The 71255-nt window shown below is 43.1% G+C and overlaps 2 protein-coding genes and 1 pseudogene across 8 annotated transcripts; all 3 read left to right on the top strand.

Moving 5' to 3' along the window:
- The first annotated feature begins 21706 nt into the window (after window positions 1-21706).
- Window positions 21707-25497, top strand: LOC132663888 (procathepsin L). Of its 4 annotated transcripts, XM_060610445.3 has the most exons (8): window positions 21707-21832; window positions 21871-21873; window positions 22134-22253; window positions 22439-22585; window positions 22993-23217; window positions 23678-23840; window positions 24516-24633; window positions 25122-25497. In XM_060610445.3, exons 1-8 carry the CDS (start codon window positions 21707-21709, stop codon window positions 25219-25221), a joined length of 1002 nt encoding a protein of 333 aa, XP_060466428.2. In that variant the 3' UTR covers window positions 25222-25497. The 4 variants fall into 4 exon arrangements, with proteins under 4 accessions (XP_060466428.2, XP_060466427.2, XP_060466426.2 ...); XM_060610444.3 differs by lacking the exon at window positions 21871-21873 and having other exon boundaries at window positions 22439-22573; XM_060610443.3 differs by lacking the exon at window positions 21871-21873.
- A 633-nt stretch (window positions 25498-26130) lies between these two features.
- LOC132663402 (tyrosine-protein phosphatase non-receptor type 2-like) lies at window positions 26131-59642 on the top strand (annotated as a pseudogene).
- On the top strand, window positions 59393-62267 carry LOC132663539 (procathepsin L-like). 4 transcript variants are annotated; one of them, XM_060609914.2, is made up of 5 exons: window positions 59393-59505; window positions 59907-60043; window positions 60338-60460; window positions 60563-60611; window positions 62174-62267. In XM_060609914.2, the coding sequence occupies exons 2-5, from the start codon at window positions 59918-59920 to the stop codon at window positions 62224-62226; spliced, it is 351 nt and encodes a 116-aa protein (XP_060465897.1). In that variant the 5' UTR covers window positions 59393-59505; window positions 59907-59917; the 3' UTR covers window positions 62227-62267. The 4 variants fall into 4 exon arrangements, with proteins under 4 accessions (XP_060465897.1, XP_060465895.1, XP_060465896.1 ...); XM_060609912.2 differs by having other exon boundaries at window positions 60563-60682; XM_060609913.2 differs by having other exon boundaries at window positions 60560-60611.
- Window positions 62268-71255: the final 8988 nt, after the last annotated feature.

Here is a 71255-nt window from a genome sequence, read left to right as displayed (position 1 = left end):
CATCCTAGTTTCAGGGGGTTAGGAAGTTAGCTCATTTTTGTTTTGTTTGATTATCCTCCTAATCAGATTGTTTGCAAGCTGATATTAAAGTACTTACTTTTTCAAAGCCTAAGACAACACAGTGAAGAAAGGTGCCCAGGAATATTTTGGAAAATAAGACAAGGTGTAGAGTTTGCCCCAAATTTAAAATTCAGCACAAATAAGCTGTATTTGCATCACTGAGAGTTGCTGCTCCTTCCATGCTGGGACCCATTGCATCCTGCCTTGTGGGGAAAGCAATGTAAGCTCTCCATGCCTCCTCTGACTTTCACAGATACTGATGTCGGTCTGCTGAGGTTCAGTCACCTTTGCTAATGAGAAAGTGGAGCTAAGTTGTCAGTGCGAAAAAGCACTGAAAAAAAGGAAAAGTAGAAGAAACAGATTCACCAGGGCTTCAAGGATAACCACAGTGTCTACTATATGCCAACAACTGTCCCAGGCACAGGAAAGACCACAGCCTATAAGCAAATAAGAAAACTGCCAGACGGGGTAAGTCAGGGATTGGCAGAGTGGCCTATGTACCAAAGCTGGCCCACCACCTGTTTTTTTTTTTTTTTTTTTTTTTTTAAATAAAGTGTTACTGGAACAAAAACACCTCTTTCATTTCCTATTGTTTATGAGTGGTTTGGGAGACATGGCATTCACAATTGAGAACACCAGTCACTTTACAGAAAGGATTGCTGGTCTGGTATAAGTGTAGGGATTCAAACAGGGTGAAATGAGAGAAAGAGATTGGGGCCATGGTTACTCTCCACTGACTGCTCAGGGGACACCTCTCTAATGGTGACATTTAAACCAACATGTGAAGGACAAGAAAGAAGAGGCAGCCAGAAGAGGGGCTGGGGATGGCAGGGAGAATAGTGAGTGCAAAAGGCCTGGGGCAGTAGGGAGTTGGGTGTCACCTAGGAAAGAAACCTAAAGGAGGGTTGATGGGGGCTGGCACCAGGGCTTGAGCATGGTGGTCTGGGAGAAAGGTGCCTGAGGGGATCTAATCAGAAAGGTAGGGGGCCTTACATACCTAGGTAAGGAGATTGGGTTTGGTCCAGGAGGGTTTAGCAGGTGGGCACAAGATCTGACTCTGGTTTTAAGAATTTCCCTTCCACTGCCCAGAGAGGCCAGGTAGAAGGTGATCTTGGAGGCCAGTGAGATATGAGGGCACTTGGATGGGGTTATCCAGGCTCAGACACTTTGTGAGCCATGGGCAGGAGTGCAAAAGGAGGCTCCCATCCCTGGGTAAATATGTAAAATATAAGGTTAGAGTGAACAAACAGGGAAATAGCACATATCCTACCTCTCACTTACATAAATACACCAATATGAAAACTTGGAAGGCAGGACTGGTTTAGAATGATCCTCGGGTTCTCTTCTGCTTTCCACTCTTCTTCCCAAGCCTGGCATCCTCCCCTGTTAGAGGCCCACAGCCATGGACACACCAGGTCTCATGTCTGCCTCCAGTCACACCAGCCTCCCTGAGGAGCAGGGACACACAGAGGAATATTTCAAGGCAAGAAGCAGAATTTAGGAAACATCATAGTCCCAGCTCCTCATTCTCTGGGTTTACTGTAGGAAGGTCTAACCAGGAGGGGCTTTTTGGCCACCAGGGTACAGGTGGTCTTGGATCTCCTGGTAGGTAGAGACCACAGAGGGACTTGTGCTCCGTCCAAAGAAATCGGTGCCTCTCACCTTCAGAGCTAGCTGGGAGCACTTCACTGTCTTCCTCAGGCCCTCTCTGTATCAGAACCACAGTCTACCTTGGAGAGCACACCTGTCAGGTGGATGGCAGTTACCTCTCCTGGGTCACTGGTCTGGGCCCCCACCAGTCCCTGTGCCACCACCTGCAGTGGGAAAGAGATTTCAGAACCTTCTGTTGTACTTCTGCATCAAAATCTATTGCGTTCAGATTCTCCAAGTCTCTCTATAAATCTCATGAGCCTCTTATGAACAGAGTGAGCGAGTGAGTGAATCTATGAATTATCCTGCTTCTCCCTGTAGGGCTGAGAGAGAACAGTGGGAAGTTTATGGGGTCCCCGGCCCCACCACAGCATTCGTGTTTGTATTTCCTGATGCCTCTTCTGAGCATCTGGTGCCATCACGGTGTCATGACGGAACAGGACCCCTCCACACAGAGGAACAGGTGTCCCTGGACTACCCTGACAGGCTGACCCTGGGTGCCTTTTAAATTGAGGGCTTCATGGGAGTTCCTCCAGCCCATTCCTGGTGTATCAAAATATTTTGGACGCAGGCACATCCCTGGTGACAGAGAGCACATTGGTGGTTGCCAGGGGCCAGGCAGGGAGAGGGGGTGACTGGTTATAGCTACGGAGCTTCCTTAGAGGATGGAAATGCTCTGGAACCCAGTGAGTGTTGTGTGTACACACTGTGCATGTAGTAAAGCCTCAGAGCTTCCGTCCACTCTGAAATGGCTAAAACAGTCAATTACCTGTTATGTGCACTTTGCATGCATTGTTTTTGATGCAATGGGACAGAATAGAACATATCTGCAACATGGGTAATAATCGCAGACCAGGGTACAAACCTTCAGAAATACAACAAGAAAGTCTAGAGATGTGATGTACAGCGTGGGAACTACAGGTAATACTGTGCCACGCATTTGAAAGTTGCTAAGAGCATAGACCGCCAAAGTTCTCCTCACAAGAGAAGAAATGTTTCTAAGTATGTGTGGTGAAAGATGTAAACTAGACTTATTACGATGATCATTCCACAATATATACAAATTCTGAATCGTTATGTTGCATATTTGAAACAAATAAAATGTTATATGTCAATAATATCTTTAAAAAAAGACAAAAAGAATTGCAGACCAGGAAGGAAGCAGCCAGGGATTCCAAACATGAGAATCAGCAATGACAATCTGCTCAGGGCCTTCTCTTTTTCTGTGAGTAATACACCCTCTGTCACCTGTGTTTAGGATACATACTGAGGACCCTTCGTCCAGCAGCTGAGACCCACATAGAACCTCCAATCTTGAGTCATAGTGAAGCTGCTGGGCCCTTAGGGGTCTGGGAAGACCACTCTGGGAGGATCTCTCAAGTGTGGGCTGCTGAAAATTTCTTCAGAAGATGCTGACCCAGACTCTCCTCTACCAGCTCCACAAGGTTCCCACCCTCACCCCTACAATCCAAGCTGGCGAGTAGGGGCTTCCTCCCTGGCTCCTTTCTCTCCACTCCATGCTTGCTTTTGTGCTGTCTCCTGGCACAGTCTAGGAGGAGTGCTGGCTTTGTGTTGGTTGCTTGGCTCATGTCACCTGAGTCCCACTACCTTGGTGGCCTTAGGTGTGGTCAGCCCCATGTTGGGCCCTTCTTGGCCTGTAATCGAAGATGCCTCTGCAATAGCAAGGACAAGGCCTCACCGAAATCACGGTCATAGTCGCAAGGGTCCAAATTGCAATGTTGCCAATCGCAGATGGTGTTGGGTTCTTCTTGGGGAATTGGCCCCCAGAAGACACAACGAACTTGGACAGCACAGTTTCCAGATTGCACAGATCCCCAATATTGGCCCCAGGATGGGTCCTCCCCTTAGGCTTTCTTCTTGGAATTCTGGGCACATCCAGTGACTTGAGAGCAGAGAGCAGCACAGTTGGGTTCCTGTGGAAGCACGTTCCTGGGTGTCTCAAAATTGGTTGGTGGTCTTGAAAGGCTCCTTAATGATTTCACAGATGGTCCATGCACATGCATGGAGCCTGCCTGGGAGGCTGGCTTTGCTGTCTTCCCTTCCTTCTGCAGACACGATTATGGGTGGGTTCACATCCAGAACTGTAGGGTTGCCCGTGGATGCCTAAGAAACATCCACAGGGACGAAGAGGGAATTGTGCCACCTGGGAAGTTATTTTTCCTGAATCCCCCTAGTGAGGGAATTCCATTTTGTAAAGATAAGAATAGAGGCCTTCAGAGAGTTTCTCACACAATGTCAATTTTGAAGTTCACTCCAGACCCAACCACAGGTGGGGGTGGGGGTGGGGGCAGTTATGAGATGGTGTGTGTGTGTGTCACACACACACACACACACACACACACACACACAGAAGGTGGGGGAGAGGGAGAGAGATCTATTTAGATCTATGATCTGGACTTTTTCTAAGTCCTCATTGGGTATGAAGATTATGCCCCAGAAGCCTAGGAGTTACACTCAATCAGCTACACATCAAGTGACACGTGGGTTCCCAGGAGGGTGAGATTTTATCCCCTATATTCATCTTCCACATCTGTAAGAATCTGGAAGTAGATTCTTGACAAAATGAGGCTCAGGAAGGCCAGGTTATCAGCCAGGGTCACGGTGTATAGCAGCGTCCTTCAGGCAGTGCTGAGGGAGACTTGGTCATGGGGCTCAGTGACAGAAGATTCTGTTGAGGATGAAGTCTACTCTGGACAGTACACGTGACGGGTCCACAAGGCCCAGCCCCAAGTAGCAGGGGATGGGGACAAGAGTGTCCTGGGAAGGGACAGGGCATGGCGAGGTGGGAGGGGCACGCGCGCGTGCGCGCGCGCGCACACACACACACACACACACACACACTCCGCCGTGGGGCGGGGTCTCACTGCCTCCTCTCCGCTTGCAGGCTCCTTGAGCATCAGCAACCTGTACCCGGGCTGGGAGCATGTGAACATCAGGAGCCGCAGCATGATGTTCGAGCCGGGTCTCACCAGGGGGACCCTAGAGGTGGTGGTGGCCCCGCCCCAACACCTGTACTGCGCGGCCGATGACCAGTCCACCAAGGCCATCGACATCCAGAACGCCTATCTGAACGGTACAGTAGCCCGCCCACCGCACCGGGGAGCGCGCCTAGAGTCCCTTTGCCCGGACTGTAAATCACCCCCCCACCCAGGGGGCCTCTCCCGCTGCATGTGTCACAGCCCCATTAAGGACAGAGGAAGAGCCGCACAAAGTGACCTTGCGATGACCCAGTGAAGCGAGGCTGGTCAATACCCCTAGTGAAACCAGACACCATGCTGTCCTGGGCACCTAGCAAAGCCCCAGGCACACAGTAGGTGCTTAATAAATGACTGCTGAGTAAATCAATACATTTTCTAGGCAGAGCCAAAAATCCACTTGGATGAGAAAACTTATAAAATATAATCCCATTAGCAGTTTGACAAATGCAAGTATGAGAAGAGTGATTCTTGAATACATCTCCACTCACGGCTGATGCTGTGATACAAGCCAGGCAGTTTTTTCCCACAGGCAAAATTTCAAGTGCTCTCAATCATTTCCAAGGGGGTGAAGCTTTAAATGTTACCAGGGAAGGTTTACTATCTCCATCAACCATTGAATCTTTGGTGCTGCACCTTCCGAGCTCCCAGGAACCCCAGTTGGGCCCATGTCACTTGAACACCAGCTTCTGCCCTGTTGAGACACAGTTTAGAGCAGGGATCAATAAATTTCTTTGAGACTCATCTATGAAGACTGTATGAGTCCTTGTTTATTCAAGCACTTGGTAGAGTGTCTGGCATAGTGGAGGCATTCAGAAAATGGCAACTGGAAGCATCTTCATGATATTTTGTTATTTCAAAAAATATTTAAAGTGGTTATCATAGGGAGATGAGGTTTGGCTCTTTTCTCTTTTGTTTGCTGTTTAATTTTCTTTTTTTCAGTTTTAATCCATATATGAGATGATGCCATAGTCTTTTCAAGACTTTAGATTCTTGAGGGCTTAATCAGGCCAAATTGTTTATGAGGAGTGAGGTTATCTGATTCATTATCCCCCAGACCTTTGCTGAGCACAGGGGCACAAAGCCAGGAGACCATATGGCTGTTTACCCAGGCCCATCGTTGGGCTCAAGTCAACAGTACCTGAAAAATTGGCTCTGGGGGGTTATTTTCAAGATTGGAGCTATATTTTGGGTGAGTTAGATCAGACTTCATCTTTGCAACCAAAGGTCACGTGCTTCTGAGAGGCTGGGGCCTCAATCCCCTCAAACCCCTTTGGACTCAGCAGCTTCCAGACAGGGGCCAGGACCAGGATGGGAGCACAGGTCCCTGCTGAACATCCTGGAAAGGAGGGCCAGGGAGGAGCCCCTGGTAGGGGATTTTAAGGAATGGTCAGCCCCCTGTCATGGGCACCTCCGGAAATGTGTGTGGCAGGAGTGGGAAATGGCCCAGGGGACAGCTGCTAATCTCCCAGAACCCCAGCCTCAGATGCTTGCTGGTCGTGACTATTGCTCACAGGGCCAAGTCTTTGTTCAGAAAGGATGAAGAAGAGTGTGGGCATACGGAGGAGGGGCAGGAAAGAAGTTGCACAAGTTTCTACAGCAGAGGTTTCCCTGAGATGGGGCTGTGATGTGCCCTCCTTCTCAGGGCTGACATTTGGTGAGGGGGCCTGGCCGGGTGCCCGAGGCTGTGACTCCAGCCTGCGATGCTCCTGTCAGGGGCACAGTGAAAGGCCTGAGGCCAGCTCTGGGTAGATGATGTTCCTTGTCCCCCTGAAATCACAGAATTTACAACTGAAAGAGACTTACAGATGGTTTGCTTCAACTCAGTCTTGGGGTCTGGAGACAAAGGGTTTAAGAGATTTAGAGAAAACTGTACCATCAGTTGCTAACAATTCAGACTAAGTGTCAGGCCATCTGCCCACACCTGGGGGCCTGTTATTCTCCTGTGCTAAGTATTTATATGGTAAAGTAGTGTGTGTGTGCATGTGTGTGTCACGGGTGTACACTTATATGTGTATACTGTGAAAGTTGAGTATGCATACGTGTGCATGTGTGTCTTATGTGCATAAGTGTGTGTATGTGTGTGTAAGTGTGTATGCACATGTGCATATGTGAACTGTGTGTGTGTGTCCCTATGGGTAAGGGTATATGTGCCTATATATATATGTTTGTGTTTTTGTGTATGTATGTGTGTGATGTGTGTACTGTGTATAAATGTGTGTGTGTGTGTGTGTGTGTGTGTGTGTGTGTGTGTTTTCATGAGGTAAAGGATTCTCTGTCCCTAAAGACCTGTTCTCCCGTCCAAGAGCCATGACCCTCACCGATCCATCCACGAGTGCCTGTTCCACACAGTTAGGGAGACTCACAGAGCAGGTGAGGACTGTCTTCTTCCCCCCAGCTCCCCACCATCCCCGCCCCTGTGTGAGCCCCACGGGGTCCTGCAGAACCCTCGGGTTGCATCACAGCCAGTGCTGATGATAATCTTTCTGTCTTCCAAGAAGGGAAGGCCAGTCACCCGAGAACGAGGCCCGTGCTGACTCCGATGAATCATGTGAATCCGTGACTGTACTCTCGTGGAAAGGAGAGGCCAGGCATTTTTGGTGACAGTCCTGCCTCTGCAAGTCAGCAAACCAAAGTCTTTCAGTACTGGCCATCTCTGAAGCTCAGGCAACACTCTTGGCTTTCGGGGCCCTTTGATGCAATGGAAGTTTTATCCAAGATAAAAAAAAGTTTCATCTTTTTTTTTTTCTGACATATTTTCATATAACTGAAATCATGCAAAATGTACAATTATATATACTGCTTTTTTTTTTAAACCTGACACCATGACAGCTACTTTTCAATGTTATTGGAAGCTCTCCAGAAACACCAGTTTTTATGGCACATAGGACAATGGTGTTGCCTTATCTCGATTCACGTAACTGTTCCCGACCAGGAAACACTGAGGCATATTTCCCTGTTATAAATAAAGATGGGATCAACATCTGTCCGCACAATTTCCTTTTTTGTATTTTTGATTGGACATGGAACTCCTTTTGTGTATATGGGTTGTAGCAAAGCAATTAAAATTCAAGGAGAGAAGCATTTATTGCTGTGCACAAAATTACATGTGTGTTTCTCTAGATCTGTTTTTTCCCCCCCTGGAAAAACATTATTTTATTAGCTGTTGACCCACCTTATAATACTCTCACTACAGTTTTTTGCTACATATAACAACTTTGAGAATATCACTATTCCACCATCATCATTGTTAATATATAGTTAGTGATAGTTTTGAAAACGTTCAGCTTCAAAGCTCATTATTGGTAGTGCCATATAAATATTTAAGATTATTTTTCAATCTGGGGAAACTCTATCCAGTTTTTTAAAAATTTATAATTTTAACACACAATGTTATATTAGTTTCAGGTGTGTAACATAGTGATTTGACCATACTGTACATTATACAATGCTCACCACCGGACGTGTACTTCACCTATCACTACACAAAGTTAATACGACATTATTGCTATATTTCCTGTGCTGTACTTTCCGTTGTGGTGAGGTATTTATTTTGTAAGTGGGAGTTTGTGGCTCTTAGTCCTTTTCATCTATTTTTCCCATCCCCCACCTCCTCCTTTGTAGCAACGGCTGACTTGTTTTCTGTATTTATGGGCCTGTTTTGGTTTTTGGTTTGCTTGTTTGTTCATTTGTTTTGTTTTTTAGATTCCACACATAAATGAAATCATATGGTATTTGTCTTTCTCTGCCTGACTTATTTCACTTACCATAATACCTTCTAAGTCCATCCATGTTGTGGCAAATGGCAAGATCTTATTCCTTTCTATAGCTGAGTAATATTCCATTGTGTATATATGTCACCTCTTCTTTCTCCATTCATCCATCAGTGGACACTTGGGCTGCTTCCATACCTTGGCTATTGTAAATAAGGCTGCCATAAACATAAGGGTGTATATATCTTTTTAAATTAATGTTTTCATCTTCTTTGGGTAAATACCGAGTAGTGGAATTATTGGATCATATGATATTTCTATTTTTAATTTTTTGAGGAACATCCATACTGCTTTCCACAGTGGCTGCACCAGTTTTCATTGCCACCAACAGTGCATGAGGGTTTTCTTTTCTTACCAATACTTGTTCTTTCTTGTCTTTTTGATATTAGCTATTTTGACTGGTATGGGGTGATATCTCATTGTGGTTTTGATTTGCATTTCCTTGATGATCAGAGATGTTGAGCACCTTTTCATGTATCTGTTGCCCATCTGTGTATCATCCTTGCAAAAATGTATATTCAGTTCCTGTGTCCTCTTTTAATTCTGATTATTTGTGTGTTTTTTGATGTTCAGTTGTATGAATTCATTACATGTTTTGGGTACCAACTTCTTACCAGATATCTAATTTGCAGATCTTTTTTTTCACATTAAATAGGTTGCCTTTTCCTTTTATTTATGGTTTCATTCACTGTGAAAAAGCTTTTTATTTTGGTGTGGTCACAATAATTTCTTTTTGCTTTTGTTTTCCTTGCCTGAAGAGACATATCCAGAGACGTGTTGCTAAGGCTGATGTCCAAGAGATTACTGCCTATGTTTTCTTTCAGGAGTTTTATGATTTCACGTCTTTAAAGCTATTTAGTTCTTTAACTCATTTTGAGTTTATTTTTGTGTATGGTGTGTGAAAGTGGCCTAGTTTCATTCTTTTGCAGGTAGCTATCCAGTTTTCCCAGCACCATTTATTGAAGAGATTGTCTTTCTTCATTGCATATTCTTGCCTTTTTTGGTCATAGATTAATTGACCATATAAGCATTTCTGGGCTTTCTATCCAGTTCCACTGAATTCTGTGTCTATATTTGTGCCAGTACCATATTGTTCTCATTACTCTACATTTGTAGTGTATCTTGAAATCTGGGATTATGATACCTCTAGCTCTGTTGTTTCACAATATTGCTTTGGCTATTTAAGGTTCTTGTGGTTCCATATAAAGTTTAGGATTATTTGTTCTAGTTCTGTGAAAAATACTATTGAGATTTTGATAAGGATTGTATTAAATCTGTAGATTTGTTTGGGTAGTAGGGACATTTAAATAACATTTGTTCTTCTAACCCATGAGCATGGAATATCTTCCCATTTGTTTGCATTGTCTTCAATTTCTTTATCAATGTCTTATAGTTTTTAGAGTATAGGTCTTTTACCTCCTTGTTAAATTTATTCCTAGGTATTTTATTTTATTTTATTTTATTTTATTTTATTTTATTTTATTTTATTTTTTGGGGAGTGCAGTTATAAATAGAATTTTTTTCTTAAAAATTTTCCTGCTACTTCATTATTAGTGTATAGAAATGCAACAGATTTCTGTATATTAATTTTGTATCTTGAAATTTGACTGAATCTGTTTATTAGTTCTAATGGTTTTTTGGTGGAGTCTTTAGAGTTACCTATATATAGTATCATGTCATCTGAAAATAGTGAGTTTTATTTCTTCTTTTCCAATTTGAATGTCTTTTATTTTTCTTCTCTGATTGCTGTGGCTAGGACTTCTAGAACTATGCTGAATAAAAGTGGCAAGATTGGACATCCTTGTCTTGTTCATGACCTCAAGGCACAAGCTCTCAGTTTTTCACCATTGAGTGTGATGTTAGCCGTGGGTATGTCATATATGGCCTTTATTATATTGAGGTATGTTCTCTCTAAATATAAAGAAAAGAAAAGAAAAGAAAAGAAAAGAAAAGAAAAGAAAAGAAAAAGAAAGAAAGAAAGAAAGAAAGAAAGAAAGAAAGTTTAAAAGAAAAAATAGAAAAGTTATAGTCTTAGGATAATGGATGTTTCTTTCAAAGGAATAATTTAATCTCAGAAAAAAACCTATCCATTTGTCCTTATTTCTATATTTCACTGCAGTAATGACCACTTAGTTGTGGGCAGTACGGCTTTCAAGTTTATTATTGTTTTGTTTGTCCTGGCAAAGCTCTATACTGTGTATAGAAGTGTGGAGAAAGCCCCACAGGCCCCTTCCCATGAAATATTTCATGGTCATGTGGATTCTATCCCCTGACACTATAAAACTCACCCTGTGTTCCACAGGTCCAAAGTGGCTGCACCAGTTTACTTTGCCACCAACAATGCACAAGAGTTCCCTTTTCTCAACATCCTTGCCATGATTCTTAATTATTGTCCTTTTGAAAATAGTTGTTCTAACAGGTGTAGGTGATAGCTCATTGTGGTTTTCATTTGCATTTCCTGATAATTAATGATTATGAGCATCTTTTCATGTGCCTGTTGGCCATCTGTGTGTCTTCTTTGGAAAAATGTTTGTCCATATCTTCTGACCATTTTTTAACCTTTTTTTTTTTTTTTGCTATTAAATTGTATGTGTTCTCTATATATTTTGGATATTAAACCCTTATCAGATGTGTGGTTTGCAAATATTTTCTCCCATTCGGTAGGCTGGCTTTTCATTTTGTTAATGGTTTTCTCTGCTGAGCAGAAGCTTTTTAGTTTTCTATAGTTTTCCCACTTGTTTGTTTTTGCTTTTGCTGCTTTTGGAGTCAGATTCAAAAAATCATCACCGACACCTATGTCAAAGAGCTTGCTGCCTCTGCTTTCTTCTGGAAATTTTATGCTCTTAGGTCTTACATTCGAGTTAGATTTTTTTAATGGTATAAGAAAGTGGCTCAGTTTCATTCTTCTGGTGTGGTGGCCCAGTTTTCCCAACAGCATTTACAAGGAGATTATTCTTTCCCCATTGTATATTCTCACCTTCTTTGTTGTAAATTAATTGGCCATATATTCGTGGGTTTATTTCTAAGCTTTCTATTCTGTTCCATTGATCTGTGTCTATTTTTATGCCAACAAAAGGGACATGGGATTTCTCTATATTATTTTTACAAGTGCATGTGACTCTATAATTATCTCAAAAGAAAAAGTTTAATGAAAGAAAAAGCTTCCCTGTATGTTGGGAAAGCTAAGGAGCAGTTGCTGTGTTGAACAAAGGCTATTTCTTAGGCACCAGCATCCATTTCCTCTTGTCCTGGTAGGAGCAGTGCAATTTCTTCTCTTCTTCTCTTCTCTTCTCTTCTCTTCTCTTCTCTTCTCTCTCTTCTTCTTCTAATTTCTTTTTGAGAAATCATTATATGATTTCTCCATTATAAGCAGTCTTTCTGGGGCTATAATCAAGGTGGCATGCCTTTCTCCAGATGCAGATGGGATATTAACAGATGTCGTCTTCCAGATCTTGAATCTTGAGCAGAATTATGCAGGATGGAAGAAACAGTGTGAATCTATTCATTCCAACAGCTGAGCCCCAACAACGCTGCTGAATATTTCCTGCAACTCAGATGCCATTGTTGCCCTGGATTCTGGTTGTTTTGGTCCTGACATTTGTTTTTCCAGCCTGAGGTCAATTCTGTGAACATCCCAATATCTCTTCCCAAATGCCTTTTAGAAGAAGTTCAATTGGTTCGGCTTACCTTTCATGTGGTCTTCAAGGAGAGCTCACAACCACTTGAGCTGTTACTCAGGTTTCACTCAGCACTAACTCAAACTCAAAGATTTTTTGTTCTTTGCATACACTAAATTAGAATACCCCCCACCACCCTCCAAATTTAGATTATTGGGAAAGGGAGCAAGTGTTCAGAGGCTCTCTCACAGAGAAGTTACTATGGAAACAAATGCAGTGATATATTTTAACTATTTAACAATACTTAGCATATCATAAGTGTTGACAAATGCTACCAAGGTGGTGATGATAATGATGATTGTAGAATATCTGAATTAAAAGTTGCAAGTAACTTGTTCTTGTTGCTGATAAAGTGAAACCAAAGTGAAGTGGTTATTTTAGTAGGTCAATGATACACTTGTAATTTTCTGGTCATTGGAATGCAGATAGTAACAATTAATGAAAAACCAGCTGCTATGACTTTACACCAGTCAAAATACATTTCCTGCCCATATCTTACGGAGGTTGGGGGGAAGTCGCCTGCTAGAGTAAAGTCACAAATGCTCACTGTGAATATCTTTCTCAGTTACTGTTAAATTGTCTGGAAGTGATTTTTCCCCCCTATCAATGGATCATTCTGGTGCTACTAGAAAGATGTGAAATATTTGGAAACTATAATGGATGTGATATAAAATAATAGTGTGAATTCTTAAAGGCCTTGTAATCTCCAATAATTTGGAATAGTGAACTAGACAACTACCCTCAATAAATGGTTGGCTAGACTAATAAATTTTTTCCCAAGATGCATAAACATATTGTAAATCTTTGAAAGCAAGCACTATTGCAGAGCTTTTATTTTCTATAGAATGATTTAGAGCATATAGCTTCGTAGAGATGAGGTCCCTCATAGCAGAGCAGAAAAACAAACTTTTCAAACAGAAAAGTCAAATACAGAAGAAAAAACAGCTTTCCCCCTGAAGGAAAGTCAGTTCCCGTGTCGCCCCCTCTTCTGCTTTTTCCCAGCAGGTGCACACATCTTAGTTTCCCTGGGAGGTGTTCTTTTTTTCTTTTTAAAAAAAAAAATTTTAACATTCATTTATTATTCAGAGACAGAGCATGAGCAGGGGAGGGGCAGAGAGAGAGGGAGACACAGAATCCAAAGCAGGCTCCAGGCTCTGAGCTGGCAGCACAGAGCCCAATGCAGGGCTTGAACCCACAAACTGCAAGATCATGACCTGAGCCAAAGTCAGACACGCAACTGACTGAGCCACCCAGGCATCCCTCCCTGGGAAATGTTCTAATGCTCTACTTTAGAAACACAGACTAAGGATCTGGAGGAAATTTTTATTGTTTTACAAATAAATGTGAAATCAGTAACTAATTGTTCTCTTGCAGCTTTAAAGATGAAAGAATGGTATTTAAACTCTGTGTCAGCTGAGTATTTTAGAATAATTTACAGAAGAAGAGAGTAAGGCCCGGATGAGTGGACAGACTTCCCAGGAGCTCACCCTGAGTTTGGACCACTGGGTCTGCTGACAGCTGCCCTGTGGCTTCTGGTGAACCCAGGCTGCAGGCACTGGTGACCGGAGAGGCTGGAGGTCAGACTTTCCTTTCCCAACTGCTTTTCCAAGGGAGGCTTACTGTCACCTCTTATTTCTACCACATTAACAACCACAGTAATCTTACTTGGGGCATAGCTCTAGGGCCAATAGAAAGATCTTGGCTACTTTTTTATAGTTTTTTTTTTTTTCATAGAAAGGTGGGAATCTGCTCAATATCCTGATACAGATTTCTATTTTTTACAATGTAACTTTCCATTTTTGCCCTGATCTCACGAATATTATGGTAATGCAGTTTCTATTGAGGTAGGATTTAACACAGATTAAAATTAACATATCTTAAGTGAATAGCCTGGTCAATCTTGACCAGTATCTACACCCACGTAACTATCCCCAGGATCACAATATAGAAATCTCCATCCTTCTAGAAAGTTCTCTTGTGCCCCTTTCCAGTCAATATTTCCCTTGCAGGTAACCGTTGTTATGGTATCTATCACCATAGATTGGTTTTGCCTGCTCAAACTTCGTATACTATGTTCTTTTCATATGTGCCTTCTTTTACTTGACATAGTATTTTTGAGATTCATGTTTGTTGCTGCACATAGAGATACTTTGTTCTTTTTAAATTGTTGAGTATTAATATACTACCATGTGTTTACCCACTCTCCTTGGATGGACACCTCTCCATGTGTTTCCAGTTGGAAGTTATTATGAGTAAAGCTTCTGTGAAAATTCTCACTTGGGCAGATCCTAACACTGGAATTGTTGAGCCGGTGGGCAGGTGTATAATTACCCTTATAAGAAGCTGATGAGCCCCTGTCCAGAGTGGTTTACCTTTTACACTCACTAGTAATGTCTGAGAGTTCCTGTGGTTCTGAAACTGTGCCCCATAGTGTTTATAAAGTTAAAACTGTCACATGGAGACACCCACTCACCCTCATTCTTCACAGGCATGTTAATCTTTTATAGGCAAACAACAGAAAGAGCTTTAGCTGGCCTAGACCACTTTGGGCTTGATCAATGGCAGACTCATATCTGTGTGGATGGACCTTGGGGTGTCCAGCAGTTACCTCTACCTCATTATAATGTTAAAATATCCACCCAAGCTTCATTAACATAACATGTATAGGTATTTTAAGTACACCTGTGCAACCATCTGCCTGCCTTTACATGGAAAACAAAACTCCCTTTTCTGAATGCTCATCCTAACCCTACATAAAAGAAACCCTTTTATCCCCACCTAGGGACTCATGGCTTCACAAAAAGACTTCCTGTGATCTCCTTATTTGATGCAAACACAGTTTTCTTTGTGGTAACAACTCCACTTGTTGTAGTCTCTACCTGTAATTCACTAGGGAGCAAACTCATGTTATTTCAGTTACAGTCCCACATCTCCACCCACACTTAGTATTGCACCCTTGTCAATTTCATCAATTCTGCTGGGTATGAAATGTCATCTCCTTGCAATCTCATCATTTTTAAGGAAACTTGAGCCACCTAAGCACCCTCAAATGACCTCCTAAATTCAAATAGGCAAGAAAAGCTATCTGTAATTTACAATAGAACATTATCTCTAGCATGATGGGTAAAACAGGAGACAATGAATTTTATTTTAGGTTCTGTAAGTGTAGTCCTAAGACATGTATGAGTAATATATCATTTCGGAAGCCAAATTTAAGAATATTACTAGCTGTATCTTGGCTTGTAACATATAAGCTTGCTTACCACTATACTTTATGGTACATTTCACCAATCTTGTGACCTGGCTCGTGGAAAGTAAAAAGTAAGTAGGAATTGCCTGTGTATGAAATTCTTGAATAACTATTTTCTGAAATAAGCAAGGCCTCTGGAAAGATTTTGTCTTTGATCTCTTAAATAACAATTCAACCAAGTAAATTGGAAGATCTATATTGGCTTTATTAAATGATTCATGAATTGGGCAGCATTCCACCTAGCAAATAGAGGGAAATTCCACTGAACTAAGCAAAAGAAACATTTTAAAAGGCAGAGAGAAGGTATAAAAAAAAGAAATAAAAAGAAAGAAACAATCAACAAAATTAAAAGACAACCTACTGAATAGGAGAAGATATTTGTAAATGACATATCCAATAAAACGTTAATATCCAAAATGTAAAAAGAACTGATAAACTTAGCACTTAGAAACCCAAATAATCCAATTAAAAAAGGGAGGGGGGGGGGGGAGAAGGGAAGAAGACACAAAGAGGCATTTTTCCAAAAAGGACATTCAGATGGCCAACAGACACATGAAAAGATGCTTAACATCAGTCATCATGGAGGAAATGCAAATCAAAACTACAATGAGATATCACTTCACACTTGTCATAATGGCTAAAATAAAAAATACAAAAAATGATAAGCATTGATGAAGATGTGAAGAAAAAGGAAGTCTAGTGCATGTACTGTTGGTGGGAATACAAACTGGTATAGCCACTGTGAAAAATAGTATGGAGGTTCTTCAAAAAATTAAAAATAAAACTGCCATATGAACAAGTGATTGCACTACTCGGTATTTACCCAAAGCGTACAAAAACAGTAATTCAAAAGGATATATTCACCTCTGTTTAGTGCAGCATTATTTACAGTAGCCAAATTATGGAAGCAGCCCAAGTGTCAGTTGGTAAATGAATACATCAAGAAGAGGTGACGTGTAGGTATGCATTGCCATTCTGGGAGGCTGAGAGTGAGTCTCTGAGCACAGAGAGTTCATCTTGTCTGAGTTTCACTCAGCTTTTTGAATATATAGACACAGACCTTACACCTTCTGTTTTAAAATTACTGCCATAAAATAGGTACAAAATTTACTAGTTATAAAAGCTGGATCTGGGTTTGGGTTTTTTAGTGGATGGAATAAGTTAAGGTTATTGGTCTAGATGGCTAAAGCTATTTTTTGAAAAAAATTTGTGGAGAAGAAACTTAAAATTGTATTTCTATTTGGAGGGTCAAATTTTCATTGGCCTTTCCTCCTTGTTTTTACTTGAGAAGAAATAGCTTCTTGGAATTTTTATCTTAAAGAGATGGGCCATAAGGAGTTCCTGGAGAAGACCAGGCCGAAAGCTAAGTATTTACATTGTAAAGGCACTGGGAAAAAAATACAAACACTTTCTAGAAGGACGTTTCTTCTTTACAGTACTTATAAGCCTTTTAAAATAAATAAGGGAGGTGTTGGGATTGGTAAAAAGGATTGGTGGTCTTTGAATTGTTTTTGAAAGCACACCTCTGGTCCTGTAAAGCCTGGGTTCATAAAAGAAGTATAATGGAACTAAAGAGTGTTTGTCCGCCTAATGCACTGCAAGCCAGTAAAGAACACCCAGCTGTTGCAGTGAAGAAAGATAGGCTATTTATTGGTGTGTTGTCACCCAGGAGAGCAGGGAGCTAATGCTCAAGGTCTCAAATTGTCCCCTGACTTACAAATGAGGAATTTTAAGGGCAAGAATTACAGCCAGGGTCTCCGGGTGGAGTGGCATTCAAGGACTGTTGGAGAATGAAGTCACATTCTTAAGATGCTGTCTTCTATTCTTTGCTTCCATGTCTGATTGGGAGGGGGTCTGTTCTACTTCAAAGACTGTAACTCTGCAAAAAGTCTCTATTGTACGTCAGTGAGTTAATAAAATGTAGTGTACTGGGGCAATATGTCCTGTGATCTTATCAATAGTATTTTGTTACCTTACGTGATTGTGGAAGTGTTCTCTGTTTATAACTACAATTATTTTGAACAACACATAGCTAAAATTCTGCCACAGTGATCAATAGTGACTTACGTGTAGCTTAACAAATCTGCCTTCTGTTCCATTCTCTGCTAGTATTTTTCCCAGTTTCACAGGGACAGCAGTGTTTAGTTTCTCAAACAATTGGTTGTTGCCTAAATAATATCAAAGGACTGACACACCCATCTGCCTGTAGAAAGCCTTCTTTTTCCTCTGAGTGCATTTTGCTTTAAGGGAGAAGCTAAAAAACAAAAATCTATCAGGCTCTGAATATCAGCTTTTAATTGGGCCAGATTTCTGATTATAAAGCTATTAAATTAAAAATAAATATTTTGTTGGGTTTTAGCCAAAACACGGTAAAGATTTCTGATTGTATTAAATGATTTCATGGAGCCAAGAGGTATCCTCAAAGAGGGTGTAAAAGATACTATTTTTACAAAATCTAGACCCACTCCCAAAGACGGCCAAAGAGAGAGCTGAGGCAAGTGGAAAGCCAAACCATGTTCTTAGGATGTAAAACAAAAGGAACAAGAAGGAAATAGTTTTTCCTAGGAAAGAAGGATTCATAGCCAATAGGTCTGGAGTTGGAAAGGAAGGGATGATGTGAATTTTTATTTCCTTCTCTCACCTGGGCTCAGGGGGAATCTAAGAATAAAACAAATAAACAAACAAATGAAAACTCTTGAGGACCCTGGCTGTGTTTATGAAATGTTTTACTGTGAGCCTTAGTTCAGTCTTTGACCAAGGATGAAAGGCTTCTCAGGAGGACCACCTGTAACCTCAGGTGGTGTCCTGTAAAAAAGGTGGGTGTCTCTTCAGGTGGAAAGGCACCTGGGATGGGAAAATGGCAGACATAGAGTTCAGGGAAAGGAGGGCTGAGGAGGTGGAGGACATAAGTCAGTTTTACAGTCTTTGGTCTTAAGCACCTCTCGTGTTTCTAATTGTTCAGTAGCCTTTTGTAGTGAATCTTTCACTGGGACTATTTTATAATCTTGAAGCCTTTTGGAGGCTTCTGCATATGAATTAAAGTAGGCACCTCACTCTGTTTATTTAGATTGGGATGCCTGACTTTCATGTACACTTCTTAAATGAACAATCTGGCCTAACTGGAAGGTTCCTCATGGTGGCCACTGTAATTCTAGGTTATTTTTAAGAATTTTTTTCCATTTTGTTAGATATCTGTTGCTATCTACTGGTATCTAGAAAGCTATATATCTTGCTGATATAACTTCTGGGACCATAGTTTTTAGGCACAAAATAAGCAAGTGTGCTGGAAGCTAGCACACCTGACTCTTTAGAATTGAAGGATCCCTTCAATTTGGCTTTCTCAGAGGGGGACTAATACCTAAGAGGGAAGTGCCACAGGACTGGGGATAGTGTGTGTTTTACAGTGTATGTTTATTGCATGGAAGTTTTCTTGAGCTGGAGGGTGGCCTAGTGTCCATCTAACCTATTCTATGACCAACTTATTCTATCATGGCAGACTTCTTGAGGTGGCCAGAGCTCTAGCAGCCTTTAAATGCTAGAGCCTTGCCTACCAATGTTTGTGGCTTTTTGGCCTCCAAGATCCTGCTAGCAATAGCCTTTATTTACACAAACAGGACAAACATGTTCCTTCATATATCAGCAGCACTGTGTCTCATCACTAAGAAGGCCCTATGAGCACCACCATCCATTCCCTTGGGAACCTCTTGCTGAGGAATGTGGCATGAAAGGCAGGGGTTGCCTCAGGGTGACCCTTCTGTCAGCTCAGTGGAAGTCCTGGCAAACACACCAGCACCATTGGGCTCCTGGCATAACCACCTGCAGCTCAAGCTGACCTGACCTGTAATGGATGGTTAATGGGATCAGGAGCTTCAAGGCAAAGTTAGAGACAAATAGAATGGACCTTTGACCCAGAGGAGCTTACCCACAGTGTTAGGAAAGAAGGAAGACCTTGAAACCATGCCTTGTATTTCTCCTTGTCCTGAATGCTGCTGGAAGTTTACTCCAGAGCTTGTTCCTGTTCTGTTCCAAATCTGTTAAATTGCACAATTCAGCCAAGTAAACTTGATGTAATTGGCTTTATTAGACAACCCATGAATCAGGCAGTATCCCATCTGGCAAGTAGAAGGGAACTCAGCTGAGCTAAACCAAAGAAAGATTTTAAAAGACAGGGCAGGGGAGTCTGGCTGGCTCAGTCAGTAGAGTATGCCACTCTTGATCTCGAGGTTGTGAGTTCGAGCCCACATTGGGTGCAGAGATTACTTAAGAATAAAATCTTAAAAATAAATAAGAAGCAGGGGAATAACCAAAAGAGAAGAATGGAATTTATTAGCAAAGAATGCATTGTTTGGACAAGGTAGCCCTGCTAATGAGAGCAGAAAGGCTCTCAGTAAATTCCCCAGTGTGGACCAGGAAATTGACTCTTTCAGGGTTACCTTGCTAGGGGTTGAACCTGCAGTTGGGTTAGGTATTAAGTCTTGGTTTCCTGACTTGGGCCCTTAACCTAAGTGACACCATTTTGGGCCTGTGGATTTCTGTTCAACAGCCCTCACAAGGAAGCCGTATTAAATTAGCCCTACTCTATGCTCATGCCTGACATGTATTATCTCATTTAATCCTCTGAGTAAAATTTAGTTATTGCCTCATGTCCTCACTGAAGAAACAGGCTGAGGGTGTTGCAGGGCCTGAGGGGCCCACATGGAGAGAGCTGCAGAATGGCCATGCTGGCCCAACCCTGACTCCAGGCGGTGTTCAGAATCCCTTTGACCATGGCTGTCTGGGAGCAGAGAAGTCCTGAAGATGTGTGAGGAAGGTCACTAGGGTGTATCATTGACATAGGTCCAGAGAAGTAGGCGGTGTAGACATATAGAATCGTGTTTCTAAGGAGAGCAAAACCGGTCGTCAGACAGCAAATTCATGGTTTCCTGATAAATGCTGTTTTGCTAATTTTTCTTAAAGTTCTTAAATCTCAAGAAAACCAGGTTGGATACTGAAGAGGTAAATGTAGTTTCTAGATTCTACTTTTCCTCCATTTCTTTAAACCATTCTCCCCCCCCCCCCCCCCCCCCATAAATAATATGTTACTGTCGGTTTGGAGAAAGGTTTGAGAGGGAAGAAGAATTCTTGACAGTCAGAGGTAGGACAGGCATTAAAAAATGCCACGCCTTCCCTGGACACCCCTCCCGTCTGCCCCTTTTTTGTCCAAAGATTTGAGCCTTGTCCAATTGCGTCCCGAGTTTTCATTTCCAGTCCACTCCAGAGTCTTCCCAAACTCAGAGCATCCCTTCCTGTAACAGTGATAACACATCCGAAGGTGGGCATTAGCCACTTCGTCTACCTGCCCCACATTTGCCTGGAGTAAACAGGAACACTAGACTAGATTATCCTGTTCTCAATCCTCTGGGAGATTTTTACCAAAAATTCGGTGACTAAAGGACATGCAGGGTGACGCTGAAAACCCATTTAGGCTTCCTTATGAACTACTTTTCGTGAGCCACTAGCCAGCTCATGGATTCAGGGTAATTAGTTCATTCGGGTCCCCAGGCAGGCGCCATACACCACCACTCCGCCCTCCCTCCTCAGTCCTGTTCCTGGTCCCCCAGCTCTCCTGGCCAGGATACCACTGAGATGGTTAAGACCTCCCTAGGTAGGTCAAGCATGAACCCAGCCACGTAGCAAGACTGAAGTCCCAGAGCACGGAGGTCCCGCCCACATATCGGCTCAACCAATCGCGGTGGGAGCAGGTGATGGGGGCAGAGCCCTCCAGGCAGAGTCCCAGGCCTTAAATGCACCTAGGATGCACTCTTCTCCCTGGCAAGAGTGGGAAGCCCCCGGACCCACACCTGTGACTGCACCTGCACAGTTGCACCTGTCACAGGTGATTTTCCAGCGCAAGACCTGAGCAGGGGGTAGGGAGGGACACTCTCGGAACCAGCGCGGCCTCCAGCCTTGGGAGTCGGGAGTTTGGGGCTCCTAGGAAGCTCTATCTGCAGGTCTGGCCCCTCCAGCCGCGGCCCCCTGATCCCCGCAGGTTTCGCTGCGGGGCCCTCCCCCCACCCCCTTCCCTGAGATCCAAGTCCCCTGGAAGAAGGGAAGAAGGGGAGGTCGCAGGGCAGCGTCCCGCACATCGCACATCCTCAGCCTTCCTCCTTCCACAGCTCTGTGGAAATACTCGGGAGGATAAATTCAATGTTTTTACTTCACCGGGGTGGCTTTTACATCTCAGAAAAAAGGAGGTTGGCTTTTCAGACAGCTTGGCCTGATCAGATACTCATTTCTTTTCCCTTCCCAGGTTTTTGAAACATGCATCCTTTACTCTTCCTGGCTGCCCTTTGCTTCGGGGTAGCCTCAGCTGCTCCACAGCTCTATCAGAACTTAGATGCACGATGGTCCCAGTGGAAGGCAACACATGGGAAACTCTATGGCATGGTTGGTAACATCTAAACTGCCCAGTGAAACTTGCAGAGAATGTTCCACGCTGGTGGGAGTTCATAACACAGAGTAGCTTGAGTCTGCTCTTACCAGCTCTTACCAAGGCAGTAAGCAGGGCACCCTGACTGTACACAACGTGGGCATATGTCCTGCTGTGTGGTTGCTGGAGAACAGCTCGCAGAAGCATCAGGCCATCCCTGGCTGTGGTTTCTCCTTCTTGCTGGGAGCACATCCACTTGGTGCAGGTGATTTGCTTTCAAATAGAAGTCAAAATGATAAGATACTTGTTTCTCTGCAGGATGAAGTATGGAGGAGAGCAGTGTGGGAGAGGAATATGAAAATGATTGAACAGCACAATCGGGAATACAGTCAAGGGAAACACACCTTCACAATGGCAATGAATGGTTTTGGTGACATGGTGAGTGTGGCATGGATTGCTGAATGTTATGTGTGTCCTCCTCACAATATCATTTATTTATTTATTTGTTTGTTTATTTATTTGTTTATTTATTTGTTTATTTTTTGTTTTTTTTATTTTCCTCACAGCACTTTAAAAAAAAAAAAACTCACGCTTGTCAACATTCTATTTCCTTTTCCTTGAAGACCAATGAAGAATTCAGGCAGGTGATGAATGGCCTTAAAATCCAGAAGCGCAAGAAGTGGAAAGTGTTCCAAGCACCTTTCTTTGTTGAGATCCCCTCATCTGTGGACTGGAGACAGAAAGGCTATGTAACTCCTGTGAAGGATCAGGTGTGACAATATTCAGCAGGTCCCTCTCAAGAATAGAAGACAGGGGCACCTCGGTGGCTCGGTTGGTCAAGTGTCCAACTTCGACTGAGATCATGATCTCGTGGTTTGTGAGTTTGAGGCCCACAATGGGGCTGACAGATCAGAGCCTGGAGCTTGCTTCAGATTCTATGTCTCCCTCTCTCTCTGCCCCTCCCCTGCTTGTACTCTGTCTCTGTCTCTGTCTCTCTCAAAAATTAAATACAACATTAAAAAAAAAAGAATAGAAGACAAAAGGAATTAGTGTCCTTGCTATGGATGTTGAGGAAGAATATGCAGTTTGTTGTTTTAAGAAGTTTTAGATCTATGGGCTGTTGTCAAACTCTTACTATTTATTTTGTAGACTAAGAGCTTTTCAATTTTGTTTTCAGGGTTATTGTCTTTGTTGTTGGGCTTTTAGTGCAACTGGTGCCCTTGAAGGACAGATGTTCCGGAAAACTGGCAGACTTGTTTCACTGAGTGAGCAGAACCTGGTGGACTGCTCTCAGACTGAAGGCAATGAGGGCTACAGTGGTGGCCTAATTGATGATGCTTTCCAGTATGTTAAGGACAACGGCGGCCTGGACTCAGAGGAATCCTATCCATATCACGCACAGGTAAAGAGAGCTTCTTGTCTTGTTATCCAAGTTGAACAGGTTCGAAGACAACAGCTACCATATTTATAGTCACATTTTAGATTGTAGACTTTGTATCTGCAGACTGTCAGAACTGTCATTAAAATTTATTAATCCGGCATAGTTCTCTGCCTTGATGGTTACCATATAGTTGTTCCTACTTCTATGTTATGTGGAGGTAAGTACAGTATACCATTCTGTATACTGGTATGGATTTCTCCAGATTGAAAAATTTCTTATGGACAAGGAGACCGAGAGTGTGTCATTGAATATACACCTGCTGATTTTTCAATTTCAAAACAACCAATAAATAGCATTTCAGCTCCTGGGGTGAATTATAACAAATTTGTCTTGAATTCAGTAAGTTTGAAACTGTTTTGAACTCATGTTCCCCAGGAGGTGGATGGTAGTAATCAAGTCTCTTCCCCCTTACCTTTGAAAGGGAGACTCCTGCAAATACAGGCCTGAGAACTCTGTTGCCAATGTCACTGACTACTGGGACGTCCCTAGTAAGGAGAATGAACTTATGATCACATTGGCAGCTGTGGGGCCCATCTCTGCTGCTATAGATGCAAGCCTGGATACCTTCCGCTTCTATAAAGAAGGTAAGCATTTGTTCATATGGAAATTTAGGTAGAAAAATGGTACCATGACGTACCATATAATTGACTAGTAGGTATTTAGAATACAATGTAGAATTCTGAGTGTGTTGATTAACATGGTTGTTCATTCTGTACATGTAGTATTTGTGCCTGTTGTTTCTGTGTGACATTACTTGAATCATATCTTCATGATTTTAAGCTTGTCATAAATATATTTAAATGGCTACAGAATTTGATTTGGTATAGCTCAATTTACATTTTTTTAGTTACCAGACCTTTCGAAATTTCTAAGGAATTGTATTAATATAATTGAAACTAGAAAAAAAAAAACCTCTTGGCTCAAATAATTTTGTATTTTGTGCTGTATCCCCAGGCTGACATCCTAAAAGTAGAATGACAAGGTGTCAATAAGCGGTCATTTATGCTTCTTGGCAAGTTATTTGGAAAAGAGTTTGTGCCAACTTGTATTTCTGGTGGCATTAGATGAGGGCCTAAATCTCTAGCATATTAAAAAATCTTGTTTTTAAAATCTCTCTGGATTTATGTTATTTCAATATTAAGTGTAATTTATGTAATATGTAATTTAAATATTCATTAAATATTTAATGAAGTTTGATATGCCTACCAGCATGGTTGATAAGCCACATGTCACCCCAGCATTGAATTTTACTTTTCCAGGCATTTATTATGATCCAAGCTGTAGCAGTGAAGATGTGGGTCACGGTGTTCTGGTGGTTGGCTATGGTGCTGACGGAACAGAGACAGAGAACCAAAAATACTGGATTATCAAAAACAGGTATAAAAAGCCAAAAATACTTATCTTTGAAATTGAAAAGGGAATCCTTTCTGGAATTAGTGTCTGGATGCAGGTCCTCAAAACCTTGAGCACACTGCTGAAGTCGCAGAAGTCTTTACCCCACACGGGGGGAACACAGACATATTCATTGGCTGATACTAATAAGGTACTGTCTCAAGTTTGCTAAGGTCCTTGCTATAGTTTTGGTACCACTGCATTTCTAAACTTGAAAATTTTCTTATTTCTGAAATACATCTTGCCCTGAGAGTTCCTTTTTCCTGTCTCTCATTTTGCAGTTTCGTGAAAGGTTGGGGGAATAGCTTTCTGGGCAGGTTTGGAACGTAAACCATGAACAAGAACAGCCTCTCCTGATACTTTCTGAATCTGTCTTGGCCTCTGGTGCACTGCTCAGTATCAAGTCCCATTGTTAATAAAGACAAATGTATTTGATTTATTTGAATAAAATGGCAAATGCTGTCTTCTTTCAGCTGGGGTACTGACTGGGGCATGGATGGCTACATAAAGATGGCCAAAGACCGGGACAACCATTGTGGAATCGCCTCTTTGGCCAGCTTTCCTACCGTGTGAGATGATGGTGGGAAGAAGACCTTGATTGGCAACAAAACATCCAGAAAATGAATTTTAAAGCTGACCACACTTTATTATGTGGGATAAAACACTTGAACCTTTGAGGATACAAGTTGTGATTTGATTCTGTGGTATTTTATACTGGTAAAATGTTACTACTTTGCTTATTACTGCTGTAAACAGCTTTGTATGATTGACTCGTCTAATATGTTGAAATTTTATTGTTTTAAAAGGATGTATGAAGTTTTACCTTTTAAAATAAAAAAATTAAAAATTTTATTTATTTTTGAGAGATAGAGAAAGAGAGAGTGAGCAAGGGTGGGGGAGGGGCAGAGAGAGAGGGAGACACAAAACTGGAAGCAGGTGTTAGCACAGAGCCCGACATGGGGCTCGAACTCACGAACTTTGAGATCATGACCGGAGCTGAAGTCAGACACTTGAGTAGTAGTGAGGAGGGGGCGAGGGAAGGGAGCCAAGTGATGGACATTTTATCATTTCTTCTTTTTTCTTTTCCTTTGAATAAATGTCACCTTTTGAGGCAAAATTAAAAATAAAGTGGTAGTGGGGAAGTTTCTAATAACTTTTTGTAAAGTCAAAAATGTGATTGGGCTCTAGGGATATAACTGAATGTGCCAGGGGTCCACTAGGGGAAAGGCTGGGTGGCCTCTGGCTCTTACAGTTGTAAATATGCACATCTCATGTCAGCTGCTCTTTCACTGTTTGATTCAACCCTTAAATGGAACAAAATGTGACCAATGATCTATAAACACAAAGGTACACTATTTTAATAAGGAAAAAACTTCACATTTTAGAAAAGTAAATACACACATAGGATTTCCAAAATAAAAAAGTGCACTAGATATCATGGTCATTTGACCTTAGATGGTTACAACCCAGCTAAGTTACAGGATGGATGTCATAGAGTCAGTTTTGGGTACATCGTCCCCACTTGCTAGTGAAGACTATGTCAGTACTTTGCAGGTGAGGAAGGACCGAACACAGCGGATTGCCAGGAATTTGTGTTGTGGGTCCACAAGGATTGAGGGTAAGCCCCTAGACATGAGGGGTGGATTCAGAAATAGTGCTGGGGTTTCAGAGGTGGCAGAAAGGTGACGGTATCCAAAGTGATCATCTGAGGTTGAATTTACCTAACCTCAGAATTTATTAAAAGAAGACAAATTGCTTACGGTCTGCAGGCTAAAGAAGCACATAGTTTAATTTGCTCTCTGAGTGTTCAAAAGTGTCAAGTTCCCACTCAGGAAGTATAAGGAGAAGGTGGAAGTTAAGAGACCGCATAAGCCCTCAGGAGTGCATGAGGTGGAGGACAGTCTCAAGCCTACAAGGCCCCCTGTTTCTTGATTCCTCTCTCTCTCTCTCTCTTTCGTCTCTCTCCCTCCCTGTATCTCTTTTTTTCCTTTGTTTGTTTAGTTTCTTAAATTCCACATAAGAGTGAAATCATATGGTCTTTCTCTGACTATTTTGCTTAGCATAATACTCTCTAGCTCCATCTATGTGGTTGCAAATGGCAAGATTTCATTCTTTTTTGTGCCTGAATAATATTCCATTGTATATATATATCACATCTTTACTCATTCGTCTATTGATAGACACTTGGGGTGCTTCTCTAATTTGACCATTATAAATAATGCTGCTATAAACACAGGGGTGCATGTATCCCTTTGAATTGGTGTTTTTGTATTCTTGGGGTAAATACTCAGTTGTGTGATTGCTGGATTTAACTTTTTGAGTAACATTCACAGTGGCTGCACCACTTTATATTCCCACCAACAATGCACGAGGGTTCCTTTTTTCCCACATCCTCGCCAACACTTGTTGTTTCTTGTGTTTTTGATTTTAGCCATTCTGACAGGTGTGAGGTGATACCTCATTGTAGTTTTGACTTGCATTTCATTAATAATCACTGATGTTGAGCATCTTTTCATGTGTCTGTTGGCCATCTGGATGTCTTCTTTGGAGAAAGGTCTGTTCATGTCTTCTGCCTGTTTTTTAAGTGGATAATTTGTTTTTTGGGTGTTGAGTTGTATCAGTTCCGTATATATTTTAGATATTAACCCTTTATTGGATATGTCATTTATAAATGTTTTCTCCCAGAGAGACAATGGATCTTTGAGGAACTGAAAAAAATCAGGAAAATTTAACTCCAGGAGATTCAATCAGTAAGTAATTCTGAACAGGATTTGGACTGGGTGAGAAATTAGAAATAAGTAACAGGGTTGTTTATACAGCCTTCTGGGCTCTGAATCCCCTTCTCTGGTGACGAGAACGTCTCTGCCTCCTGGCGCAGGGAGGGCGCCTGCCACAGGGAGAGTTCTTTCCTGCTTTCAGGGGAATGGGGGAGGGTATGAGTGTCTTAAGTAATTTTTATTTATAATAATCAAAATGCCAAAGTGACACATTTCTGGCAGCTGCCCTTGGCCCCTACACATTCATGGCGTGACCCTGGAAAAGCCCCTCCAACATGAAGGGCCGGCCTGGCTGTTCCTGCATAAGCAGCCGCTAGATGGCAGCCAGGCTGTAAAACCCAGAGGGATGTCAGGGGAAGTGAGCCTCAAAGTGGAATGCCTTCCTTGAAGGATAAAACGACGTTTCCAGTTGCGCAAGATGAGAAACGTTCTGGAGACGGCTGGTGGTGGCGGTGCACAGCAATGCCCACGTACCGGCTGCCTCTGGGCCGTGCAGGTACATATGGCTAAAATGAACAATCTTATTTTATGCTTCTTTTACCACAGTTTTTAAAAAATGAAGTCAAAAAAGATAAAGCTGAAACCTAAAAGTATCCGGGAATATTTTAGCTTGCGGAGGAATATGCAAGGTTGCCTGTTGTGTTTAGAGAATCCAACAAAGCAGGACCCCCAAAGAAGGGGGATGGGGATAGAAAAAATGATAGATTGCTGTTTTGGAAGAACTTGGTATTTCAGAAACAACTTTTAAAGTGGTTGCTGTAGGAAAAGAAGGTAAGAATTTTGTATGGCCTCTTTATCTTTTGTTTGCTGTGAATCTTTTTTTTTTCCCCCCTGTTTGAATGCATACATGGGATAAAGGCCATAAAGACTTTGGATTCTTGAGGACTTAATCAGGCCAAATTGCTTATGAGGTTGTCTGATTCATGGTCCCTAGACATTTGCTGAGCACCTACCATGGGCACCAGCCCCGGGCTCATGACAGGGACACAAAGTGGATGACAATGTACCTGCTCACAGAGCCAGTCATGGGGCTCAACTCCACAGCTGCCTGAAAAATTGGCCCTGGGGGGTTATTTTCAGGGATTGGAGCTGTATTTTGGGTGGCCACCTGAGAGCAAGATCAGACTTGATGTTTGCAGCCAAAGGTCACATGCTGCTAAGAGGCTGGGGCCTCAACCCCCTCAGGCCTGGGACTTAGCAGCTTCCAGACACAGGCCAGGACAGGGACGGGAGCACAGTCCCTGATGAACACCCTGGAGGAGGGAGAGGGAGGAGCCCCTAAAAGGGGATTTTAAGGAATGGTCAGGCCCCTCTCATGGGCACCTCTGGAAATGTGTGTGGCAGGAACAGGAAATGAACCAGGGGACAGCTGCTAATCTCCCCAAACCCCAGCCTCAGTTGCTTGCTGGTTGTGACTGTTGCTCACAGGGCCAAGTCTTTGCTCCTAAGGAATGAAGAAGACTGTGGGCGTAGGGAGGAGGGGCAGGAAAGAAGTTCCACAAGTTTCTAGAGCAGAGTTTCCCCACAGACGGGGCTGTGATGTGCCCTGCCTCTAGGGACTGCTGTTTGGTGAGGGGGCCTGGCTGGTGCCCAAGGCTGTGACTCCAGCCTGCAGGGCTCCTGTCAGGGCAGAGAAGGGCCTAAGGCCAGCTCTGGGTAGATGATGTTCCTTGTCCTCTTGAAATCACAGAATTTACAACTGAAAGAGACTTACAGATGGTTTGCTTCAACTCAGTCTTGGGATCTGGAGACAAAGGGTTTAAGAGATTTAGACAAAATTGTGCCATCAATTACTAACAATTCAGACTAAGTGTCAGGCCATCTTCCCACACCCGGGGGCCTGTTATTCTCCTGTGCTAAGTATTTATATGGTAATGTAGTGTGTGTGTGTGTGTGTGTGTGTGTGTGTGTGTGTGTGTGTTGAGTGTACACTTATATGTGAATACTGTGAAAGTGTGTATGCATAAGTGTGCATTTGTCTATAAATGTTTGTGTATGCATGTGTGTGTTGTGTGTGTGTGTTTTGTGTCTGTGTTTCATGAGTCAAGGGTTTTTCTGGCTCTAAAGACCTGTTCTTATGGCCAAGAGCTGTGACCCTCACTGATTTATCCATGAGTGCCCATTTCCCACAGTCAGGGTGACTAATAGAACACCCCGAGAACTTTTTCTAAAAATATATGAATTTGTTAATTAACTGTTGACACACTTTATAATGCTTTTTTGCTACATTATCTTACCATATAACAGCTTTTATAATGTGAAGTTTTAGTAGGAATGGAAAGAAAATTCAATCTTCCTACCATGATGAAAGACAAAAATGATTAGTCAATATTATAGTTGTTGATCTTTTTGAAAACCTCCAGCTTCAAAACTCACTATTGGTAATACTGTAAGAATTTTGAAGATTTTTTTCAAATCTGGAAAACTTCTATCAAGTTAGATATTTTTTTCATACATAAGCTTTAGAATCTTCAGACATGTGAAGATTTCTCATCTAGTGACCTATTTTGAGTGTTCATTGATTGTTGACTCTCATTAACCACTCTATGGGGGTTTGTGTCCTTCATCTGGTTTGAGGGGCTGAGATCCTTTGCCCTCTCCCCTCGCTGGGGATGCATTTTCACTAGTGCTCCGGGCTCTTCTCCATATGAGACTCCCCTGCCACCTGGCTCAGGTCCCCGTTTCTCCAGCCTCCTCATGTCTCTGCATCTGGGAGCCTGCCGTCCAGCTGGGCCCTGCCCGCACTCCCATTGAGAATTGACTGGAAGACTTTATTGGTCAACAGGGGCAGTGAATAGTGAGGACCCCATGAAAGACCCTTCCATATAGAGAACACACAGTCCTAGGACAAACATGCAAAACTGGTTATCTTCTAGAATGTTCCGATTGTTTCTCTTCGTGACATCTAACTTACACCCCATAAACTGGACAAAGTGCACTTACGACTTGATTAGGTGTCATTCATCATTTTGGCAAGATGTTGTCCTGAAGATAAATACAAATAAATTTTACTACCTCAGTTCCCAAAGTGTGTAGTTTGAGCCTGTTTTCCAATAAAGATGAGCTTCTCATTTACTGACTCTGGAACCCTGAGCAGCCCTCCTGTGTGTCAGAGGTTCCCATACTTTGGGATTTTCATGGAATAGTAAAATTTCATGAAGAACATGGAGACTGAGACTTCGTTTTGCAAAGTAAGACTGCTTATAAAGAGCAACGGGTACCAGGGTGTGTGGGGGACTCATTCGGTTAAGTGTCTGACTCGATTTCAGCTCAGGTCTTGATCTCAAGGTTTCTGCAGTTAAATCCTGTGTCCAGCTCTGTGTCGGGCTCTGTGCTGACAGTGCAGAGCCTGCTTGGGATTCTCTGTTTCCTTTTCTCTCTGCCCCTCCCCTGCTCCCTCTTTCTCTCTCTCTCTCAATATAAATAAATAAACATTAAAAAAAAAAAGAGCAACAATTCCTATTTCTTTTGTCATCACAAAGCATGTTTAATTTTAATTACTTAAAGTAATTAATTTTATGTTAATTATTTAATTATTTATAATGTCACTTTAAAAAAGAAGAATAGATTGAAAAAATGAGGAAAGTTAGAGTCTGGGAATACTTGGCTATTTCTTTAAGTTGAATAATTTAATCGTGGGCGAAAAAATAATCCAGTGGCTCTTATTTCTGTTTTCTAGATTTGTGACCAGTTTGTTCTGGGCAGTGTGGTTTTAAACTTTATTGTTATGCTTTTTCCAGAAAAAGTGGTGTATAGAAGTACAAAGAAAGCCCCACAGGCCCATTCCCATGAAATATTTAGAGGCCATGTGGGTTCCATCACCTGATGCTATAAAACTCACCTCCTGTCCCACAGGCTGGACCTCACTTTGGGAAGCACAGTGATTCTGGCTGCTCTTGAAACGTGCTCACAGATCTCAGCGTTAGTAGGAAACCTGGAGTCATGCACATGTCAGACCACGGCCCTGTCATGAAACACAGGGGTCAGTGCGTCTCTGTTCCATAGACACGGGGATGGAGAATGGGAAGAACAGGTTTTAATCCCTGAGTATCCTGACACTTGCCGTCTAAACTTCCCATCCCCGTCCTTCCTTCCACATTACATAGAAGCCTGGAATCCTCATCCACGATAGCCAGGTAAACATTTGTTAACACAGTTATCATGCTGCTTGCTGACATCTTTCATTTCCTGAAGATGAGCACAGTGGGAGACAAAACGATTGTGAGTCGGGATGGCCTAGGTCCCACCCAGCTTCTCCTGAGCTTCTGGCATTTGGAAGGATGGTTTGTCCTTCCATAAAGCCTGGCTTTTTATTGAAAGGCAAGAGTTCAAAGCCTGAATATTTGACTCTTATTTTCATCTCTCATTTACTACACTTCCCAAGGCAATGGATGCTTCTGGTGAATCAAGGGTGGGTTGCATAAAATAAAGTCGATAAAAATGAACATAAGCCTTCCAAAAATGTTACCCTCATCACAGTTGAAATTGGAGGGCTGGGAGGAGAGGGGAGTGGGGAGTTACTGTTTCATGGGGACAGAGTTCAGTTTGAGATGAGGAATGTTCTGGAAATGGATGGTGGTGAGGGTTGCAACAATGTGACTGCACTAAATGAAAATGGTTAAAAGAGGTCAATTTTGTTATGCATATTTCACCACAGTAAAAAGCAATTCAACTTGCTTCCCAGTGAGCAGGTGAGTGTGGGAAGTTGTTTCCCTCTCTCCTTGAAAAAGAACAAGCAACAAGTCGGGCACGATGGTGGCGTGTGGTCTCAGGAGGGCAGTGCTGACCTCCTGGGGTCCATCTCCCTGGTGCAGTCCTGTGAGTGTGACCAGCCAGCTGGGATCTTCTGCTGCCCCACCTGTCTGGATCACAAGCTTTGAGCAAGCAGGGGTGCAGCAGGCTGTGTATCTTCCCTGCAACAGCATATTTCCTGTCCGGCCCCTGGAAATGCATGTGCGGTGTGTAAATTGCCCTATGGTGCCTGGAAAAGGCTGCTGTGGGCCCACATTTCACCTGTGTTCAACCCAAGCCCTGTGTGCCTGGGGCGGGATCTCCTCCTGTACGGGTGATCATAGGCACCAAGCCTGATGTTTCTAGTAACACCATTTGGCACAGCTTGGATTGGATATTGCCCAGGCTGCTGGGATTCCTCTGAGCTCACTGAGCCTCCACTATGCGAATCAGGGGGCATCAACTGAGAACAGTTCCCTTTGCAACAGGAAAGCATACAAGTCAGGTGGAGGAGACTAGAGGGTGGGGAAGTAGTCCAGACACAGGAACCCAAAGCTAAGCGCACGTGGCTGGTATGGCAAAACTGTCTTAACCCATTAGAGAGTCTGACATTTTCTTTTATTGTTTGTAAACCTTTATCCTTGTTAATGGCTGAGTAGAACTAGAAGAGAACTATCATATTTCACTATTCTTAAAATAAAATGTGACTTGTAAGTACTCAAGTAAAATCTAGTCTCTTTGTTTCTTTAAGGAGCTTCTCCTCCCCATGCCTGTACAAGTGTCCTGGGGTCTTAGGGACAACTGTATTTGCTGCCCTTTGTCGTCCCAGGATGTGTGACCTGATCATTTTGTGGCCAAAGGCAGTGCCTGGGAATCTTCCAGAGCCACCCGTTCTAGGCCCAAGCCATGCACAGCCTGAATGCAAGCAGACTCCTGCCCTTGGCCTTTGAGAACCCCCTGTCCTTTCCCAGTATTGGGGAGACCCTTCTCCCTTCTCGTCCATAGACAACGGACACTTCATACCTTGATGATAGTGACCTTAAAGGACATTTTCCTTTTGGGCCCTGGGATTAGGACACCCTTTTTCTCTCTTCAAAGTTTGGTGTTCAAGACTCTTGTGGACTCAGGAATTGTATTCAGGATGTCAAATGCTGAACAGTGACTCTTTCCTCTTTTTGTTCCTGCTATTCAAATCCTGATCTTCTGTGGGACAAAGATGTCCCTGACTGTAGAGGGGTCATGTCCCCAGAAAAGAAACATAAACCTGAAAAGAACACTGACATTTCTGAAAGTATCACTGTCATGTATGACATAGGTCTGCAGGCCGCTACAGGGCCTCTCTCAACATCTGATACAGTCTCCCCTCAGCCCTGACAACCACACCTCAGGACCTACTCTAGAAGAAATAACTCAGGGGGAGTTTTCTGCTAGGAGAAGAGAGTTGTGGTTCCTGGGGGGAGAAGGGAGGATCTCCCCATGAATCAGTGCAAGTCACAGACAAAGGAGCCACTTTCCAGAAATGTTGAATGGACATAATGGCAGAGGGTTAGAGACTGTGCCTGGGGTAATGACATGGGGCCCCAGGGAAGACTGTGGTCCCTTGGTTGCTGTCCCCAGGACTGCAGCATAGAGCATTAGCTGTTGTCCTCTGCATTCTCTTTGATTATCTTTAATGACTGCCAGCCTTCAATCCCGGGGCTGGTACTACCATGTGGTGCTATGTGCTATGTGCTGGCTAGTGCAGAATTAATTCTATGAGAGAAGGTAGGTTGCTAATATTCTATCAACATGATGGTAATTTTTATCTTTATTTTCAAAGCTTCAGGACTCCTTCACATAGTTCCAGAGTTCTTGACCATGATTGTGCTGTACTGGTTATCAAATATTATGCTCTCAATTTTGAATTTAGAGGCCTTGATCATTAAACTTCTTTGTCTTCAGTGGACTTCATGGCTAACTGTCAGCTCACCTTTCCACACATCACTTCTGAGACAATCCTGGGTGATCCTGATAGTTGTTAACCAGCAGAGTGTGACCCCAAATCCAACAACCATAATGGGGGCCTCTCAGCCCTGGAACCTCTGGCAATCAGATGATACCCATGGGTCCTGTCTCACAATAATGCTCTCAAATGTTTGAAATAAAATACATGTACTAACAAGGTAACTGGATATTGAAATATATTTATCAAAATATATCAAATTGGGTAACATGATAATATGTGTACCTCCAGTGGGGGATCTTCTAAGTGTTCTAACTTCAAAATAGTGACAAGAGTAAATACTTTTATAAGATATCTAGACCAACCATAATTGATATGAAATATCTGATTTCCTATGATGACAAAGTCATGGGTACTGTAAATATTACTCTGATTTGTTGGTGACATATATAGATGAAGGGAATGCTAATTTTTAGTCAAGAACAGTAAAAAGAATCATTTCTTCCCTACAAATTCATGGCCTTTGTCATGAATTGTATTCTGCCCCAAATTCATATGCTAAAGTCTAATGCCCAATGTGACCTTGTTTGGATATAAAGCATTTTAAGATGTAATTGATGTCAAATGAGGTGAGAGGGTCAGGTCCTAATATGATAGGTTGGTAACTTTGTAAGAACATGAACAGAAACAGATCTCTGTCTCTCTCAGTCTGTGTCTTCCCAGCTCACATAGCAAGGAAAGGCCATTTGAAGACACCACAAGAAGCTGGCCATGTACAAGACAGTAAGAGAGCTCTCACCATAAAGCCAATCCTCTATCACATTCAGCTTGAACTTTCAAGCCTCCAGAACTGTGAGAAATAAATTTCTATTATTTCAGCCAACCAGTCTGTGATATTTTGTTATGGTAGCCTGGCTAGCCAAAGACAGTTTAAGACAGGCTAAGACTAAGAAAGGACCCACCCCTATCTCCCTTCTTTGCTTCTAGACCTGTAAATAGAGTCTAGTCCCAACAGGCCCCTAAAGGTGAGGTATGAAGTGTGACCCATGAGGAGGTGCATTATACTCCAAAGGAACTACTCGAGTTTTCTAACTTATGTAACCAACTCTGGGGAACATGTATAAGAATGGATCTTAAGGGAGTGAGGCAGTGGGAAGAAGAACATAAACTTGGATAAGAATGAATTCATTGATGTGAATTCATATCTCTTCTCCCTAAGAAGAGGTTCTGCATTTAATGTTGCAGCTTGGGTCTAGCAGTTTGTTTGGTTGGTTGTGATACATGGACCAAAAGGTCCATAGTGAGTGAGTTGGAAATGCCGGACCTGTCCTGGTTTAATGTAGAGGCAGGGATTCACAGGTATAGGAAGGTTGGAATGTTAGATTGGATTTATCACTTAAGACATTCACACCCACACTGGGAGGATGCAGAAGACATATTTTTACCACCTTGTGAGAAATGAATTTGTGATAGGCCCAGTGGCAACACTCAGCAGCCCAAGGCAGGGCCGGTGCCATCACTGTGATGGACAGCAGAGTCAGAGCAGCAATCAGAATTGTCTGCCTCATGCACACCTGTGGTGTTGGCTGGTTGATCACAGTGTTCCTAGAACTAAGATAGATAAAAAGACTGCTAAATTTTAATGAAGCAGAAAAATTCCAAGTCAAGTGAACAAGAAACTACCCTGAATCACAAAACAGAAGATAATACCTCTCAATCAATTCCCAGACTTGAGTCAGTTTATAGACCCAGAACCCTTGAATGAAGGGGAGTCTAGGTCCCCCTAAGGAAGGACACTGGTACACTACCAAAAATTACCCTGTTTATCTTTCTACCAGCTATCCCCAATGTACCTATGGCATTTTACCAGGATAACTCTACATTGGAAATAATTAGACCTTCCAGGGACTGCTAGACACTCTGAATCGGCACTAATTCCAGACCTCAAATATCACCATGGTCCAATAGAGTATAGGCTCATGGAAGTCAGGCAATCAATGAGGTTTTGCACAGTTCCATTTCCCATTGGGCCTGATAGGTCTTGAAACCATCCTGTGGTTATTTCCCTGGTGCTAGAATGCATAACTGAAATAGATATATATAGCCATATATCTGGCAGAATCCCCACATTGGTTCCCTGACAGGAAGTGAGGATGATTATGGTGGGAGAGTCAAATGGAAGCCACCAGAACTGCCTCTACCTGAGAAAACAACCAAAAGCAACATCACATTCCTGGAGAGGTTGCAGCGATTAGTGCCACCACCAAGTAATTTAAGGGTGCAGGTGTGGTAATTCCCACCACATCCCTATCTGCCTCTCCTATTTGGCCTGTGGAGAAGACAGATGTATTTTGGAGAACATGGGTTATCATAAGCTTAACTACGTGGTGGCTTTAGTTGCAATGAAAACCAAATGTGCTTGCATTAGTTGAGCAAATTAACACTACTCCTGGTATTGGTGAGCATCTTTGATCTGGCCAAATGCCCTTTTTCTAATCCCTGTCATAAGACCAACCAGAAGCAGCTTGCTTTTAGCTAGAAAGGTCAGCAATACACTAAGTGTGTCCTACCTAAGGGATGTGTACACTTTCCAGTCCTATGTCATAATTTAGTTTCCTTGGATCATGATTACCCCTCTTTTCCAGAAGATACCGCTGTGGTCCATTACACCTGTGACATTATGTTGATTGGACCTCTGAGCAAGAAGTAGCAACTTCTCCAGACATATTCATAAGACTTTTATGTGTTAGAGGATGGGAAATAAATCAGACAAAAAATAAAGAACCTCTACTTCAGTGAAATTTCTGGCTGTCCAGTGGTATGGGGCAGGGTGAGATATCACACCTAAAGGGAAGGATAAGTTGTTGCTTTTTTTTACAACCAAAACAGAGGTACAAGGTTACCTTTGGATTTTAGAGGCAACATATTCCTCATTTGGATATGTTACTCCAGCCTATTTGCTGAGTGACCCAAAATACTGCTTCTGTGAGTGAGGTAAGAATAAGGTTCAGTTGCTATTCAGGCCACTTGGCCACTTGGGTCGCATCCAATGGTGCTTGAAGCATCAGTGGCAGATAGGGGTGCTCTTTGGAACTTTTGCCAGTCCCCTATAGGTGAATCACAGCACAGACCCTGAGGATTTTAGAGGAGAGCCCTACTCTCCTTTTGATAAGTAGGTCTTGGTCTACCTTATCATGCCTTAGTAGAGACTGAAAGTTTAACCACAGGTCATTAGATTACAGTGGGACCTGGGATGCCTATCATTCATGGATGTTATCTGATGCACCAAGCCATAAAGTTGGACATGCACATCAACACTCCATCAGATGGAAGTGGTATGTGCACAATCAGGCCTAAGTAGGCCCTGAAGGCACAAGTAGGTTATTTACCTTAGGAAGGGACCCAAATGCCCATGTACCCAACATCTGCCTTCTCTTTCCAACCTGCACTTATGGCCTCACTGAGATCTCTCTATAGTCTGTTGGTAGAGAAAGAGAAGACTGAGGTTTAGTTTACAATTGGTTCTCTATGATGGACAAGCACCACCCAAAAATAGACAACTGTAGCACCGAAGCTCCTTTGGGACATATTTGAACAGTGGGGAAGGGAGATCCTATCTGTGGACAGAACTTCTAGTGGCGCATGTAGTTTTTCCCTTTGCTTGGAAGGAGAAATGGCCAGAGGTGGGATTATATTCTGACTCATGAGCTTGGCTGATGGTTTAGTAGGATGACCAGAGACTTGGAAGGACCATGATTGGATAAATGGCCCCAAGGAAATTTAGGGAAAAGGTATGTGGGTAAACCTCTCTTAATGGGTAGAAAATATGAAGATATCTGTGTCTCATGTGAATGCTTACCAAAGGGTGAACTCAGCAGAGGAGGATTTTAATAGGAGGAGTGGGTAAGATGACCTGTTCTATGAATAGCATTCAGCTTCTTTCCCCAGCTACCCCATTCATTGCCCAACAGGCCCATGAACAAAGTGGCCATGGTGGCAGGGATGGAGGTTGTGCATGGGCTCAGCAACATGGACTTCTACTCACAAAGGTAACCTGGCCATGGACACTGCTGAGTGCCCAATCTGCTGGCAGCAGAGACCAACACTGAGTCCCTGATATGACACCATTCTCCAGGGTGATCAGCCAGCTACATGGTGGCAGGTTGATTACATTGGACCACATCTGTCATGGAATGGGCAGTCTTCTGTTCTTCCTGGAACAGTCTGAATACAGCAGATTTGCCTTCCTTGCACAAAATGCTTCTGCCAAAACTACCATCCATGGATTTGTAGAATGCCTTATCCATGGTCATGGTATTACACACAGCATTTCTGTGTTCAAGGACCACACTTTGCAGCCAATGAAGTGCAGTAATGGTCCCATGCTCACGGAACTCATTGGTATTATGTTCCCTGCCATCCAGAACAGCTGGCTTGATAGAATGGTGGAATGACCTTTTGAAGGCTCAATTACACTGCCAACATGGTGGCAATACATTTAAAGCTAAGGTAAGGTTCTCTAGGAGTTTGTATGTGGTGTGAATAAGCATCCAATATGGTGCTTTTTCCCCAACAAACAAGATAAAAAGGTCTGAGAATTAAGGGGTGGAAATGGAAATGGCACCACTCACTATTACCTCTAGTGACCTACTAGTAAATTTTTGTTTATTGTTCTCATAACCTTACGCTCTTCTGGCCTAGATATCTTAGTTTAAGAAGAAAATAGTGAAGCCACACAACAGTGAAGCTATTGGAGTGGAAGTTAATACTACCTCCCAGCCACTTTGGGTTCCTCATGCCTCTGAGTCAACAGGTAAAGAAGGAGCTCATTCGTGTGAATGTTCCTTACTTGCTACTCCACAGTGGAGGTAAGGAAGGGTATGTCTGGAATACAAGAGATCTCTCTGGGTGGCCTATGATTAAGGTCAGTGGAAAATTACAACAGTCCAATCTAGGCAGGACTAATAATGGCCTGGACCCATAAGAGATGAAGGTTAGGGTCACCATATCGTGTAAAGAACCACAACTAGCTCAGGTGCAAACTGAAGGTTAAGGAAATACAGAATGCCTAATGGAAGAAAGTAGTTATAAATACCAGCTATGTAGGACCACGTGACCAGTGCCAGTGATAGAGACTGTAATTGTCATGAGAATTTCCTTTCTATTTTGTTATGAATACATTTCTGTTTGTGTATATGTGTGTGAGCATGGAATATTAAAATTTAATTTAATTTAATTTTTGAGAGAGAGAGCGAGGGAGCAAGTGTGGGAGTGGGGCAGAAGAAGAGAGAGAGAGAGAATCCCACAACCATGGGATCATGATCTGAACTGAAATCGAGAGTCGGTCACTGGACTCACCCAGCCACCCCTTTAATTTTTATTTTAATTCCAGTATAATTAGCATACAGTGTTATATTAGTTTCAGGAGTACAATATAGAGATTCAACAATTCTGTACATTACTCAGTGCTCATCAAGATGAGTGTACTCTTAATCCCATTTACCTATTTGACCCATCCCCCGCACCCTCCTCTCCTCTGGTAACCATCTCTTTGTTCTTTATAGTTAAGAATCTTTTTGGGGGGATTGCCTCTTTTTTCCCCCTTTGTTCATTTGTTTGGTTTCTTAAATTCCACATATGAGTGAAATCATGTAGTATTTGTCTTTCTCTGACTGTCTTATTTTGCTTAGCATTATACTCTATAGCTCTATCCATGTTGTTGTAAATGACAAGATTTCATTCTTTTTTAATGGCTCAATATATTATGACTTAATATATACATATCTTGAGTCATATGTGTATATATATATACACACATCCATATATATAAGTTTGTATTTATACATATTATGTATGTATGTATTTATATACATATTATAAATATATATATAAAATAGAAGCAGCCCAAGTGTCCACTGATAGGTGAACGGATAAAGAAGATGCAGTACACAACAGTGCATGAGTGTTTTTTTTTCTCCACATCCTCATTAACGCTGGTGGTTTCTTGTGTTTTTGATTTCAGTCATTCTGGTAAGTTGTGAGGTGATATCTCCTTGTAGCTTTGATTTGCATTTCCCTGATGATGAGAGATGTTGAGCATTTTTCCATGTCTGTTGACCAGTTGAATGTCTTCTTTGGAGAAATGTCTGTTCATGTCTTCTGCCCATTTTTTAAATCAGATTATTTGTTATTTGGGTGTTGAGTTCTGTAGGCTTTTTATATATTTTGGATACTAAGCCTTTACTGGATATGTCATTTGCAAATATCTTCTCCAATTCCATAGATTGCCTATTAGTTTTGTTGATTGTTTGCTTTGCTGTGCAGAAGATTTTATTTTGATGTAGTCCCAATAGTTTATTCTTGCTTTTGTTTCCCTTGCCTCAGGTGTCATATGTAAAAATGTCAGTGAAATTACTTCCTGTGCTCTCTTCTAAGATTTTTATGGTTCCAGGTCTGGTATCCATTCAGGACCTTAATCCATTTTGAGTTTATTTTTGTATATGGTGTAAGTAAGTGTTCCAGTTTCATTCTTTTGCATATTGCTGTCCTGTTTTCCCAACACCATTTGTAAGAGATTCTTTTTCTCATTGCAAGTTCTTGCCTTTGTCAAAGATTAACTGACCATATAATCGTGGGTTTGTTTCTGGACTTTCTATCTTGTTCTATTGATCTATGTGTCTATTTTTGTGCCAGTACCATACTGTTTTGATTACCATACTGTTTTGATAACTACAGCTTTGTAGTATAACTTGAAATCTGGAGTTGTGATACTTCCAGCTTTAATTTTCCTTTTCAAGATTGGTTTGGTTATTCAAGGTCTTTTGTGGTTCCATACAAATGTTAGGATTGTTCGTTCTAGCTCTGTGAAAAATGCTGTTGGTATTTTGATGGGATTGCATTAAATATGTAGATTGCTTTGTGCAATATGGACATTCAAACAATATTTGTTCTTCTGATCCATGGAATATCTTCCATTTGTTTATGTCATCTTCAATTTCTTTCATCAATGTTTTATAGTTTTCAAAGTAGAGGTCTTTCGTCTCCTGCTTAAGTTTATTCCTAGGTATTTTATTGTTTTTGGTGCAATTGTAAATGAATTTGTTTCCATAATTTCTTTTTCTGATGCTTCATTGTCAGTGTATAGAAATGTGACAGATTTCTGTACATTGATTTTGTATCCTGTGAATTTACTGAATTTATCTATCATTTCTCTAGTAATTTTTGGTGGAGTCTTTAGGATTTTATTATGTCATCTGCAAATAGTTAAAGTTTTACTTTTTCCTTACTGATTTATTACTTTTTCTTGTCCGGTTGGTGTGACTAGGACTTCCAGTACTATGTTGAATAAAAGTAGTGAGAGTGAACATCCTTGTCTTGTTCCTGACCTTAAGGGAAAAGCTCTCAGTTTTTCACCATTAAGAATGCTATTAGCTGTGGGTTTTCATACATGACCTTTATTATGTTGAGATATATTCCCTCTAAACCTACTTTGTTGAGGTTTCTTTTTTTTAAATCATGAATAGATTTACTTTGTCAAAGATTTTCCTGCATCTACTGAAATGATCATATGGCTTTTACCCTTTCTCTTCTTGATGTGATGTATCACATTCATTGATTTGTGAATATTGAACCATCTTTGCATCCCAGGATTAAATCCCACTTGACCATGGTGAATGAGTTTTTATGTATTGTTGGATTTGGTTTGCTAGTATTTTGTTGAGGATTTTTGCATATGTTTATAATAGATATTGATCTGTAGTTCTTTTTTTTTATGTGTGTGGTGTCTTTTGTTTTGGTATCAGGGTAATACTGGCCTCATAGAATGAATTTGGAAGTTTTCTTTTCTTTTCTATTTTTGGGATAATTTGAGAAAAATAGGTTTTAACTCTTATTTCAATGTGCAGTAGAATTCACTGTCTGGTCCTGGACTTTTCTTTGTTGGGAGTTTTTGATTATTGATCCAATTTCATTATTGGTAATTGGTCTGTTCAAATTTTCTATTTCTTTCTGATTCATCTTTGGGAGGTTATGTGTTCCTAGGAATTTATCCATTTCTTCTAGGTTGTTTAGTTTGTTGGCATATAATTTTTTGTAATATTCTCTTACAATCTTTTCTGTTTCTGTGGGATCAGTGGTTATTTCTCCTCTTTCATTTCTGATTTTGTTTATTTGAGCTCTCTCTCTTTCTCTCTGTGATGAGTTTGGCTAAAGGTTTATCAATTTTGTTGATGTTCTTAAATGAACCAGCTCCTGGTTTCATTTATCTATTCTATTGTTTCCTTGTTTTTAGTTTCTATTTTGTTTGTTTCTGCTCTAATCTTTATTTTTTTACTTCTTTCTACTGGTTTGGGGTTTTGTTTGTTCTTCTTTTTGTAGATCCTTTAGGTGTAAGGTTAGATTATTTACTTGGAATTTTTCTTCCTTCTTGATGTAGGCCTGTACTGCTGTAAACTTCCATCTTAGAGCAGCTTTTGCTGCATCCCAGAGATTTTGGAATGTTGTATTTTCATTTTCATTTTCTCTATGTATTTTTAAATTTCCTCCTTTATTTCTTGGTTAACCTGTTCATTGTTTAGTAGCATGTTATGTAAACTCCATGTATTTGTGGTCTTTCCAAGTTTTTTTTTTTTTTTTTTTTGTGATCGATTTCTAGTTTCATAGCATTGTTTTCAGAGAAGATGCATGGTATGACTTTGACCTTTTTGAATTTGTTGAGACATATTTTGTGATCTATTCTGGAGAATATTCTATGTGTACTTGAGAAGAATGTGTATTCTGCTGTTTTAGGATGGAATGTTCTGAATATATCTGTTAAATTCATCTGGTCCAAGGTGTTACTTAATGCCACTATTTCCTTGTTGATTTTTCTCTTTGGACGATCTGTCCATTGATGTAAGTGGGGTGTTAAAGTCCCCTACTATTATTAGATTACTATCAATTAGTTCCTTTATGTTTGTTATTAATTGCTTTAGGTATTTGGGTGCTTCCATGTGGGGTTCATACACATTTATAATTGTTAATATATTCTTGTTGGATTATTCTGTTTATGATTATATAGTATCCTTCTTTGTCTCTTGTTACAGTCTTTGTTTTAAAGTCTATTTTGTCTGGCTTTCTTTTTATATCCATCTGCATGATAATTGTTTCTCCATCCTTTCACTTTCAATCCGCAGGTGACTTTATGTCTGAAATGAGTCTCTTGCAGGCAGTATATAGAAGGATCTTGTTCTTTTATCCATTCTGTCCCACTATGTCTTTGATTGGAGTGTTTAGTCCATTTAAATTCAAAGTAATTATTGATAGATATGTACTTATTAGTATTTTGTTACTTATTTTATGTTTTGTTGTTGCTGTTTTTCTCTGTTCTTTTCTTCCCTTGCTCTCTTCTGTCATGAGTATTTGGCTTTCTTTAGTGATATACTCAAATTCCTTTCTCTTTATTTTTGCTTATCTATTACTGGTTATTAATTTGTAGTTACCTTTATTCTGCATATAGCAGTTCATATTAAATTGATGGTTGCTCAAATTTGAACCCACTCTTGACTCCTCTCCCTCCACACACATTTTAGGTATATGGTGTCATACTTTACACCCTTTTATTTTGTGAATTTCTTAACTGATTTTTTACAGATATACTAATTTTTTACTGCTTTTGTGCTTTCCACTTCTCTTACTTTTAGTAAGTCTTTTACTTTTACTTTTACTTTTACTCTTACTTTTATGGTCTTTCCTTTTCACTCAAAGAGTCACCTTTAACATTTCATGTAAGTCTGGTTTAGTGGTTATGGATTCCTTTAACTTTTGTTTGTCTGGGAAACTTTTTATCTTTCTTCTATTCTGAATGATAGGCTTGCTGGATAGAATATTCTTGACTATAGATTTTTTCCTTTCAGCACTTTGAACATATCATATATCATGGTATTTTTTGTTGATTTTCATTTTACTATTTACTTATCAAGGAGATAAATACATATCATTCCAGAACCTTATCTCCTCTTTGGGGAAAGGAATTAGTGCATTTTCATTGCATCAGCTTAGTTGAGCCATGTTAGGCAGAATTATGCCTCATATTCCAGGAAGCTTTCCTGCCCCAGGGCACAGATTTGAGGTCAGGGCCACATGACCTTACAAACCTTATGCTCATTTGTGGTAGACAGACGCTTATGATATTACAAACCTGCAGGAGAAACTGGCTTTGGGGACCATCTCACTCTGTGCTGCTGCCATTCTAGCCCCCTGCCATCTTGATGACCCAGCTGACTGCCTACAGGCCCCCTCCTTCACTGCAGGCTCCTCTCAGTATTGGTTAAGGGGACAGAGCCTTGTGACAGGCCCATGGCAATGACAGTCTTCATGTGACTGTCATTGCTGTCTGCAGATGTGGAGATATTGCTAACAGTCTGATTTCTGGATACCTCACTGGGGGGTTAATAATAAATAAGCAATAATACATTTGTGCTCACAGTTAATAATAAATAAGCAATAATACATTTGTGCTCAGAAAAAAATCATGTGATTGGGATGTGAAGGAAGAATGACACCAGTTCATATTTTCCTGAGACTGCTAGAGAGTTGTTCTTCATTGAACCTGTATACATCTAAAATAGAGACAAGGAGGAAAAGAGGAAGACTATATGCTTTCTATTCACTTAGACTGGTTTGTACATGGCCACTTGTGGCAAAAAGTGACATGCCACATGATTCTATTTTAAGAATTGATTACCCACTACAGATCATTATAGACAGTACTAATCTGTTGTTGTTGTTGTTGTTGTTTTTTAAATATTAAAGACAAAGCAAAAACTCTCGTAATGACTTGAGTTCTACCATAGAGAAGTCCTCAGAACAATTTGAATCTGTAGATTCCCAACTAACACATCCAGTGTGGGCTAGGATGGATGTGTGGGGGAGAACTCTCACACACTGTGTGAAGGTATAAATTGGCTTAGGATTTTTAGAGGGCAATTAGAAGATATCTGCAAAATTTTAATGGGAATACTAATTGATTTAGTATGTTCCCCAAGAATCTAAAGAAGTATCCACACACATGTACAAGGATATTTGTACAACACTTATATTAATCTGAGGACAGGTCAACATCCCCCACCAGATATGTCCCTGTGGTAGAATTCCACATAACCATATAAAAGAACCACATAGATCTACATGTACTGACATAAAGGATGAACGTGCTATATGATTGAGTGAAAGTAAGTGGCATATAAGTTTTAATCTGATATACATGAAAAAAGGAATCACACAGTTTAATTTACTCCTTCCTTAGGCAATGGATTACATAGAAAAAAAGCCTGATAAACATTGTACAGACTTTTTTTTTTTTTTATTTTTTTTATTTCCACTAATCCCTCTGCTGCTCCAAGTTAAGCTTTGATGTCCAGAATCCCTTCAAGTTTTTTCAGCTTCTATCCTGTCTGGTGGAGAAGAGCAGCCATCTTCACCTCTCACACCAAACAATCCTGTTCTTGGGCCTCAAAAGGGAAGCCCAGAAGAGTAGTGTTGTCTGTCCATCCAGCCCTATGGAGGCTTGCACCCATATGTGGAAATCAGGACTCATCTCTTAGCCATGCATAAAGTCTGTCTTAGTTTGTGCAAGTGGGCTGTTGGCAGAGTACCATTGGCTAGGGAGCTTATAAAGAACAGACTTTCTTTCTCAAAGTTCTAGAAGCTGAAAGTCTGAGACGAAGGCAGTCATTGAGAGGCAGACAAAACCTGAAGTTCCGTCACCTGGGGAAACACATTTGTGCCGAGTGGCCTGAAGGAAGTGTCTGTCATGGAAATTACATTCCTTTCAGATTTGGACTAAGTGTCCACCCAAATTTACTTAAAGTCTGCAGGTTTTGTTAGTGTTTGAGTTTTCTGGAATTAAATATTGAAAGGCATTTATATAATTGACCACAACTCAAAATTGACAACTGAGCACTTGGAGCAGAATTATCCAGCAGCCCTGCTGATTGTGTTGTAAGACACCTACACAAGTATGTCAGCCATCACGAAGCAGGCACATAAACACCAGTGAACAGTGCACCACAGAAATGGTCTCTGCTTGATGGAAGCATTGGGACAAAACTGAGAATAGATTAATTTGAGGTGAAGTCTCTGAGTCACAGCTACCTTCAACTTTCTTAGGTGGTCAAATTGAGATTTAAATTGCTAAGGTGTTCTCTTCAGGGTACTTGATCTCTTCTCTGCTGCTCAGCAGGAATTGATTGTCCTGATCATGTACCCTTCATTCCAAATGATGGAATCCAGCAATTTTGCTGTACTTTCTCAGTGAATGAGCCATAAAGAGAAAAGCCGTGTGGCTGGCATTTCCATCTCACTAGACATTGTTTTAGAATAGGGAATAAATTACAAAGAAAGTGATCAAGGATTATAAGACCCCCATCGAGTGGCCAGATGACAGCATTTGCTAAGCCTCATTTGTCTGGCAAATCTATAAAGGTGGTATGGGAGATACAGGGAATGGAGGGTAGAAGGATTACAGACACCATAGCATAGAATTGTAATCACAATGCTGCCTTCAGAATGCACTGGGATAGGGGTACCTGGGTGGCTCATTCTGTTAAGCATCTGACTCTTGATTTCAGCTCAGGTCATGATCTCGTGAATTTGAATCTCACATCAGGCTCTGCACTTTGTTAGCTTGGAAACTACTTGGAATTCTCTCTCCCTTTCTCTCTGCCTCTACCCCACTCATGGTCTCTCTCTCTCTCAAAGTAAATGAATAAATAAACTTAAAAAATTTAAAAAAATCTCTAACCTACTTACAACTCACACCAACAAATGTGAATTTAACTATGCACTAGTTGTATAATGAAGGAAACAGCTTCAAATACCAGATTTCTGAACACTTAACATTTTTTAAAAATTCTAAAATATTCTGAGAAACAAGATTTTACTTAAAGGATTCACTGTCTCCAATAATTTGGTGTCCTGGACCATATAAGTAATCTAAATAAATGGTAAACATTTTAAAGAAAGATTTCCTCAAGATGCATAAACATATTATAAATCCTTGAAAGCCAGCACTATTGTGCAGTTTTTATTTTGTATGGAAAGACTTCGGTCATATAGTTCAGTAGAGATGAGGTCCCTCACAGGAGAGGAGAGAAACAGGCTTTCCAAACAGAAAAGTCAAATACAGAAGAAAAAACAGCTTTTCCCCTGAAGGAATGTCTGTTCCTGGGTCTCCCCTGGTTTTGCTCCTTCCCAGCAGGTGTACACATCTTAGCTTCCCTGGGAGATGGTCTAACACTCCACTTCAGAAACACAGACTAAGGATCTAGGGGAAATTTTTATTGGCTTATGAATAAAATATGAAATCAGTAACAAATGGTTCTTCTACAGCTTTAAATACGAAAAAATGCTATTTAAATCCTGTGTCAGCTGAGTATTTTATAATAATTTGCAGAAGAAAGTAAGGAAGATCCTGAGCTTCACAGGAGCTCATCCTGAGTTTGGACCGCTCTGTCTGCTAATGGCTGCCCTGTGGTTTCAGGCGAACCCAGGCTGCAGGCACTGGTGACCAGAGAAGCTGGAGGTCAGGTTTTCCTTTCCCAGCTGCTTTTCAGAGGGAGGCTTACTGTTGCCTCTTATTTCTACCACATCACCAAACACAGATAGTAGTCTATTTGGAGCACAGCTCTAGGGACAATAGATTCTTGGCTACTTTCTAAAGATTTTTTTTTTCATAGAAAAGGCAGGTGTCTGCTCAATATCCGGATACAGATTTCCAATTTTTACAATGTAACTTTCATTTTTTGACTTGATCTTCACAATTTTGTGCTAACAAAGTTTTTATTGATGTAACTATCATTTGCATAGAGTAAAATCAACAGAGCTTGAATGTATAGGTTGTTAAATTTTGCTAAATGTATAACACCCATGGACCTATATCTTCCACATCAATGTATAAAAATCCCCATCATTCTAGAAAGTTCTGTTGTGCTCATTTCCAGCCAATACTTCCCCTGTAAGTAACTGCTGTTCTGATATCTATCACCATAGATTAATTTTGCCTGTTTAAATTCCATTTAAGAGACTTCTATAGTATGTTTTTTTCTCGTATGTGCTTTCTTTTTCTTGATATAGTATTTTTAAGATTCTTCTGTGTTTTTGCATGTAGAGATAGTTTGTTCTTTTTATTTTTATTTTATATTTTAATGTTTATTTATTTATTTATTTATTTATTTATTTATTGTTTTGAAAGAGAGCCAGAGTGAGTGTGTGAGCGGGGGAGGGGCACAGAGAGAGAGGGAGAGATTGGATCTCAAGCAGGCTCTGTGCTGTCATCATGAAGCCTAATGCCAGGCTTGAACCCACAAATCAAGAATGGGATGCTTAGCCAACTCAGCCACCAAGGCTCCCTGATAGTTTGTTCTTTTTAATGTTTGAATATGAATGTACTATAGTGTGTTCCTCCATTCTTCTGTGGATGGACACCTCTCCATGTGTTTCTAATTGGGAGCTATTAAGAATAAAGCTGCTGTGAGGCTGGTACAGGACAGCCCACTTACCGGGTGGTGTACCTGAAGTGATGCCACACTATGTCACCCAATAGAACCTGACCCCTGTGGGCTACAAGATCAGCCTTGGAAGCCAGGCACACATCTATCCCAGTGCAGTTGATCAAAGCTTTCCCTTCTTATAGTTGCCTGGAGTGGGGCAGTGGGAGATGTGGGCTCTGCCTAACACCCCAAAAATATGGGGTAGTCTGGGAAAGAGGAGAAATGAGGGTGGCATCCAGGTGGCCTCTGGGCCTGCAGTGACCTTGTCTAGATTTCCCATCACCCTTTGTTCCCCAAGTCCCACAGACCTGCACAGGGTTCCCCTTTCATAAAGGATTTGGAAGTGGCCACTGCGGAGAACATCCTGTCGTATGGAGGTTTCCTGAATGTTTGTGGCAGGTAATGAGGCAGAAGGGGATAAGGGTGACAGTACCTCCCCCACCACTAAGTACATCCTAGTGCACAGGACTAAAAGGAGGTTTGGCTGCACGTCTGATCAAATACAGGCTTTGATCGTACAGTCTCTTGTCCCAGGGCTGAGGGCACAGGCTCAGGGACCATGAACATGGCTGGGGCTGTCCTTCTGTAGCTGGGAACCACCCACCCCCAGATGGATGCCAAGGAGCAAGGGTAGAAGAGGTGCTCTGTCCTCTGCTTTCCCTCCCAAGGCCCCACCTTCCCACTGGGCACCCTGAGAAAAGGGACAGCCTGTGCATGTCCTCGGCAAGCTGGCAGGTAGAAAAGATGAGCACCTGTGGGGAGGCAGAGAGAGAGAATGGCAGCATCAGTGGCCATCGGTGGCTCCAAATGGGCCCTTTGGTGGAAAAAGACACTCAAGCTCTTTAGAAAAAATAAAGTCAACCTCTAAATTATTCACTAACTTTAAAGAAATGCCAATGACCAATATGAAATTATAACAGAATGCACTAATAATCAAAGATGGGAACCTCAAAAGTGTTGCGTTAAGTGGAAGAAGCCAGGTACAAAAGAAAACAGACCATATGAGTCCATTTATATAGAATTCTAATAATGGCAAAACCATAGTGACAGAAGGCAAATCTGTGATTGCCAGGGGCCAGGCTTGCGGTTTGTGGCTGGGTGACAAGGGACAGGAGGGAACTCTGTGGAGGGATGGATGTGGTGCATATATCACTGGACACATTTGTTAAAACTCATCAAATGCTACATTAAAATTTGGTGAATTTTACACTTTGTACATAATGTTTCAGTAAAGCTGACATTGAAAAAGAAAAGATTTTTAATTTAAGCAAACTCATTATTTTAGACATTTTAACCCTTTGAAAAGATTTGACTCCTAGTCCAAGTCCTTCCTGTTATATTCTGTAGTTTATGAATGTGGATATGGAGGTCCAGAGAGAGAAGACGTGACTTAAAATCACATGTCCTGCGGGTGGTCAAGCCACATCTGGATTCCCCAGACCTTGTGTCTTATTAGCCTTTCTCTTCTGCCATCCTTCCCTTCACATGTAAACTGTGATCATGTCATGTCTCACATTGTCACCCGAACAAGTTACAGGCACCATAAAATATCTGGCAGATACATAGTCCTTAATGTTTGACGTATAGTAGAGGAGGAAGATAGTATTATTAGATAGTATTATTTTCATTTTTCTATTGGAAGAGTAGAAGCACAGAGAGCTCAACTTACATGCCTGAGGGCACACAAGTTAGTCACACTCGGTTTTCAATTGTACAATGGATGAGTAATTCTTACCTCACATGGTTGTTGCAAGGAGTGAATTAAATTAAATCAACCCTGTATGTGGAGTGCCCGGTGCATGAGTTCTCAATATACCATAAATGATGTTAACAGTAACATTTATGGTAATAAACATAATTATGAACACTATGGTGGACGTAATAATACTTGGATTTTATGATAGTAAAGTTGAAATTAGAACACTTTCCAAAGATATGCAAATGAACTGGTTTACAAGTTGTGAGGAAATGGACATTCTCAATTACTACAGTTGGGAGTGCACATTGGAATAAATACTTTCAGCAAGTAGTTCCATTTTAAAATTGTTTTTAAATGATATTTGTGCACATCTACAAAGATACATGTGCAAGATATTCATTATAGTGTTGCAAAGGAAGAACAAAGATGATCTAAATGCTCATCAGGAGGTGAAAAGGAGAATGTTAAAGGAATGCTCTCTGTATTGAGCTGATGGAGAGAGAGCATGGACCAGGAAGGATGTCCATGCTATAGTACTGGATCTGAAATGGAAGAGTTTGTAGAATTGATACCATTTATGATCCTAGACATTTTGCTAATTCTTTCAGTTGTGGGTGGGAGATGGATTCTGTACCCATTATGTTCAAAAGAACATTTTTCCCCCTGAGAAAGAACTCTAAGGTGGTGATGGCGTTTGACTAAACCTTCAAGGACTGAGGGGCACATGGCCGGTTCAGTTGGTGGAGCATGCGACTCTTGATCTTGGGGTTGAGTGGGAGCCCCATGTTGGGTGTAGAGATTCCTTAAAAATAAAATCTTAAAAAGGACCTCAAAGCCTGCACCAAATGCTACTGCCTGTCCTCTAGGATCAGAATGTCAGCCCCTGTTTTCTCTGTGAACACAGAGGGACCTGCAAAAGGTGAATAGTGAGGTCGCCACAGGGACTCACTGGGTGGGTGAGGGGGTCAAGGAGTCCCTTCACTTGAAAATTAAGACCACACAGCAGGTAACAAATGAATGGGCTAGAGCTGAACCAGGTGGCAGACACTGGGTCCTGTGGCACATTTGATCCACGAGGGAGGGCACTGCATAGCCTTGGTTGGAATGTCTTCTATTTCACGTGGTTCAGGACTTCTCTTTTTTTGATAAAATCTGGAGCCTTTCTCAGGCTCCCCCTATCACCCTATCAGGGGGATGGGATGGCTACATTGAAACCTGGGGACCCACAAAGTGAGAAACTGCCAAAATTTTAGGTCAATGCTGCGGAAAGAAAGTGTAGAGCTATATATTATCTAAAGGGAATGTTTGCCTGCTGCTCCACTGGATGCAAGCTCCCCCAGTGCAGGGAATGTGTCAGTGTTTGTTCTTCTTTGATTCCTTAGTGCAGGGCTAGACATAAAAGGGACTCAATAAGGATTCATAGAATGAATGAATGGCAAAACATCATTTCCTGCACCCAGTCATTGTACTGTCATTATCCTGAGCTCCTGTCCTTCCTTCTCCAACACTTTACGCAATATCCCCAGGAGGAACAGAGTGCAGGTCATTTGCAAAGGAAGAGATGGAGAGGACCCCCAGTCCTGCAGATCTGGCTAGAGAGCTATTGGTAAGAGCAAGGGCCAGTTGTTTATGTCACTCTGAGGTCAGGCCTGGCACTCTTGACCCCTGCTGTGTAAATTAAGTCTCAACTCCTCAAGATCCTTGTCTCACACCTACCACTTTCCCTGGGATGGAATGGAAACATGTTTTACAATTCTGTCACCTTTTTGGGGGGATTTCAAATCCATTTACAGGTTCAGGTGAGCACTGAGGTCATAATGAGATAAAACACCGAACTCCCCAGAGCCAGGCTCTCCACTTGGACTTTGATGCTTGCTCACCTGGCATCAGGCTGAAAGGAGAAGACAGGTGAGCCATGCTGGTGCCCTCAGCTGGACCTCCACATTTTCCTGTCCCACCAGCTTCCAGAGGGGTGATTGGATATTTCTTGGCCTAATTTTAGATGTGGGGCACATTTGGTATAAAAAAGAGGCCATACTGTCTCCAGTGCATTTGTATCACATTCCAAGAAACAAGGAAGGCCATTCTTTGGAGCAGCCCCTGCCACCCAGCCTCTTGTCTGGCTGTTGCCTAGGCGTGCGGGTGTTCATACAGTGGCAGCTTAGTCCCCCTGTACAATCTTATGGAGCTGGGTTATAAGGACAACTGTAAAACCCATGTATCAGCACGTGTACTTAGAGATCTTGAATGACTGAATGTGTTGAAGTCCATGGTACATTAAAAATTTTTATGCTTCTGGGATTATGTGGGGCCTGAACTTCTCCACTGGCACGGGTCTGTTCATGCCAGCTTGCTCCTGCCTCTGTGTCTGCCTCCTTTGAGTGGGAGTTTGAGGAGTTGGATGCTCCAAATTGCTGGCAGCATCTGTATCTGGAAATTGGTGATGAGTCCCATGACTATCCTCATAGAGTGGCCATGTTTCCAGAACACAGAAATTGAAACATATGCAGAGATGTAAGTGCATATGATCACAGTCGTGTTAAGCTGCAAAATTCTGAAAATGATTATATTTATGGCAGATTAGTTGACATAGAAGAGGTGCGAAGGACTTACATCTCCACATAGAGTTCACTTCCTAATACAGGATCCACTTCTGGCTCATGGTTTGGTAGCACTAAAGCAGTTGTCATGCTAAACTGAGTTGTGCAGAAGGAATTGGTGAAAGGTGCATGGTACTGGCCAAAAAAAGACAACCGAGAGACAGAGTTTACATGGTGCAGTAGTAGGGAGACCCTGGGCTTTCCTCATCCCCAAACATAGCTATATTGAGGTCAGATCCCATGGAACACCCAGGGAATATATCTGTGGAGCAGCAGAAGGATCTCCACAGTTGGAGGGAGACAGTGTGGCAGATGCAAGGTGTGTGGATGTGCATTGGGGGAGAGAAAAACAGCGGTGCCGTGGAGGGAGGGAAGCCTTTCTGTGGAGAGACAAAAGGGAGAGAAAGAGAAGAGTTGAGAAAGTGTGGCACCAAGTTTGCACAAGAGGAAAATCTCTCTGGGCCATAGAATGGGGAGCAAGAAGTACCGAGTGTCTGCAGGGTTTTTTTTTGTGTTGTTTTGTTTTTGTTTGTTGTTTTTTGTGTTTTTCACACAGCATTTGGAGCTCAAACTCTGAGGTTTTGGAGCATGACTTTCTCTGGAGGGGATTGTGGCATGCGCTCCTGGGGAGGAGGGAGCCAGCCCTGGAGTGTAGAAATCTAGAAATCTAGAAATCTCCAGGGTGCACTGGGAGAGAACAGTCCCCTTCCTCTAGTGCTTTTAGAAGAGGGGTTATTGCCTCCCAGGGACAAAAGACCCCGCAGGCGCCAGCCAAAGGACTTTCATCAGCACCCAGAGGGAATACAACCTTTGCTGCTTTCAGCAGTGCTACACCATAGTTTCTGCACACTGTGCAGGCATGGGGACAGCGTGGAGAGGCTCTACTCTGGAAGAGGGGAGTGGATCCACACCATGCCAAGTTCTTTAAGACTTCAGGTTTTGAATTCCAGCTGTGGGCCCAAGAAAAAATGCAGGAGAGTTGTGGTCTGTGAGGGCTGCCTGAATAGCTGGGGGGTGGGTGTCAAGATCCCTGGTCCTGGGAGGAGAGATTGGGGTGGTGCCATTTCCCCCCCAATATCAGCATGGTGGAACTTCAGAGAGCGACACGGAGGCCCCCAAGGCAGGCAGGAACCCCCAGTGCAGGGAGGATCTGCTTACACCAAACCCTGCCCCCCACCCCGTGCCTGGCAACTGCTTAGTTACTGGGGCAAGACTGCTCTGAGCGGAGGCAGCAACACAGAGGATCTCTCCTCCAGACCAGCACAGCCAGCACCGCGCATGCCCCAAGTATGCAGAAAATCAAGTGTCTCAAAATGATACCTGCACTTCTGGTGGAAATAGGACCAGGCTTACTTTTTATTCTTTTTTTTTTTTTTTTTTTTTTTTCCCCTTTGGAATCAGGCAAATAGTTTCTTTCTTTCTTTATTTTTTTTAAATTTTTTTAATGTTTATTTATTTTTGACACAGAGAGAGAGACAGAGCATGAGCAGGGGAGGGGCAGAAAGAGAGGGAGACACAGAATCTGAAGCAGGCTCCAGGCTCTTAGCTGTCAGCACAGGGCGGATGCGGGGCTCGAACTCACAATCCGCAAGATCATGAGCTGAGCCGAAGTCCGACGTTCAACTGACTGAGCCACCCAGGCTACCCCAGGCAAATAGTTTCTTGTTTGGTTTTTTCATTTCCTTTTCTCTCTCTCTCTCTCTTTTTTTTTTTTTTTTTTTTGATCGGCTTTTTTATTCTTTTCTTTTTCTTTCTTTTTTCTCTTCTTTTTCTTCCGCTTCCCCTCCCTCCCTCCTCCTCCTCCTTCTCCTCCTTCTTCTTTTCCCTTTCTTTTTCTTTGCAATCAGCTTTATAGTTTTTTGATTCTTTGCTTGGTATTTTTTGTTCTCTTTCCTTTTCTTGTTTTTGGGCATCAGGCTCCCTCCCCCCGCTTTTTTCCAGGCTTACTTCGACAAACAAATCAAAACACACCTATTAAAGGTCCAAACACTCTCCACTGCAAGCAAGGAAGAGCTCTGCAGAGGACTGACCAGTGGGATAGAGCAGCAAAAACACAACAGCAGAGTGCACACAGCATATGCCAGAAATACTTCCTGAAGTGCCAGGCCCTGGACAGTGTATGACCCCTTTTTTAAAAAATTTTTTTAACGTTTATTTATTTTTGAGACAGAGAGAGACAGAGCATGAACAGGGGAGGGGCAGAGAGAGAGGGAGACACAGAATCTGAAACAGGCTCCAGGCTCTGAGCTGTCAGCACAGAGCCCGACGCGGGGCTGGAACCCACAGACCGTGAGATCATGACCTGAGCTGAAGTCGGAAGCTTAACCGACCAAGCCACCCAGGCGCCCCTATGACCCCTTTTTAATACAGCATTACTTCCAGGTGCAGGAAGCATCAAGAGTTTTTAAAACACGCAAGAGACAGAAACTTAGCCAAAATGGCAAGATGGAGGTATTGTCCCTGAAAGACAACCGAGAGATGTTGTTTAAAGAAACAGGCTTCAGTGTGAAGTTGTAGTCAGAAGATGTGAAGTCCTGTTATGCAGTACAGTTACTGCAACTGGAAATTATCAATAGCGGTGAAACCAGAGCAATACCTCATTGTCATTATACTACCTGGCCAGATTTTGGAGTCCCTTAATCAACAGCCTCATCTCTCAATTTCATATTTAAAGTGAGAGAATGTGGTTCCTTGAATCCTGAACACGAGCCTGCAGTAATCCACTGCGGTGCAGGCGCTGGGCGGTCAGGCACCTTTTCTCTGGTAGATGCTTGTCTTGTTCTGATGGAAAAAGGAGATGATGTTACAGAAATAATTGTCACTAAATGTGAGAAAATATTCAGTGGGACTTATTCAGCCACCAGATCAACTCAGATTTCCATATGTGACTATCATAGAAGGAGAAAAATTTATAAAGGGAGATTCAAATGTACAGAAACGGTAGAAAGAGCTTTCTAAGGAAGACATGTCCTGCTTTTGATCATTCACCGATCAAAATAATGACTGAAAAAAGAGGGAATAGGATAGGCCTAGAAGAAAAACTGACAGGTAACAGGTATACAGGACTAAACTCTAAAATGCAGGATACTACAGAGGAGAACAGCGTGAGTGTTCCACAGAAACACAGTCAAGAGGAACAAAAAACTAACATGGTTCCAAAGATGCAGCAGATGAAACAGAGGCTAATGAGACCGAATGTAAAGGAAAAATTTTTCCCAATTTTAAAAAGAAAAACAAAGAAACAGAAGTTTTCCCTAAAAATATATTTGAAGGAAAATTCTCCCTACTTGGAGAAAATTCTCCTTACTCTACTTACTTGGACATGGTCAGGCCAAGATGGATAGACACTTAAATGGTCATTACTTGAGTATATTCTGCAGCTATAAATTTTGAACGACTGATGTGCAAAGACCAGAAACAGACTCCGGAACCTACCTGTAGATTGCCTCCCATTTGCCTGTTTTCAAAGTAAACTTTACATCCAGGGAATGAAGAACACCACCAGCAGAAGACTTTGCAGAGCCCTCTAAGTGGATGTACTTGTAAGTTTTTTAATGTGTGTATGAAATGTAGAAAGATGTAAAAGAAATAAATCAGGAGAGACTACTTTGTACTGTATTGCCATTCCTACTGTATTTTTATACTTTTGGGCAGCATTAAGTACTTTTATTAAACAGAAAAAACATTTTTGAGCCTCTAGTCATTTCAATGCAATGTACTTTTGTAATCACATAAGAACTTCAGCCTTGGGGCACCTGGTGGTTCAGCTGGTTAAACGTCTAACTCTTGATTTCAGCTCAGGTCATGATCTCATAGTTTGTGGGTTTGAGCCCCATGTCGGGCTCTGCACTGGCAGCATGGAGCCTACTTGGGAGTTTCTCTCTTTCCCTCTCTTTCTGCCCCTCCCCCACTCACGTTCCCTCTCTCTCTCAAAATAAATGAATGAACTTAAAAAAATAAAAAGAACTTCAGCCTCAAGTATGTTTGAGGAAGAAGAGCTTCTGTTTCCTCAGAGATCTTAAAATGAAATTTTTAATGAATTGATTTTTAAAAAATCATATGGGGTTGCCAGCACATTTCAGTAGGGAAAGAATGCTCTTTTCAACAAATAATGCTGGGGAAATCGAATATCCACATACCAAAGAATGAAGTTGGACCCCCTACTTTACACCACTGCAGAAATTGATACAAAATCAACCAAACACCCAAATGTAAGAGGGAAAATGATAAAAAACTATGACAAAGACATAGAGGATGAGCTTCATGATTTTGGATTTAGTATTAATTTTTTGGACATCACTCAAAAGCACAGACAACCAAAGAAAAAATAGAGAAGTTGTACTTCATCAAAATTAAAAACTTTTGTGCATCCAGGGACACTACCAACTTGATGAAAAAGGGAATTCACAGACTTTGAGACTATCCTTGCAAATGATAGCAGACTGGAGCCCTGTCCAATGCTGATAGAAGTACCAAAGGGTGCATCCACTGTGGAACACAGGAAAAAAAATGAAACACAGAGTTATCCGATCCAGGAAAGCTACTTCTGGATTTATACCCCAAAGAATTCAACACATGAACTCAAACGTTTGTACCACAACATTGACAGCACGTTATTCAAAATAGCCAGATGTGGAAATAACCCCTGTGTCCATGCAGCAATGACTAGAGAAACTAAACAGGGCACATTCACATAATGGAATATTACTCACCTCGAAAATAAAAGAAATTTAGACACGTGACAACATGGATGAACGCTGAAGATATTGTGTTAAGTGAAGAACTCAGGCAAGGACAAATAGTACAAGATTCCACTTAAGTGTGAGGTACATGTGTCGAGTTCATCGAGATGGAAAATGCCATGGGGGTGCCAGGGACTGGTGAATGGAGAGTTATTGTTTAACTGGTACACTTTCGGTTTGGTGAGATAAAAAAGATCTAAAGATGGATGGTGGGGATGGTTGCACAGCAATGTGAGTGTACATGATGCCATTGAAATGTACACTTGAAAATAATTAAAATGGATATTTTAATGTTATGTACATATTACCCCAGTAAAAAAATATGCATGATTATACTTCTAAAAGGTTTGTTAATTTAATCTTAAACAGAAATTAGATTACTAATCCACATAAACTATGACTCCATTTTTATCAGAAGAATTCAAAATTTGCACAGAGAAAAAAGTGATGTGGGAAGGGAAGGGAGATCATGATGATTCTTTTTCTTATGGGTATTTTATATAATAAATCTATCTTTTAAGTAATAAAAAAGGACAAACATGTATGTTTCTGGCTGTGTTCCTTAAATTCTTAATTATATAAATTAATATTTAATGTATATGTTTTCCCTCCATCTAAAACGTTTTCACAGATTGTCATTTAAATCTTGACATTAATCAAAATGTGTCCACATAGTACTATATCAACGATGGGTAGAACTGTTTTTGTGTGATTGTAAAAATTCATATCTAATAAATAAAGCCTTGCTATCTAAAAAAAAAAAAAAAAGAATTTTGAATGTAATTAATGCCACTGAGTATATGCTTGCAAATATTACAAGGATAAATGTTATGTATATTTCTTCACAATAAAATTGTAAAAAATAAATAAATCCTGACATTAATTGTAAATTAGAGTAAAAATCATTGAAGTCGAAGTCATTAAAGCAAAGTTCTTAAATTAAATCTTTGAAAAAATACATTGGATACTGAGGAATATAACACAGAGAGTTGGGAGGAAAAAGCAGTTTCTACATTCTGCCTTTCCTCCTTTTATTAAGCAGATTTTTCTGTAAATAACTTGTTTCTGTCGATTTTGAGAAAGGCTTGAGAGGGAAGAATCCGTGACTGGGCGAGGCAGGACAGAAGCATAACAAAATGCCACGCCTTTCTTGGACACCCCTTCTGCCCAACCACTTTCCTTCCGAAGATTAGGTCTTGCCCCTGGCGTCCTGTATTTGGGGACTTCCACTTCACTCCAGATTCTTCCATAACCCAGAGGCATTCATCCTGAGACATTGATAACATCTCCCCCTGGTGGGCGATGCATTCCTCTCCCTGCCCCACCTTTGAGTGGAATAAACAGAAAGCACTAGACTAGATTATCCTGTTCTCAGCCTTCCTAGAGATCTTCATTCCAAACTCTAGGACTAAAGGACACGCAGAGTGATGCTGAAAACCCACTTGGGACTTCTTGCAAGCTTCTTTTCGGTGAACCACCGGCAGATCCCATGAATTCGGGGTAACTAGTAAATCCGGTCCCCAGGGAGGCTCTGGACCCCTCTGTTCCACCGTCTCAGCGCTGTCCTTGGTCCCCCAGCTCAACTCCCCTGAGTGCCCTGAGGCAGGCTCTCTGGGACCAGGTGGAATCCAGTATGTTGGTCCTTTGATCTGAATTCCAGGGCACAGAGGCCCCGCCCACAGGCCAGCTCAGCCAATCGTGGGGAAGGAATGTGGTGGAGGCGGGGCCAGCAGGGTAGAATTCCGGGCGTTAAGTGGGAAGTTTAGGACCCACCATCAGGCTGTGAGACCCTCGGATCTGCGCCTCTGATTGTGCCTGTCCAGTTGCAGCTGCCACAGGTGATCTTCCCACGCCGGGCCTGAGCAGAGGGGCCACTCTGGGAACCAGCATGGCGGTCTGCCTTGGGGGTCGGGGGTTCGGGGGCTCCCAGGAGGCACTGTCCCCTGGACTGGCACCACCAGACGCGGTAGCCTGATCCCCACACGACTGGCCGCGGGGCCCACCCCTCCCTGCGTCAAGATCCAAGTACCCTGAAAGCTGCGGGAAGGTGACAGGTGGGGAGGAGGGCAGCAGGCCCCCAGAACATCCCAAACCCTCAGCCTTCCTCCACAGCCCTCTGTAAGACACTTGGGAGGATAAATGCAGTTCCACTTTAGAGGCTCTAACATCTCAGAAGAAAAGAGTATGGCTTTTTAGATGGTTTGGTCTAATAGGAAACTCATTTCTTTTCGCTGCCTAGGTTTTTGAAACATGCATCCTTCACTCTTCCTGGCCGCCCTTTGCCTGGGAATAGCTTCAGCTGCTCCACAAGTCGATCCAAATTTAGATGCACAATGGTTCCAGTGGAAAGCGGCACATGGGAAAATATATAATGTGGTTGGTAACATCTAACCTGTCCAGGGGGACCAACAGAGGACAATCTGTGCTGGTGGCAGTTCGTAGCAGAAAGTAGCTTCTTGAGGCCGCTCTTACGAAGGCAGTAAGCAGGGCCCCGTGACTGTGCACAACGTGGGCATATGTCCTGCTGTGTGGTTGCTGGAGAACAGCTCCCAGAAGCATCAGGCCATCCCTGGCTGTGGTTTCTCCCCCTTTCTGTCAGCACATTTACTTGGCACAGGTGAGCCGATTTTAAAAAGACATAAAGATGGTAAGTTATATGTTTGCCTTTAGGATGAAGAAGGATGGAGGAGAGCAGTGTGGGAGACGAATCTGAAGATGATTGAACAGCACAATCGGGAATACAATCAAGGGAAACACAGCTTCACAATGGCAATGAATGGCTTTGGTGACATGGTGAGTGTGGCGTGGATTGCTGAACGTTTTGTTCTTTCTCTTTTCAGTACTTTGCCAAAAAAATCTCATGCTTGTCAACATTGTTCTTTCTTTTCCTAGAAGACCAATGACGAATTCAGGCACACAATGAATGGTCTTAAAATCCAGAAGGGTAAGAATGGAAAAGTGTTTCAAATACCTTCGTTTGTTGGTATCTCTGTGGACAGGAGAGAGATGGGCGATGTAAGTCCTATGAAGAATTGGGGGTAACAACTGATCAGGTCTCTCTTCAACAGTGAAGCCAGAAAGAAAGTGGCCCCTGCTAGGGCACACTGTGGTGCAGTATGCAGTTTGCTGTTTTAAAAGAGTTCTCAGATCAATGGGTTGTCAAAGTCTTGCTATTTGGTTTGTAGACTGAGAGTTTTAGAGGGTCAGCATGGTTCTTCTTGGGCTTTTAGTGCAACGGGTGCCCTTGCAGGACAGAAGTTCCAGAAAACCGGCAAACGTGTTGCAATGAGTGAGCCATGAAAAAGGCATTTTACAAATAGATGATGTGGCACAACTTTTGTGAAAGTAAAAAAAAAAAAAAAAAAAAAGCACATAATTAAGTACATGCATAGATAAAGAAAAAGGATAATTAATAGTTTCTTGGAGGGGTGCGGGTAGAATAAAAGAAAGGGATCCTTACTTTATCTCTGCTGCTTGACTCTTAAAACTATGAGAATGTATTCACATATAAGTTGTGTACATCATTTATTAATTCAGTTGGGCAGCAGATTTTATGATGTGCCTACCCTGTGCCAGATCCTGTCCGAGTGCTGAGGACGGAGAGGTGAACAAAACAAAGATTCATGATCTGATTCATGATAGATTCAGTGCTGCTGTGTGGAGAGACACAATAGCAGCCTGAACAAACATAATGGAACACTATGCCAGATGGCGGCCATGCTATGGGAAAAACAAATCGGGGAATGGGAGAGCAGTACCAGGACAGGTTGTGTTAATTTTAATTCTGGGCAAAGACACACTTCTTGGAGAGGGTAACATTGCAGCCAAGGTCAGACGGAGGGGTGAAGCCTTGTATACATCTTGACAGGGAAGCAACAGAAAATACATAAAAAGGGCATTTAAACTAAAAGAATGTTTCTAAACATTAAAAAATACTATATACAAGATATCAAGCATCCTTTTCTAGGATCTCACTCTCGCCACCTCTAGGAATGGTCTGACTCACATTGGAGAGGTGGGCAGGAAAAGATAAGGGGGGCTGCCCCCCTCCCTGGTGAATGGCTGACCCCACCTGAGACTGTTTTCTGGCCTGTTCCCCAACAAAAGAGCTTCTCAAGCACCAGAGGGCTTTTTGTTTGCAAATGCAGCTCATGTCCCTGGAAGCTTCATTTGTCCTGCAAGTTAGGTTGACACCCAGGGCAGTGTGATGATCATGTGACAAAGGATCCCAGACTTCCTGGGACAATGTGGATGGTGGTCCAGGAAGTACAGGCCAGGACTACCCTCCTGCACTTGAGTGACCAAAGGAGAGCCAAGCTGCCCCAGGAGACCTGACTCTGGGGGCCAGCCCTCTAGCAAGAGGACTTGTTGTCAGAAGTCAGGACGTCAGTGACAAAAGGCCATCAGTATCCCTAGTATGAGGAGGGGTCTGGTGCCACAACCAAGACCTCCATGGTCTCCCGGGTCTCCCCCCATCTCTTTCTCATGCTCTTTTCTCCCTCACAGGGAAAAACAGGGGACACTTGATGTCATCGAGTGAAAGTGGCACTGAAGAGTAAAGAACATGTGAATAATCACAAGTTAAATAAAAAGAGAAGGAAGCAAAACATGTTTGGAGTGCATGTTTGTGTGTGAGGGAATGCTTCTCTGTCAGGTGTCCCTTGTCTCTGGTGTGGGACCCTGGCTGGGGCCTCACTGACATGACAGATGACTGGCAAGGGAGGGAAATGGTAGCAAACCTTCTGGAGTTCCCTTTTCTGCTTGGCAAATCCTTAATCCACTGCTCTGGTGACACCTCTGGTAAGCCATGTGGGTTTCTTAAACTTCTCTTACCTTGGTCTGCTGATTTCCCTGGGAGCCCAGCATCCTGTTGAGCTTGTGGACTCCTGAGATCTAGGTGGACACTGTGGGGGTATAACACAACCTTGCGGCCCTGATGGGTGGCCGAGAACCACTGTGACTGTGGGGATATAACATGGTCTTGCGTCCCCGATGGGTGGCTGAGAACCACTGTGAGCTGACAGGTGTCTTACTCTTCCCATCTGGATGTTCAGTGAGCCTACTTGTCAAGGCTGATCTTGACTGCATGAGTCTAGTTGTGTTCCTGGGTTGCTGATAAGAGCACAAGGCTCCCTGTGTAGACCAGGTATGGTTGTTTCCTGGGGCTGATGAAACAAATGACCACAAACCCAGTGGCTTAAAGTAAAGGAAATGTGTTTTCTCACAGTCTGGAGGCCAGAATCCAAACCAAAGTGTCTGCAGGGCTATAGACCCTCTGAGAGCTTCAGGGGGTATCTTTGCCTCTTCAGCTCTGACAGTAAGTTTATTGTTAGGTTTCAGACAAGACTTTTAAAATTGAAATTTGTTTTCAGTGTTATTTCATGGCAATTGGCTTCTTTTCAATGTGCTTCTATGCATGATGGCCTCTGGGACTTTTCACAAGTTTAAATAAATATAAATGTCTTTGAAAAATGCAAGAACTTCTAACTTCTGCTTAATCATTTAGACATTGGGGAGGTCTCCATGCACTCAGCAGTGGCCATTGCTAGGTTGTCCTTGTGAACAGAAGTCCACGTTGCTGAGCCCATGACTAACCTCCATCCCTGCCACCATGGCCATTTTGTCCATGGGCCCATTGGGCGATGGCAGTGGTGTCTGTGTAAACAGGCTGACGCTATTCACAGAATGGGTCGCTCTACTCACTTGATTATTAAAATCCTCTTCTGCTGAGCTCACCCCTTGGTGACATTCTCTTGGGACACAAATATCTTCACATTTCACCCATTTAGAGATGTTTATCCACATACTTTCCCCCAAATTTCCTTGGAGCCTATTATCCAATCATTGTCCTTCTAAGTCCCTGGTCATCCTGCCAAACCATTGGCCAAGCTCACGAATCAGAATATGATCCCATGTCTGGCCATTTCTCCTTCTAAGCCAAGTGAACAGCTAAGTACACAGCTAGAAGTTCTGCCCCTGGTTAGGATCTCCATTTTTCACTGTCCTTCAGAGACGACCCAGAGGGACATCAGTGCCACACTCGTCCACTTTTAGGGGGCATCTGCCCATCGTGGAGAACCAACTGTAAGCCAGGCCTGAGTCTTCTCTTTTCTCTGTCGATAGACTGTATTGATTCCCTATCAGGCCATAGGAGCAGGTTGGGAAAGAGAAGTCCAGGGTGGGGGTGGGGTGTGGGCCCCTTCCTAAGGTAACTTACCTGTGCCTTCAGGGGTTACAGGGATTGGATGGTGCACATACCACCTCCACCTGATGCTGGAGTGCTGCTGTGTGTATCCAACTTCATGGCTTTGTGCATCATATAAGTTCCCTGCCTGATGCCATGTGTTTGCTGTTGTTGCTGGTAGCCTGCAAACCAATCTCTGAGTCCCAGGAAAACATATGGATTTCCCTGTGGTGGCCCCTCCTGTGACCCAGCATCCAGGAGCAGATGTGGGAGTGTCAACAAGGCAAGTGGGCCCCCTTGAGAGCCAGCGTTACAACAGCCATCATTCAACCGTCCATGTGTGGCAGGTGCTGTGATTTTACAACATCCCAAAGATGGAGACGTTCCTGCAGGAAAGCGGGGCTCAGTGAGGCTACGCAAACGCTCATCAGTGCAGCGCCCAGAGTCACTCCTGAAATAAGAATGTCCTGTGGCCTTCAGTGGGCTCTGGGCTTCAGTGCCAACTCCTCACCAGCTGTGGGGTGGGGGGTCCATCCCCGTGCTGAGCTCACCTGCTGTGCGGTGAGCCCGATCTCCTTCCAGGGGTCCCCACGGCCTGCTCCCTTCAGCGGAGTCTCCTGGACTCCATGTTCACTGAGACCCATGATTTGTTTGCTGCAGTCATTCCCTCAGAAGGCTCTAGACTCAGCTTCCTGATGAAGCAGAAAGGGAGAAGTTGGCTGCCATGTATTTCTAACCACATTCGTGTTGTTTAAAATAAATACATCCAAAGGGTGCCTGGGTGGCTCAGTCGGTTAAGCGTCTGACTTCAGCTCAGGTCATAATCTCACGGTCTGTGAGTTCGAGCCCCGCTTCAGGCTCTGTGCTGACAGCTCAGGGCCTAGAGCCTGCTTCGGATTCTGTGTCTCCCTCTCTCTCTGCCCCTCCCCTGCTCATGCTCTGTCTTTCTCTGTCTCAAAAATAAATACAAACATTAAAAAAAATTTTTTTAATAAAATAAATATATTCTCAAATAAGTAACTGCCTGGAGTTGGGGACACCTGGTCCTGGAATCTGGTTCTTGAAAGTGGTTGAGGCGTCACAGGAGCGACCCTGGAGAATATGTCAGCAAGGACTTGTGGTAGGTTGTCAGGAGGAGCAGGTGATACCTACAGAGAAGCCAAGACAGTAGATGTATTTGCACTTATAAGTCGGGTCCCTGGAGGAGAGTGATCACACCAGGATCCGCGGATAAGGGAAAGGAAGAGGGCAATCTGTACATAGGAGCATCGTGTCACCAATTTCCTTTTCATGTCATTTCTTCTTGATGTTCCCAGTCTTTCTCACCAGGGTGCAGTGGGCATTTTGGGGTGAGTGGGACTTCCTGTCCTTGTAAGACATGAGGACCCCAAGCAGCTCCAGTTATAGTCTCCCCCCCATTCATTGAACTCAAAAACTGATTTTACACATTTCCTTACCCTCTGTAAGACCCCCTTCCCTGGATCCTAAACATATTCATGGGGAGAAGTTTGTATCTGCACAGCGGGTGTGTGTGTGTGTGGGGGGGGGGGGTGGCCTTAAATTGCCTGACCATTCCATAGGTTTCCCAGTGGGCCAAATTAGCAACAGAAACACCCCCTTGTTTTCTCCTCTAATCACCTAGAAGAGTCAGGAATGTATCTTTTAAAAACATTGTTGAAGAAGCCATGGGCTTCCTGTTCCAGAAATACAACCCAAGTCATCTTGTGGACCTGCAGGGGGCAGCAGAGGACTGGCCAGAGCACAGAGAGAGGCTACTTGGGTCCTGAGACAGCTCAGGGGGGCTGATCCTGGAGAGATGAGACCTTGCAGCCAGTGCATCTGGGCGGGGTGGGGGTGGGGGTGGCCAGGCCAGAGCTTGTGGGGAAAGGAAGAAGCCGGGACAGGCCTGAGCTGGGAGAGGTGTGCTGTGACCCAGTTCACCACGAAGTGATTGGGGGGCAGCCGTGTGCGGGAGCCTCTGGTGCCCCCCGCAGAGCCCACCACATGCGTCTCTTCCCACCTGCGTGTTCAGTACCCTCACACTGGGGGCTTGGAATCAGCCCTGGTGGCAGTATTTGCATCCCAGGAAGCAGCCGGTGCTGCAAATCAAGGCTTGTTCGCCCCCAGCGAGCTGGCGAAGCAGCCCATCGCTGCTCTGGGGGCTCAGGAGCCCCACAGCCACACCTTGGGGTGTGGGAGCCACCTTCTTACAAAAGGAGCGGCCCCTCCGACTCTGCCCTGTGGCTCCCCTCCCAACCGCCCCCCCCGCCCCGCGAACAGGCGAGTGCAGCTGCCCAGACCTGCCCAGAAGTGTGCTGTTGCTTAGTCAGACCAATTCTGCCTCCCAGGAAGACGAGGGGTGCTTATTAGGATGTTGGGGAGGGGGTACAGGTAGATGTCACGTGTGCATCTAGTTTTACTATCGCTGCACGTGTCCTTCCGATATGATTTTAGCATCTTAGTTTGAGGGAGGAGGATGAGGATTTGGCTAATTTTTATTTTGTGTGATTGTCCCTCTAATTAAATATTCCATAAACTGATATTAAACGTAGTTACTTTTCCTAATCTGAAGATGAAGATAGTAAAGAAAGGTGCCCAGGAATATTTTGGAAAGTGAGATACAGTTGGGAGTTTCCCCAAATTTAAAATTCAGCACAAATAAGCTGCATTTGCATAATTAAGACTTGCTGCTCCTTTAGGGCAGAGTCTAACTGCATCCCACCACTTGTGGAAAGCGATGAGCCCTCCCCACGCTCTTATCTGCCTTTCCCAGATACTGATTGTCTTTCTTGCCAATCTGTTGACGTTCAGTCATCTTTGCTGATGAGAAAGTGGAGCTAAATTCCTAAAAGGTGCAGAAAGAAAAGAAACTAGTAACCAGGATTCACCATGGCTTCTAAGAGCAATGCAATTACCAAACAATATTCACTCAAAAGATATTCACAGTGTCTAGATATGCCAAGACCTGTTCTAGGCACAGGAGAGACCACAGTGAACAAAAGAGGCAAGATTGCTTATAAACAAATAAGAAAAATGCCAGATGGGGTAAGTCAGGGGTTGGCAAACAATGGATTAAGAGCTAAAGCTAGCCCACCACCTTTTTTTGTGAATAAACTTTTATTGGAACATAATCACCCCTTGACTTCCTACTGTCTATTCATGGTGTGGTATACATGGCAGTCACAATAGAGACCACTGGTCACTTTACAAAAGGTTTGCTGCACCTGCTGTAAGTGCAGGGATTCAAACAGTGGCAGCTGGTGGAAGGCAGAGGGAATAGTGAGTGCAAAGGGCCTGGGGCAGTAGAGAGTTAGGTTTCCCAGGAAACAGATCAAAAGGAGGGTTGATGGGGCCTGGCACCAGGGCTTGAGCATGGTGGTTTGGGGGAGAATGGTGCCTGAGGGATCTGATCACAGACTTGGCTGCTTGGCCAGGTCAGGAGACTGGATTTGGTCCATGGGTGTCCTGCAGGTGGGAGCAAGATCTGACTCTGGTTTTAGGAAGCCCCTTCCCACCCCAGGCTGCCCAGCCAGAGAGACCAGGTAGAAGGTGATCTTGGTGGCCAGGTGAGATATGATGGCACTCGGATGGGGTTTTCCAGGCTCACTTACTTTGTGAGCTGTGGGCAGGAGTGCAGATGGAGGTGCCTGTTCCTGGGTAAATATTTAAAGTATAAGGTTAGAGTGAACAAACAGGAAAATAGCACATGTCCTGCCTCCCACTTACACAAATACACCTTCTGACCACCTGGAAGGCAGGACTGGTTTAGAATTTTGATCCTTGGATTCCCTGCTGCTTTCCCCTCCTCTTCATAAGACAGGCAGCCTCATCTGCTAGAGGCCCACAGCCATGGACACCCCAGGCCTCACCTCTGCATTAACCACAACTACCTGCCTGGGGAGGGCAGGGGGGGACACACAAGAGGATATTCCCAAGCAGGAGCCAGAATATAGGAAGCACCATTGTCCCAGCTCCTCACTCTCTGGTTTACTGCAGGAAGGTCTGAAAAGGCAGGGCTTTGTGGCCACCAGGGCACAGGTGGTCTTGGGGCTCCTGGTAGGTAGAGACCACAGAGGGGACTTGTGAGCTCCCTCCAAAGAAATCGGTGTTCTCCCACCTTCAGAGCTGTGGGGCGGGGGGAGGGGGGGCAAACTCACTGTCTTCCTCAGGCCCTCTCTGCGTCAGAACCACAGTCAGCCTTGGAGATCACGCCTGTCTGGTGATGGCAGCTGCCTTCCCTGGGACACTGCTCTGGGCCCCACCAGTCCCTGTGCTGCCACCCAGCGGTGACAAGAGAAAACGCGCCACCCACCTGGAGTCAGGGAGAGACTTCAGAACCTTCTGCTGTACTTACTTATACATCCAAATTGGTTGTGTTGGGATGTGGGGGGATAGTTGACAGAGATTAACATGGTCATTTCAAAATTTCTCTGAATACGAGAGTACAATGGAAGCTTGGGGAAGAAGTATGAACCAACATGAATTTACAAGTAGAATGATTATAATATTGCTAACACATATCTCAAATACGTACTGAGCACTAGCTGTGTGCCAGGAGCCCGGGACCATATGGTACGTGTGACACCTAATTTAAACCACACTACAGCCTTAAGGGGTATCTTCATCACCCTTTTACTGAAGCCGTAGGGGTCCAGTCGGCTGCCTGACGTCACACAGCTGGCGTTTCATGATGTGTCTGGCTCCCGAGCCAGGGCTTATTGAAGAGTCTTAACTCTGTCTGAGTAAGGGCATTCTCATGCACATATTTTCCATTTTCCACTGTGATTTTGATCAATTTGGGCATGTAAGATAGGTTACAGCTTCTCTGAAGCCAATTGTTTTCCCCATGTGATGATTAGGTTCAGCAAGGTCAGTTTTGCAGGCAGTTTTTGGTGTCACTGCTGGAGGGAGTCAGCTCTCTTCTTCTGTGGGTCAGGGTCACTCCAGTCTCAAGCACTAAGGGAGGGAACGTGGTGGAATGAGATGGTGTGTGTGTGTGTGTGTGTGTGTGTGTGTGTGTGTGTGATAGAATGAGAGAAAGGAAGACAGAGACAGACAGAGACAGACAGATTTGGAGAGGGGAGAAAGAGACAAAGAATGAGAGAACGAGACAGAGAGAGATCTATTCAGATCTGTGTTCTGGAATTTTTACAAGTCCTCATTGGGTATGAAGATTATGCCCCAGGAGCCCAGGAGCTACACTGAACCAGCCACATCATGTCAAGTGATATGTGGGTTACATGGAAGGGATTCATTCTATTTTCTGCTCAACCCTTACCCCGCAGAAGTAATGTCTCCATTCATCTTCCACGTCTAGAGGAAACTGGAAGTGGCGTCTTAATAAAATGTGGCCCAGGGTGGCGGGATTATCTACAAGTGTCAACGTGTGCAGCAGCCTCCTTCAGCCACTGCTTAGGGAGACTTGGGACTTGGGGCCCAGTGACAGAAGATTCTGTCAGGAGGATGTGCCCTTTGGACCCAGGAGCCACCCCAGCTGCAATCAGCACAGCGATGCAGCGGGTCTCCTGGGGAGGCTGCTGACCTGGTCCAGGTGCCACACACGTGTCATCTCACCGGATTCTCCCGACTTGGTGAGCTTGTGTGATAAACCCCCTTCGGGGAGAAGTAACCCGGGGCTCAGAGACATAATGTGCCTGTGACAAAGGCAGAGGCTGAAACCCAGGGTCTGGCAGTGCTGTGTACATGGGTGAGGGAGGGAGGAGGAAAACTGGATTTGCTGCCAACATTCACACTTGAAGAGATGTCACTGGACAAGTTGGGTATTTGGGCCTCTTGTGGACAAGCTCTGGCCACACTGGATTCACATTCCTGCCCGAGGCTGCTTAGCCTGGGAGGTGGTGCCCCAGACAGAGGGGCTCAGTCTCTGCATTTCACCACCTCTCCCCGAGTCTGATCGACCAGGAGAGAGAGCTCAGAAGCAGGCTGCCCCCACCCCCATGTGTGAAATTGTGTCTTGTGACAGAAATGACATTTCGGGGATGCATTGGAGTGTGTGACCCTGGGCTAGGGTCACCCCTAGTCTATCTCAGAGATGGAATTGATCCCCAGACCTGAGGACCAGAGCCAGGCGGTCTCCTGGAGGCCCAGGCAAGGCTGGAGGGAGGAAACCCCACAGGGGATGGTGTTATTTAACGCCTGGGTGGCCGGTGAGCTCTGCTGGGTCGGGAGGGTCTCCTTCCAAACAGTCCCTGGAAGTGACAAGACGCATCAGCAGTTAAATGAGACCTGCCTGAGGCCGCGGAAGAGCCAGGAGCTGTGTCTGCAGGCTCTGTAGCGGGTCTCCTCCTGCCCGTGAGGGGCAAGCATGCCCTGGGCTGAGGGGGCCCAGCTGGAGGCACAGCACGTGGAGCCTGGACCCCCCCCCCCCCAGTCCTTGAGCTGCTGGCTCACCAGTCACTTCTTGACCCTCATGAAACAGTATTAAGGGAGTCCTCAGAAAAGCAGACCATGCCACAAATCTGAGGTGCCATGAGGGCCTCCCAGGGGAGACTGTTCATGGATGGGGACAGGCTACGGGGGGCAGCTGAGGCCTCCAGGGAAGGAGGTCCGGTTCCAGACACACAGCATTTTCACCACATGGTGTCTCTCCAAGTGTCTGCGGGGCCATGTTCCCTCCCCCCATCCCAGGCCACAGCCCTGGACACCCATGACCCTTGCTGGAATGGTCTTTATCTTTTCCCAGGAGAGATGCCCACATGGGCACGTTTATGTCACTCAGAGAGCAGGCAGTTGGTTTGCTCCAGACCCCTGGCCTTTGCACTGTCATCTCCTGAAAATGTTGGAGGATAAGGGCTGCTCCAGCAGCCAGGATGCAGGTCCAGGTGGCATGTTTGGATCCTGGCGGCCTCTGTCTGCAGGTGCTCAGGGTCCGGGTTTCCTCCCCAGACTGCCTATCTGACTGCCACACACATACTTGTTCTGTGGCCAGCAGAGCATCACAGCTGTCGCGTGTGGGGCAGCAGGAGGAAGGAGATGCCCAGAGCAGAGGGGGAGCGAGTGTCCAGGAGGAGCCCTGCAGGGTCTGCTGCCGCTGTCCCCAGAGAGGAGCACATGAGAGCAAGTGTCTTCTGTCCAGGGTGCAAAGGTGGCTTCTTCATCAGGCCTGTCACTTTTCACCACTAGGGGTCAGCAGTTAGCAAAAATTAATGTTTTCCCTCTGATTTCCATGTCTCTCTGTGAAATCACTATTTTTATAATACTGTATACAAACTATGCCCTAAGAAGAACTCACTGAGGTGTAGGAATGCCTGCCTTTTACCAAATCCCCTCTGCTCTCCTTGGACAAGCCTAGCCTGCTACTGCGCAGAATCAATTTGCACTCAATGTAACACCAAGTGGTACCACTTCATCTGCATCCGTCAGCGGCAAGGTGGGGACATTAAT

Source organism: Panthera onca, chromosome D4 (assembly GCF_046562875.1).
Source record: "Panthera onca isolate mPanOnc1 chromosome D4, mPanOnc1 haplotype 2, whole genome shotgun sequence".
In the NCBI taxonomy this organism is placed as follows: domain Eukaryota; kingdom Metazoa; phylum Chordata; class Mammalia; order Carnivora; family Felidae; genus Panthera; species Panthera onca.
Note: the sequence above shows the minus strand (reverse complement) of the source record. Positions and strands in the feature narration are given on the sequence as shown.

What these genes read in the sequence shown, in the direction of transcription:
- LOC132663888 (XM_060610445.3), top strand. Translation starts at nt 21,707, where the DNA reads ATGCATCCTTTACTCTTCCTGGCTGCCCTTTGCTTCGGGGTAGCCTCA. An exon ending in TGAATGGTTTTGGTGACATG is followed by an intron (nt 22,254 to 22,438) that starts GTGAGTGTGGCA and finishes TTTTCCTTGAAG; the next exon opens with ACCAATGAAGAATTCAGGCA. An exon ending in CCTATCCATATCACGCACAG is followed by an intron (nt 23,218 to 23,677) that starts GTAAAGAGAGCT and finishes TACCTTTGAAAG; the next exon opens with GGAGACTCCTGCAAATACAG.
- LOC132663539 (XM_060609911.2), top strand. Translation starts at nt 59,918, where the DNA reads ATGCATCCTTCACTCTTCCTGGCCGCCCTTTGCCTGGGAATAGCTTCA. An exon ending in ATGGGAAAATATATAATGTG is followed by an intron (nt 60,044 to 60,337) that starts GTTGGTAACATC and finishes GTTTGCCTTTAG; the next exon opens with GATGAAGAAGGATGGAGGAG. An exon ending in TGAATGGCTTTGGTGACATG is followed by an intron (nt 60,461 to 60,559) that starts GTGAGTGTGGCG and finishes TTCTTTTCCTAG; the next exon opens with AAGACCAATGACGAATTCAG.